The sequence below is a fragment of the Gastrolobium bilobum genome, unplaced genomic scaffold (genome assembly GCF_033153095.1).
Source record: "Gastrolobium bilobum isolate Gb01-03AN ecotype WA unplaced genomic scaffold, APGP_CSIRO_Gbil_v1 utg1240, whole genome shotgun sequence".
Lineage (NCBI taxonomy): Eukaryota > Viridiplantae > Streptophyta > Magnoliopsida > Fabales > Fabaceae > Gastrolobium > Gastrolobium bilobum.
In genome coordinates, this window is record NW_026898998.1 from 318,746 (window position 1) to 390,461 (window position 71,716).

At 32.4% G+C, this 71,716-nt stretch overlaps 6 protein-coding genes across 7 annotated transcripts; 4 read left to right on the plus strand and 2 right to left on the minus strand.

The window, feature by feature from the left end:
- The first annotated feature begins 5,007 nt into the window (after nucleotides 1–5,007).
- LOC133286128 (adenylate isopentenyltransferase-like) lies at nucleotides 5,008–6,096 on the plus strand. The gene has a single exon (XM_061483484.1). The coding sequence runs from the start codon at nucleotides 5,008–5,010 to the stop codon at nucleotides 6,094–6,096; it is 1,089 nt and encodes a 362-aa protein (XP_061339468.1).
- An 18,923-nt stretch (nucleotides 6,097–25,019) lies between these two features.
- LOC133286104 (VQ motif-containing protein 8, chloroplastic-like) lies at nucleotides 25,020–25,643 on the plus strand. The gene has a single exon (XM_061483450.1). The coding sequence runs from the start codon at nucleotides 25,020–25,022 to the stop codon at nucleotides 25,641–25,643; it is 624 nt and encodes a 207-aa protein (XP_061339434.1).
- Nucleotides 25,644–36,399: 10,756 nt separating this feature from the next.
- Nucleotides 36,400–37,269, minus strand: LOC133286129 (uncharacterized). Its single transcript, XM_061483486.1, has one exon. The coding sequence runs from the start codon at nucleotides 37,267–37,269 to the stop codon at nucleotides 36,400–36,402; it is 870 nt and encodes a 289-aa protein (XP_061339470.1).
- A 7,952-nt stretch (nucleotides 37,270–45,221) lies between these two features.
- On the plus strand, nucleotides 45,222–47,383 carry LOC133286144 (endonuclease 2). Its single transcript, XM_061483508.1, has 9 exons — nucleotides 45,222–45,334; nucleotides 45,438–45,612; nucleotides 45,902–46,000; nucleotides 46,105–46,160; nucleotides 46,265–46,348; nucleotides 46,434–46,526; nucleotides 46,613–46,680; nucleotides 47,030–47,103; nucleotides 47,182–47,383. Exons 1-9 carry the CDS (start codon nucleotides 45,224–45,226, stop codon nucleotides 47,274–47,276), a joined length of 855 nt encoding a protein of 284 aa, XP_061339492.1. The 5' UTR covers nucleotides 45,222–45,223; the 3' UTR covers nucleotides 47,277–47,383.
- Nucleotides 47,384–47,950: 567 nt separating this feature from the next.
- LOC133286118 (membrane-bound O-acyltransferase gup1) lies at nucleotides 47,951–55,217 on the minus strand. Of its 2 annotated transcripts, XM_061483469.1 has the most exons (20): nucleotides 55,175–55,217; nucleotides 54,713–54,926; nucleotides 54,524–54,582; nucleotides 54,226–54,407; nucleotides 54,081–54,129; nucleotides 53,398–53,501; nucleotides 53,247–53,311; nucleotides 52,772–52,842; nucleotides 52,145–52,204; nucleotides 51,866–51,979; nucleotides 50,447–50,571; nucleotides 50,297–50,348; nucleotides 50,051–50,113; nucleotides 49,857–49,966; nucleotides 49,686–49,778; nucleotides 49,518–49,599; nucleotides 49,347–49,424; nucleotides 48,528–48,603; nucleotides 48,399–48,448; nucleotides 47,951–48,314 (listed from the first exon to the last, which is right to left on the minus strand). In XM_061483469.1, the coding sequence occupies exons 2-20, from the start codon at nucleotides 54,852–54,854 to the stop codon at nucleotides 48,258–48,260; spliced, it is 1,632 nt and encodes a 543-aa protein (XP_061339453.1). In that variant the 5' UTR covers nucleotides 54,855–54,926; nucleotides 55,175–55,217; the 3' UTR covers nucleotides 47,951–48,257. The 2 variants fall into 2 exon arrangements, with proteins under 2 accessions (XP_061339453.1, XP_061339454.1); XM_061483470.1 differs by lacking the exon at nucleotides 55,175–55,217 and having other exon boundaries at nucleotides 54,711–54,814.
- Nucleotides 55,218–62,155: 6,938 nt separating this feature from the next.
- LOC133286137 (transcription factor MYB62-like) lies at nucleotides 62,156–63,255 on the plus strand. The gene is made up of 3 exons (XM_061483493.1): nucleotides 62,156–62,312; nucleotides 62,402–62,531; nucleotides 62,628–63,255. Exons 1-3 carry the CDS (start codon nucleotides 62,162–62,164, stop codon nucleotides 63,253–63,255), a joined length of 909 nt encoding a protein of 302 aa, XP_061339477.1. The 5' UTR covers nucleotides 62,156–62,161.
- Nucleotides 63,256–71,716: the final 8,461 nt, after the last annotated feature.

A 71,716-nucleotide genomic window follows, 5' to 3' on the forward strand; every position in this document is an offset into this window, starting at 1 on the left:
GGGTGTGGGAGGGGAAATGGTGGGTTTAAATAGCACTGAGTTTGCTATATGGGCCAGCGAACTGTAACTGTCGGCAGGTAGTTCGCTGACCTATGCAGCGGACTTTCAGGGAGCTGCCACGTGGCACAGAGTTCGCTACAGGGTACAGCGAACTGTGTCAGTGGCTGCCACTTGGCACCTAGTTTGCTGTCCCATTCAGCGAACTGCATGGCTTTTGCCACATGGCACAGAATTTGCCTGGACACTCAGCGAACTAGGTGCATGTCAGACACATGGCACACCTAGTTCGCTCTATGGGGCAGCGAACTTCACCTACCCGTCAGCATTTATTGTAGCCAAGTTCGCTACTCTGGGTAGCAAACTTGTGGACCACCAGGAAGCTGACACTTCACCAATCATAGTTCGCCTCTTTGCCCAGCAAACTTGCCCACGTGGCAGTTTGGGAAAAAAGAATGTAGGCGTGGCATTTAGGTAAAAAAGACTGGAAACAGTGAAAAAATGGTCACTTTCCGAATGCTTATTGGATTAGAGCAATAATGGATAGGTGGCTAGAAAAACATAATGTTGGAAAGTGACTTCACAATAGTCGTCACTATGCTTGCTAGAGTTGGTGACGCCGCCTGTGAGTCGAAACTAGTGACTCCCATACGGGAAATTTTTTATTTTTTTTGGTACATCACATACGAGCATTTTTGGCTAGAGATTGGAGGGTTATGATCACGCACACCTACAAACAAGGAAACACATACACAAACTGACTGGCAAATTTCTCTATAGATCATCTAAATCATGCAGATACATTTATATTTAACTCAACTCCCCCTAGGATTAGTTTGTTATTATTAACAGACAGATCTTTTGTCTACAAGGCTAGGACTATCTCATTGTCTTAATTTGTTTTTTGCTTTATGGGGCTTAAGCCTCTTTCCTTTAATATATATATATATATATATATGTAAAAGAGGGCAGAATCATCTTACACTAGTGTCAAAATAATAAGTCTTACACCAAATTTTAATTATTGATTTCTGTGTATCTAATGGTTGAGATTTATTGGGTCCTATTTATTAATCAATGATTGGGTCCTATTTATTGGGTACATGAAAATCAACGGTTAAGATTTAGTGTAAGACATATTATTCTTACATTGATGTAAATTGATCCCATCACACACACACACATATTGTTGAGCATTTTGATTATAAGATTCGGAAAAAAACGATATATTTTCATCACTTTGATTGTAAGTTATTCTACAAATAAAATAAGGCTTTAATGTTTCTAAAGTGAACGTAGATAAGTTATCTACATTCGCTTCCAAAAAGACGTCGTTTTAGGTTAAAAAATTATAATGAAAAAAACTATTATAACCCTGAAATAAATTATAATTACAAAAATACCTTGATTTCTGCTTCTAAACGACGTCGTTTTGGGCTCACTGTAGATAAGTTATCTACATTGACTGTAGAAAAAACGAACTCATAAAATATTCTTCAATCCATTAAGACACACACACATCGATTAAGATTTGGTGTAAGACATATTATTCTTACACACACAACCATTTTGATTATAAGATTCAGAAAAAATTGATTATAAAATTGATCACACACACACAACCATTTTGATTATAAGATTAAGAAAAAAATGATATATTTTCATCACTTTGATTATAAGTTATTCTACAAATAAAATAATCTTCAATCCATTTATTAAAAAAAATCCAAAAAATAATTTATTAATTTTCTGAAAATATGCTTCTAAATTTTTTATTCATAGACCTATTTATGCCATTTCTCACTCTAGTTCTAATACATTGTAATAATATTAATAACAAAAATATTTTATAAAACATTACAAATAAAAAATATATTTTTCAATTAATTTTGAAATAATAAATAGCATAATATATTTTCTCAAAAAAAAATGTATCTAGGAAATAATTCTCCCGTATATGTTAATATCCAGTGGTTGATCTGTGACCTACACAATATTGTATTATCAAAATAATTATTTATACATGCGCTTTTTTGTTTTTATGAATAGGAAAAAATTAATTATAAATTATTGTTAATAATAATAAATTTGACGTGATTTGAAATAATTAAACAAACAAAAATTATTTTAATTATAAATTTTCATTATTAATAATAAATTTGATGTAATTCCAAATAATCAAAAAATAAAATTTATGTACACCACTAATTATTACTTTCGTTGATAATTTTATTGTCAATTTTTAAAATAATAATTATACCATTTATGAAATTAATTATTATATATTCATTGTTTTTTACGATGATAATTAATATTTACCTGGAGTTAGAATTTAATGATAAAAAATAGAGTAAAATTTGGGTCACACAACCCCATTGGCAGTCTTGCTAGGATGGGTAAGGAGACTCCGAGGTTCTTGCAATCTCAATGAAATTTACAGGAGGTCAATCCCCACATTAGGGTCTCCCTATTATTTTATAATTTTCATGGAGGATCGATTTGAACATTTTGTTTTTTTAAAAGATTTATTTTGGTAAAAAAACGCATTAATTAGATTTCTTAGTAACAAATATTACTCAATTTATAGAAAATAAAAAGAAACTATCATTTAATAAAGTTTTAAACAAAATTTTACAAAATTCTTGAATCTTTGAAATTAGATTCATGTCTATTTCCTCCAAATATATTGTAGTTGTTTGGACCATGATACTCTATCAATGCGAAAAAGTTCAAATTTGCAAACGAGAGCACTCAAAATATGACGGACATACTAATTAGGGGTGTTTATCAACCGATTCAAACTGCGGTGACCGAATCGAAAAACCAATAACCGAATAAACCGAAAACCGATTAAAAATCGCAAATTTTAATTGGATTGGATCGGTTTTTGGATGGGTTGATGAAAACCGATCCAATCCAAACCGATCCAATATATTAATTTCCCTCTACCTACTTGGGTATTTCCCTAATCATAGCCTAAAAATTTCTAAACCCAAGACCCATTAACCCATCAACTAAACCCAAGAAAAAATCTAGTCATATCTCATCAACAAAATTTTATCTTTGTAGAGCTTCATATCTCATTGCCAAAATTAAAAAAATTATATTATAGTTTACTAATGCTTTTGTATTTCAAATTTTTTTTTTACAAAGCCAATATATACAAAAGATGTTATTTGCATAATAATCATGAAATAAATTTTAGAATTTTCAAAAAACCGAAAACCGATCCAATCCAAACCGAAAAAAATTGGATTGGATCAGATCGGATCGGATTTGAAAAAAATCAAATCAGAATGGATGATTATATGATCAAACTAAAGGGATTGAATCAGATAATTTTTGCTTCTAAAACCGATCCAATCCAGACCGCGAACACCCCTAATACTAATCACCGGGTACAATAAGAAATTTTATATTATACATTCTGAGAAGTATATAATGTTAACTAATAATTTTTTTTTAAAAAAAAAAATATCATCTGACGTGACATATTATTATTAGTCCATATATGACAGAAATACTAAATTTTTTCCCGTTCTTTACACCCTTCGCCCAGTTGACGTAGAAGGTCTCTTCCATTATTAGTTAAAGATGCATTTTTTTGAATAGCTTAGTTGACAACTGAATGCTCGGAGCTTTACATTGCTCAGGATTTAATTATTGGGTAATGCAAACCTTAGAATTTTTTAGGGGCGTTTGGTTGAGGAGAAATTTTATAAATAATAGAAAAATGTTATTATAGGAAAATGGTTGGAGGATTATGTTTGATAGAAAAATGTAAAAAAAATTTGTTTGGTTGAAAAAAATTTAGACGGACAAATTAGGTAACTTTTATGAAATTTATGTTTAGGTGTAAGTAAAATATAGATGGGAAACCCCCAAGGGTAGCTCAGTTGGCAGCTGAGCTCCCAAGGGATTGCTTGGTGCAGGGATCAAACCCTGCCTCAAGCAGTTTCTTGGAAAATCTTTGGGGAGGATATCTCCTGGCAATGTACCAAAAAAAAAAAAAATTAATCATTCAAGGTGCTTCACTCTGCTCCAACCAAAAGACATGCAGAGCGTACGCTCGTAATATGAATTTTAGATGCAGTGACCATTTACATAGATAAAGCACAATGGTTATCTAACAAACCCACTTCTAATTTGCTTATCTATTTCATCATAATCCTCAAACCAAACACACCCTACGAGTAAAGAGAAATAATGCTTTCTCTTTAAAGGGGATTAGTCTCGTTTTTTTTTCGATAATAAATTCAATGCATTCACTCTTTTAATAAAGAGCTAGCTTTATTATCATACTCCGAGAATAAGGTGGCGTTAGAATACCTCCTAATTAATTATTAAAAAAATGTATTTTTTGAATTTTAGAGGGTACTCGGTTTTATATTTTTTTAGTTGATACTATTTATGCTTTTTTTTGTAATAAAATATAGTAAAAAGAAATAATGATAGTATATGATTTATTTTTAGGAGGGAGGGGGGATACTTCTCCCTCGTCTCAAAGGTCGCAAGCTCATTTCACTGAAAGAGAAAGAAACAGAGTGAGAGGAAAGCAGAGGCAGAGAGGAACAAGAGGAAAGCTTAGCTAAAAAAGCGCATTCATTGAAACCTAAAGCAGCTTCACTCCTCCTATTCCCTCCCATCAGGCAACCTGACCTAGCCTAACCTCCTCCATTCCAAGCATAGCATTGTTTGAACTTTGAATTGAATTTGGGAAATAAAAAATGCAATGGCATCTACAACAGACAGAGTTGTTTCCCTTCCCTCTCTCAAGTCTCAACCCAAATTTCTGATTCCATAAACCCACTAGTCCACTACTCACTCTCACTCACACTCACTGCTAAGGGACACGCTATCTGTACCCACCACCACACACGCACTTTCTGCCCCCTTCTCCCAACAACGCTTCTTCTCTGTCTCACATTCCGTACCGTATATCTCATTTCTCTGCTGCACCCACACACCCCCTCTCTCCCACTCATTCTCTCTCTCTCTCTCTCTCTTCCTATGAGACTTTCCTTTTTCTCACTTCATCACCCTCTCCCTCTCCCTTCCCACTACCATTACCATTACCCTTACCCCATCAATTTTAACCATTCTTCTTCACATACCCTTTTAACTCTCTCCTCCTCCACCAGCACAACCCACACTGGGTCTCGCATGGACGGCGCCTCCTCCTCCTCCTTCCAGCGCCACCGCCGGAAAGACAAGGTGGTCGTCATCGTTGGCGCCACAGGCTCCGGAAAATCACGCCTTTCCGTCGAACTCGCCACCTTATTCCCTTTCTCAGAAATCATCAACTCCGATAAAATGCAAGTCTACAGAGGCCTCGACATCACCACCAACAAGATTCCACTCCACCAACGCAACGGCGTCCCCCACCACCTTATCGGCAATGTCGACCCTTCTCACGGCGAGTTTTCCCCCTCGGACTTTCGCTGCCACGCCGGCGAAGTCATCTCCGACATCACCTCCAGGAGGAAGCTCCCCATCGTGGTTGGCGGATCCAACTCGTTCATTCACGCTCTTCTGGTGGAACGATTCGACCCCGAGTTGAACGTGTTTAACGATGAGTCGTCGCTTTCTATATCCTCCGAGTTGAGGTACAAGTGTTGCTTCCTCTGGTTGGACATATCATTTCCTGTGTTATCGGATTACTTGTTGAAGCGAGTCGACGACATGCTTGACTCGGGGATGGTGGACGAGTTGGCTGAGTTCTTCGACCCGAACGCGACGAACAACCAAACCGGGTTGAGGAAAGCCATCGGGGTGCCTGAGTTCGACCGGTTTTTTAAAAAGTACCCACCGGGACCCAGGGAAGAAGAGGGCGATGAGGATCGGGTGCGGAAGGGTGCATACGAGGAAGCAGTGAGGGCGATAAAGGAGAACACGTGTCAGCTGGCGAAGAGGCAGATAGGGAAGATCCTGCTGCTAAAACGGGCAGGGTGGGACCTACGTAGGATTGACGCCACGGAGGCGTTTCGGGCGGCGCTGAAGTCAGGGTGTAACGGCAGCGGAGACGGTTTCCCGGATATATGGAAGAGGCAGGTTTTGGAACCAAGCGCGAAGATTGTGAAGCGGTTCTTGATGGAGTAGGTCTTCCAGCTAAATCCAGCTATTCCTCCCCCAATATAATTTTTATTTCTATTTTTTTTCTCTCTCTTTCTATTTCTTTGTGTTTATTTTATCCTAAAAAAAAAAAAAAAGGGAGAAAAGAAAAGAAAAGAAAAGGTTTATGGGACAAAATGTACAAAAATGGAAATGAAAGTTGCCAATGCCAATGTGGATCACTGGTTGATTAAGCTCTCTCGGAGAGAAGAGTGGCTTGGTATTGATATTGGTTTTGGTGGAATGACCATGGGTGACCACCAAACTTTGGGTTTTGGTATTGCAATGAAGGTTTGGCTCACGTGAGATTACACATTTTTTCTCAAGGCTGATTTGGTAAGAAGAATGTAAAAAAAAAACAAAATAGTATAGAAAATGTTGTCAAAGTTTTGGTAGCAATATAGTTTATTTTACTTTAAAAAAAAAAAAAAAAACTTTTTGCTTCTTGTTTAAAAATAAATTGCAACCTGAAATTGAGAATGCTATTCTCCAATTTCATGTCTCTCCCACTCTCTTTCTCTCACTCACATGTTGGGTGTGGACGTTGAAATGATGAGTAAATCACATAGGAAACTTTCCAACAGCAAAGCAACACCCACATTTATATTTATATGTCTACAATTGGAGAATCGGACTCTAGATTAAGGGTGGGAAACGGCATAAGAACCAATTCTCTCCAACCACACTCTCATCCTATCGTTCTTCCATTAACTAAAAGACAACCATTCACTTTTTGTTCTTTCTCTCTCTTCTTATCCCTTTTTTTTTTTGTATATATATATGGTCCTAAGGAAGGGTGTGAATGTGTCTTTGCTTTGATGAAAGAGATTCTGCTTGGAATTGAATATGTGGCTTTATGCTGGATGAAGTTAATTTTATTCATCCTGTCTTCGGTCAGAAAACATTTATGTCACCTGAAAATACCTCCCATATTTACATTCAGGGAGAGAGACAAAATTCTAAAGAGGAACAGATGCAGATAAACGGATTCTGAATTCAGTTTGGCTGTGCATATGTCCCCCGTTTATATGGACAATCTGTGTGAGGTTTGACTCTAGAGGACTATACCAATTTTCATCAGTAATGCCTAGATTTTTCTTTAATTTAGCATGTGTTTACCACAATTTTTTTTTCAAGACTTTGTATTATTTTTTGTTAAGAATGTTTGTAAGTTTGAACCATTTGTTTCGACTTCCGTTCGTTTTGTATGGTAGAGTTTTATTCTGGGAATGAGGAATATTTTATGTCAGTTTTTAATAATAAGCGTTGAGAATCCTAATAAAGAAATCCTAAATACCAAACTTTTGTCTTGTTTGTGAAAGAGGGATTTGGATTATCTTTCTAATATATATATATATATTATAAAAAAAAATCTGTTCTTCCTGGTTTTATGCAATGACAAAGAAGGCCTGAAAAAATTCTTATTCTTTTTTATGAGTACTATGTCAATTTAGTAAAAACACAATACACAACAAAACACCAAAACGCAAAAGTGTAAGAAAAAATGTTTATGCAGTTAAAAAGTAGATAAATTATCTGCATTTATTATAAAAATGACGTTGTTTTAGTATTAAAATCTTAAAAAATTATAAATATTAAGACTATTATACCTCTGAAATAAATTAAAATTATAAAAACATCATGATTTCTGTCTCAAAACGACGTCGTATTAGACTTACTCCATATAACTTATCTCCAATAACGGTAGAAAAAGGGAACCATATAAAACTTAAATTCCATTTAAATTTAAATTGTTCTCATAGTTCAAATTATTTTTCCCTGAAGAAAATAGTGGAAAACTAATAAGAAGACTCTGTCTTCTCGAAGTTTCATCCAATGAGTTGTAGGCATTTGGTATATAGAATGACAACTCAGTCACTTCGGAGTTGTGGTATAAAGTCTGTGATATCACCTAAAATTATGGTTTATTAATTGTCTATTTAAAGCACCCGAGATATTCCTCTGGTAATAGGGGTAGTTACACTCAGAGGATTGAGATTTGTAACAAAAATAGATTGACTGGCAACCTGTTATTAAGCTTTGGGTTTTTTTTTTTTTAATAGACAAGATAAAAACAAAACATGTATTAATAAATTGTTTATAATTTTTTTTTTAATTTTAAAAAATTAAATATTTTAACATTGTTTATAAATAAAAAGTTTTTTTATATGAAATCATTTTTTACAAAATAAAATAAAATAAAATAAAATAAGTGACATGTTTTTATTAAAATTATTTTTTTATAGATTATTTAATACATTTATATTTTGTTAATACATATTTTTATAAATACATTCATGAGAGGATCAATTTATATCATTATTAGCCTAGAAACTCTTACACTTATTATTAACCATTGATTGTATTTAAATTTAACGGGTTATGTGAACTCTCTCATCTGAAAAAAGAAAATTAAAATCGTTTAATGTAAGAAAAATCAATGATGAATTAAGGATGTAAGAGTTTTTAGACTTACTTGAACTTGTACAAATAAAAAAAATCAAAAGCAAAAAACTAATAATTAAGTGTAAGATTACTACTCATATGAATCAAGATTAGGTGTCATTACTTATAAGCTGATTGGTGTCGTAAGTGAATTATGCCAATTGTAAGGAAATTATTAAGCATACATGCTGACCTTGTCTTCACTTTGTTCCTTTTGATTTTATTGACTTAATTGTCGTTGGATTTGTTTCATTGGTTTGTGAGGGAGCGAGAGAGGGGAGTAATTCATAGCTATGAAGGAAAAGGCTAGGCATAGGTGACTTAGTGCAATGTGGAGTTGTCATATGGTTAATTCTGGGTCATGATGACCAAATTCTTGGGCTCAGGTTCAGAGTTTACTGCAAGCATATGTAGGAAATAACTTCTGCAAAATGTACAAGTCCCAGGACAAGACAATTAGTGCTATCATCTTCTCCCCCTCCCCGCCCCACCCCATCCCCAAGAACTCCGAAATTCATGTACTTTGGCAGAGTGGGGGGGCCATGTTCTATGCTGTTTTGGTCATCCTACATGGTAGAACTAGAACCCCCCAAGCTCCGAAACCAATATACATGTCTGGATGTGTAAGGGGTCCCCTGCATGTTAAGAAGAAAACGTTCTATTTTCTTGGGTTTTCAGTTCCCAATTTTGATGAATCTCAGGAAATGATAGCAATATATAACGACACCCATAGGATGGACCCCCCGACCCTCTATATTTAGTCATCCATCTCTATGTCATTCTCAGAATCATAAATTTCTCTTACCAAACATTAAGAATGCAATTGAAAAACTAGAAGAGAAAATATACAATTTTCTTTTTCGAAGACATGATATTCTTTAGGGTTATCAACTTCTTTATAAGTTTATTCTTTCGAAATCAAATTTTATATATATATATTTTTTAAATTTTCTTACATCATGATTTTTTTGAATTAATGTGATAGACTCCTTACTAGTTGAAATAAAAACTGCAGGCATGCATGTTTTCAAGTGTTAATAATGAGCAAATTCATATTCTAGACTCCTCACTAGTTGCTATTACTAAACACAAAGTTGCCTTGAGCATGCATGTTTCTCTTGTTCTTTGGTCCAACTAGCTTGAGTGGTTGTATTTCCATGATTACATATTCTTTAGTTTTAAGAATAGCTCCTAGGTTAAATGATTATTCAACGCATCCTTGAAGAACCCAAACTGGCTGCCATGGATCGTAGGTGGAACCACATAGATAAAGTAGCTTAGTTAGCTGTATGAGGAGCTATTTTGTCATTAATATAATGTCATCGTTAACATAAGTGGGATGATGATAAAGCAGGAGCTGTTGGGTTATAATAGGTTTAATTTTTGCCAAATTGATGGTTTATTTGGCTATACTACAGCTTGTAGTCTCAGATCGAACACAATAATAGAAACGTCCAAATTAATTGGTGCATGTGCAACAAGGACGAAGAAGCATGAAAAGTCTGGACTCTACTTTCCTTGGGAACCAAGGTTAAGGAAAATAATGGCATGTAGTTGATACTCTTATTCAATGAAAAAATAAGGACAAAGAAGAAAATTTTAAAATGTGCAATTTGACTTGTGTAAGCATAACACATTGCCTTCCACTTAGAAGTGGAAGTGGAAGCGGATATATTATAAGTGTTTCTTTTCTCTTCAATGTAGCAACGGGAGTTAAATAAACAATTCTACTTTTTAATTTCTTTTTCTTCGACCTTAGGAATTGAGAAATCTGATCTAGTTCCTTGCATTATCTTAATTCAATCAATTACATATATAATTCAAATTATATCTGACATCATAGTGAATTTGGAGTCAAATCCGATCTTGGTTAATGGCGTTGGAGGGCACAGGGAATTAAAGAATATGCTATAGTCACATTTCTGAGAGATAATACTTTCTAGTTATCGACTGATAACTTAAAAATATATGCGTTGGGTGTTTGTGGAAAGACAAAAAATGCTTTGGATCAATATAATGATAAAGGTTTTCATGTGAAAATGTCTTTATAAATTTGTAAAATGATTAACGACGGGTCATTACTCAGTCCAATTGATTATTTTAACATGACTTTTCATTTTTTATCTCTTAAGTAAACATGTTTCAGAATTATTATATGGCTGTAATTAGAATAAGTTTTTTCCTTATTAATTAGTTTTAATTTATTATGCAACTTATTAAATAGGACTTGGTTTTGTTAGAATCTTAAAAAGAAATCTAGTGCAACTTGAAGTATTTTATATTATATCACTAAATTGAGGCAGGAAAGCAAACCACATTGCAGTATATGGCTGGCGACATATTGGAATGAGCTAGTAAGTAGCTGTTTGTAGAAGAGAATACTCCCCAAAATGGACTTAAAAATTATTAATCCGTTTATAAACCACTCTATTAATCCTAATACACAATTATTCCACAAAAGAAATCGACTTCATATAGATAAAACAAACCTCACCCCCTCAACAAGAATTCCGAACTGATAAGAAATTCATTGCGATAGATAAGTGTTGAGATATATAAAATCATTAATGTAGCATCATCTAATAGCTTAAGTTTTTGGGGTGAATTGGTTCTTTATATGATATCAAAGTCTCGGTGCACCAGGTTCGATCTCCACTGCCCCACTTTCTTTCTAGTGGAATTTCTTTCTTCACATAAGTAAATGGGCCTGTGCATTGTTCACCCTTCAAGCCCAGTGGGTTCTCGTGTGAGGAGGCGTGTTGAGATATATAAAACGATTAATGTAGCCTCACCAAATAGCTTAAGTTTTTGAGTTAAATTGATTCTTTACAATAAGAATAAAAAAAATTAGTGAATGCCATCTCATGTAAGAATAAATTTCCAAAATTTAACACCATGTTATTTTCTTTGGGGTTGGATAAACTTGGGCTGATTAATTTTTGTGAGAAAAGTGAACTATTTTATGTGCTCTCCAACTATAAGATATAATGTGTGTGTCAGTCCTGGTTGGAAATGAACATGCTGGTTTTAATGAAGCTGTCCTTCTAAGAATGTTACCTCAAGAATTAATTATTGATAAAGAAACAATAAATCAATGACAGAAAGGGAATGATAAAAGTGGGATGGGAGATCCAAGGAAGGGGACGAAAAGAGTGAAAGACAAAAACTTGGAGAACAGAGTGTGACTCTGTGTTCTGTGAGGCATTACACAGTGTGGGTGGCAGCTTATTGGGCTAAATGCATTCAGGGCATATGAACGAATGCACCTACTTTGAATATTATATGGATTGTGAAGCATAATGGTGGAGGAAAACATGATGGCTTTATAGCAGAATCCAAGAGGAACACCTTTGTGCTAGAGAGGGCACAGTGCGCGTGCGGTTGTTTTGCGCATGATCCTATAACTCAGGCTAAGCCCACTATTTTATTACAAAACTGAAGGGGCATGGGTCTGCAACATTAGTACATTACTGGGTCAAGGTTCATAGAATGGCGTGTGTGTGACCATTTGGTTTACAATCACAATGAGAACAAAATGGGGTTTGTAATTTTGCATGCCAAGTCTAGTTTATTATGCATCTCTATCTGCTCCCACCTAGAGCTTTTTCATGTCAGGCACTACAAATAATAAAAAAATAAAATTATAACATTTACCTCTTTAAGCGAATTTAATGCAAACTCGTACTAATTTGCTATTAAAAAAATGCGCAAACAGTCCCAACTGTCCCTTTCTGTTAAAAGGCGTCAAAACAAAGTTTCCCGGGCCTTTTGGCCTTAGTAATTCCTTTTTCAAAAAGTTTGAACGAATTAAATTTTTGGTCAAACTTATTATCATTGTAACACAGCATAAGCAGTAACGAGTTTTTTACTTATAGTCACTTGTGCTTTCTTTTTCAAAGTGTTTTTCTACCTCATCAAAAATTTAATTTGATCAAACTTTAGAATAGCTAAAAAATTATCATGTTGTAGATTTAAATTTTATAGGATTTGTTAAAATCTTAAGGGGTTATTGGATTGAGATTTCAAAGGATTTTAATAGATTATTTTTGGACAAAAAAATTCGTTGGTATTCGATTAGGATTTTAATAGATTGAAAAAAAGTCACGTGATATTCGATTAGTATTTTAAAAGATTATTTTAGAATCCGTCGAAATCCGTTGGTATTCAATCAGGATTTTAAACAATGGAATCACAATCTCGCGGTATTCAAAAATCCGACGATTTTAATGGATTTTCTATTGGTATGGATTTCGTGAGACTTTTTAGTGAAAAATATAAATAGGATGCCCCTCTCACAATCTCACCCTAACCCGTAGCATTTCTTGAGATTCTCCTATTGCGGTGTTTTCTTCTTCCTTTGGTAGGTTCACCGCTCGAATTGGATTCCGCCATGATAGTTTCGTCAAAACTAAAAAAAAAAGAGCATATTTTTTAGCAATTTTCATCACAAGACAACCCAGAAACAACAAACCCACGAGATTTTAATATAATCTATATCAGAATAACATATTTTTGAGCCATTTTTGAGAAATTTTAAAAGTTTAAAAAATGATTTTTCAAGCTATGGGTCGCGATTTTTCTTAGCACAAAAAATGTATGATTTTTGTATTAAAAACAATATAAAACAGTGAAAAAATAATAGGGGAACTAAAATCCTCAAACCAATTTTTGTTTTACATCAATGAAATAATATCAATTTAAAGAAAGATTGAAACTTTCATAATATGAACCCTATATTTCGTAACAATACATTCATGAACAAAATTCATTCACTATGTGAAACGATTTCAAACAATTTTTGTGTCAATAGATAACTAAAAGCTTGTTTCTCAAAAGCCCCAAAGCACTTTAAGGTTTCAATGTATCGATTGAAAAAAAATTGAGAAATTTTCATGTAATTAAACCCAAAATTTCAGATTCAAAATTTTCTTAAAATATTCAATGAAAATATGCATACGATATATGATTAGAAAACTCTCATCACGTAAAACAAAAATCCCAAGATTTTCAAGATCTATTGCAAAAAATTCCAACCGAAATTTTATCATGAACTTTAGGTTCTATATGCAAAATTAGAATTATTTTTATAATTAAAAAAATTGGGTCTTATAATCATATATGCATAGCTTTGATACCAAATGAAAAAGATAATTTTCAACCCATATTGAGAAAATTATATTAGGTTTTACTTTTTTTTATTAATTTCATTGCATTTCTTTGTTACTTTTTTTATGGGAAGATTATACTTACAACCTATTTTTGTTTACAACATTTTACAATCATATCTTAACCGTTGATTTCCGTCAATCAACAGTTATTATTTTCGCAAATCAAACTCATTAATTAATATTTAATTTGCAATGAATGATAATCATTGATTGACGGAAATCAACGATTAAGATATGTATAGGCAACCAATGTGAGACTCGTAACATTGCCATCCCCTTTAAGGGTCGACGTCCACGGCGGCTTTCACTCTATCGACACTGATCTGACAGTAGCCATTTTCCCCCTTTGGGGTGGCTTCACCCACCTATTAGTATTCAGTGCTCAAAGGCACCTTAATCCAGCCTATATGTAGCCTTTTCCGTGGCCTCAACTCTCAATGAAAGTACCAATTGTTACGGACCTTGAGGTCACCACCCCAAAAGTTAGCTCAAAGGGTGGGAGTGCCCAAGGCTTTTTTAAATCCCACATTAACAAAAATAGGTTGTAAGTATAATCTTTCCCTTTTTTATTGACTCTTGTAATTTTGAATGTTTGTTAAAAATTCATATGATTTTTTAAAATCTTAGAAATCCATATTGTCCTTTCAAATCTTATAAATTCTATTAAAATCCTTTAAAATTCAATCTTATGAAATCTTGATTGTAAATGTTTTTTAAAAAAAGTCTTTAAAGCCTCTCCAATTCTAAATAGTCTTTTAAAATCTATAAGAATTTTTAGCTCAAAAATATCTTTTAAAATCCTAATTAGGGGTGGCAATTTGGGTTGACCCGCCCCGACCCGCCCCGCCCCGTCACTAACCCGCCAAAAACGGGGCGGGGCGGGTTGACCCGCAAAAAAATATGGGTTGTAAAAATGAACCCACCCCGTTTTATGGTGGGTTGGCGGGTCAACCCACCAACCCGCCAATTAAAAAAAATTAATTAAAATTTAAAAATAAATTATATTTTATGAATTTTTTTAATATTATTTTATTTTATTTCACACTTCTCTATATTTTTTTTAGTCTCAATCTTAAATGTATACTAATATTTGTCAAACATTCTTTAGGAATTTATAAATAGATAACATTTGTCATAAATAAAATTGTTATTCTTTATTTTTTCTAGAAAGTACTAAGATAAAAAAAAATTAAATATCACAAAAATTTAAGTACTAATGAAATACTATCTAATTGTAAAAAAAAAAATAATAAAAAAATTTAAAACCCGGCGGGTCAACCCGCCCCGCAGCAGGTTGAACCCGTTTTGACCCACTTCTAGACGAGGCGAGTTGCGGTGGGTTGAAAATCTCAATCCAACCAGCCCCGTTTTGGCGGGTTGGCGGGTTGACCCGTCGGGCTCAACCCATATTGCCACCCCTAATCCTAATCCAATACACCCCTTAGATTAGTGGCTTTAAATTTTATTAATGATATTTTACAGTTTTTTTAAGGTGCTATATTTATTTTGTTAAAACCTTAGGTTAGTGGATTTAAATTTTATTAATGCTATATTTATCTTTATTATAATGGCCTGAAATTTTATTAAGATATTATTAAACTTTTTAAGGGTGCTATATTTATATTATTTAAACCTTAGATTAGTAGCCTTAAATGTTGCTAATGATGTTATTAGGTTTTTTAAAGATACTATATTGATTTTGTTAAAACCTTAGGTTAGTGGATTAAATTAGTCATAATTATTGGTTTCATATTTTAAAAAGAAAATAAAATAAATGTAATGAAATCATTTTTGGTTTATAAAAAAATATTTATTTGGTTTATTTTATTTTTTGGTAATATTTATTTGGTTTTTTTGTTATTAGTTAAGATGTCACATTTTCACTGGCAAATCTTGAGAATTTAAGCTTTTGAATAAATAAAAAAAAAACCAGGTCATTCACATTTTTTTTTTTGGATACATTACATTCACATTTCTTTAGGTTTACGCAGAAAACAAAAGCACATTCCAATTTTCACTTGCATAGGAAAATCTTCAGTCAAAATATTTCATCAAAACGCCGAGTGAGTTCAAAGCTCCCTTGTACACAATGTAAGCCAAGCACACTAATGCTTTGTTATTGTGGTCAGCAATTTGAATGGAGATTATGTCCTTACAGTCGTTGTTGATTCCGTTAGAGGACCCACATTAAGTGTTGCGTTCAGATTAGGGTTGTGCAAAGGTCGAATCAAATCAATTTTTTTGAAAAATTAAATTAAATTGGATTAAATAGTTCGGTTTGGTTCAAAACTGATTCGGTTCGGAAGTGGTTCGTTCGGTGGAAAACGGTTCGGAAACGGTTTGGTTCGGAACCGATTCAGGTCGACCCTCTTTTGAAATGAAAAAAATTAAAAATTTAAAAAATAAAGTTATAAAAATCAATTTGGTTTGGTTTGAAAACGGTTCGGTTCGGTTCAAAAAATTGATTCTAAAAACTGGTTCGGTTCATGAACTGATTTTTTAAAAACCGATTATTTTAAGAGACGGTACGGTTCGGTTCATGGTTCGGTTCAATTTTTTGGTTATTTTTCACTTCATATCCCTCTGCGAAATTCTTAACCAATTTGACTATGCATTTCCATCTTGAAGAGCACAAGAACAAAGTATAATTCTTAAAAATAAAAAATTGAAGGATATTAATGATATTTATTAAAACCTTATATTAGTGGTAAATTTTTTTTATTTTTATTTTTTGATAACATATTAGTGGTAATTTTATTATTGATATTTTACAATTTTTTAAAGATGCTATATTTATTTCGTTAAAACCTGAGGTTAGTGGATTTAAATTTTATTAATGCTATATTTATATTTATTATAATAGCCTGAAATTTTATTATTAATATTATTAAATTTTGTAAGGATGCTATATTTATATTAGTAAAACCTTATGTTAGTAGTATTAAATTTTGTTAATGATATTGTTAGGTTTTCTAAAGGTAATATATTGATTTTATTAATATAGTGGATTTAAAACCTTAGGTTAGTGGATTTAAATTTTATTAATGCTATATTTATATTTATTATAATGGCCTGAAATTTTATTAATGATATTATTAAATTTTTTAAGAGTGCTATATTTATATTATTAAAACCTTAGGTTAGTAGTCTTAAAATTTATTAATGCTATATGTATGTTTATTATAATGGACTAAAATTTTATTAATGATATTATTAAATTTTTAATGGGTGCTATATTTATATTATTAAAATCTTAGGTTAGTAGTCTTAAATTTTGTTAATGATATTATTAGGTTTTTTAAAAGGTACTGTATTAATTTTTTTAAAACATTAGGTTAGTGGATTTAAATTTTATTATATATATATATAGGAGGGGTTATATTTACAACCCAAATAATTTACAAAATCTTACAACTATATCTTAACCATTGATTTTCGCCAATCAACGATTGTCATTTAATGTGAATTAATAATTAATTAATAAATTTGATTTGCGAAAATCTTAACCGTTGATTGATGAAAATCAACGGTTAAGACATGGTTGTAAGAAGTTGTAAACGAAAATAGGTTGTAAATATAACATTCCCCTATATATATATATATATGGTAAAATCGTTTCTGCAGCCGCTTTACGTACAGCAACGACAGGTGTATGGTTATGATTCCCTGCATTTAATGTTTTCAAATGTATATATGGCAAGTATTTGATTGCTGCACGTACAGCAGCTGCAGAAATGTAAATCCCTATATATATGTGTGTGTGTGTATATATATATATATATATATATATATATATATATATATATATATATATATATATATAAAAGTTTGGATCATTTGACACCAGTGTCAAATTTCAAATTTGACACCTTATCTGATAGCCGTTAGATCAAAAAAGATCAAAGATGTCACATGCTTACAAATCAGAGTCGTTGATCTTTTTTGATTTAACGGCTATCAGATGAGGTATCAAATTTGAAATTTGACACTGATGTCAAAGGATCCTACCTATATATATATATATATATTGATGGTCTTAAATTTTAGGAATGATATTATTAAGTTTTTTTAAAGGTTCTATATTTATGTTATTAAAAGCTTTGCAATTCAAATTTTATTTTGGTTCACAAAAAAATTATCCTTGTAATAAAAATTGATATGGGGTGGATATCTAAAAGTCTGCGAAGGCGACATATGTGGCGAAAAAGAGAGTAGCTGATGTGGTTGTGGCTGTGGTTGTAGCTGTACCTACGAAAAATACTCAAATAGAACCTGCACACCCGAGGGATATCTAGGTGGTTTTTAAGTCCCAGGTGCCCGAGGTCTCGGGGCATGAAGACTGTATGTCTCTGTAGGTATGCACACGATGATGAGGTATTTTGGGACCTTTCCTGGCCCTGGGTCGCACCTCAACACTTGCGTTTGGTTCATTAGGTAATTGAATAGCAAGCGCCATCGGGCCAGGCTCGTTAAGCCGACCATACTCAAGCAACATATTAATTAATCTGCCAATAACCTCTTGGATATCAGTCTTTGTTGCTGGGTTAACCTACACCATCCAAATTTCAAATATTAAGAATGTATCATACTTTACAATAAATTAACATTATAACAACTCACCATATGCCTAGTTCGGGATGCCTTATACGTTAGATATCGGCTAGTGCGAGGTCGATACCATATCATGTACTCATGATGAGGCGATATGTATTCGCTGCCTCCATACTCCCTAACGACCACCCTTGTGTTCGCGTCTCCCACTTAACTAAATATGGTTGCAACTTAACTAACCAATTATCTGCATGTTTACCATCAAAGTAACGTCGTGGACTCCTCCAAGTTTAGTAGGGGCACCTGAGATGCATGGTTCCAGCCCAAATTGACGCATTACCCTATATGGATGGTGAGCTTTAACAATATGGAAAGAGATAAGTGATGTCATAAACCTCCACATCATCTTAGTCTGAAAAGATGCACCTAAAAAAAGATAATTAGTATATATCTGCCAGAAGATATGTGAGAACACAACTAAGTTACTAAATAATGAATAAAATTATTGTAACCGGCAAATAATAAAAATATTTAGCAATTTAAACATCGATTCTACCCATGGTGTCCATTGTCGATCTATAGTGCATTAAATCCTTGGGTCAAACCCACTTTGAAAAATTGTTAAGTTTGTACAAAAAAAAAACCAAAATAAATAATGCAATTAGTTAAACGTGTATTCGACTCGTCATACAAGTTAAAAATACTACGCAATATCATCATACTTCAATCCATAATGATCATTTGGATCGAACACAAGTGGTATAAATGGTGGCCATATCTGCAACAAGGTTAAGCAACTAACCATGGAGTTATTTTATTTTATTTTTCACATCAAATGCAAAGAATGACATGGATTATTTTATTGTAAGAATAGATCAACTATCTCAAAGATTTTGTGGCATATAATTTATGATTTGGATAACATATAGGCTCATAAGATTTAAAGCCCAGAAAGGGCCTATGAAGGCACAGTGATCCCATTGCACAAAATACATACACCAAGTATTGCGCGGACTATCATGTAAAGCCGCCTTATATAACTTAAAGACTAAGGAAAGTCTTAGTAACGAGCTGAGTTCCACAACGCATAAGGGCCAACACAAGTAAGACAACTCCAACTTGCTACTACTCTAAGAAGATAGGCTATTGTTTAGACTTGTTCACCAAAGAAATAGTCAGAAAGGCACCAACTAAGATAGAAAGACAGCAACCCACAACAACCAATTAGAAGGTATGTCGCCTACAAAATGCGGCACAAAATTTACTATAAGTATGAAGGGAACAAACCCAGGTATGATCATCTGATTCCAATTAACTATACCATATACCTAACGTTGATACTGACTTGAATGTCAGGGTGTCTTTGCAGGTACCCAAGTCACTTTCATTGTGCTATAATCTCACTACAGCCCTTGCAAGGAGAAGTACATACCACTATAGATTCAAGCCCACTTGTTACGAATCTAAGCCCAAAGTCTTCAACCTTCAACCGTGTTTGATTTGGCCCAACCTATCTTGGATCAGTCAGATCAATTTACATTGGCTCAATCACATTTTATATGTTAAGATCTGTCATTGTAAATAATTTTATTAGTCTCACTAACTTAAATTTAAATTTCAATTAAAATTCACTAGCTGTAAGAAATTTTAATACTTTGCACTTTATCAAAAAAAAATAATATAAAAAGATCTTATAAAAATAATGAACAATTTACAATATGTCATGTTAGTAGCCATTAATAGGCCTAAAGACCAGACCAATATTTAACTTGTATCAAGCTAAAAGGTTAGACTAGACTCAAAATATTGTTCATAGACTTTGCCTATTTAGATTAAAATTTGATTTGGTCTGACCCATTTATGCACCCCATTTGACAAATCGATAATTATGAATTTGTTTTGTTCAACTGGTGAGTTGTTCCACAACTCATCCTAGTTTTTTTTATCTATTTATCTTGGAGATTATTTATAAGAGCAACGATAAAACAAAGTTATGAAATAAACCAATTTCAACCTGTTTTAAGGATATTCTTGTCCATTCTCATTATAAAAGGAGCAAACCGATCGGGAAGAAACTCTTCTACGTACGTTTTACCTTATAATCTACGAGCTTTAACTTGTTTTATAAAAAGGTGTTTTTCTTGTGGCAGAGAAAAACAATCTCCTACATACATATGAAAGATAGGGAAAAAAGAATAGGGGAGAGAAAATTTTTTAAAATAAGTCCCACAATTAATTTGTATCAAATGCATGAGATTATTATTTCTCTTATAAAAAAGAGACAGGACATTGTAATAATCAATTAATGTCAATTTCACCGTTAGATCGATTATGTTAATCCAATGATTATTTATTTTCATCTTTGTATGGTTACGGTTTCCCATATTTAATGCGAACTTTCGCATTAAATATGAGAAATCATAACCATACAAAGGTAAAAATAAATATAAAGTATTAAATATGGAAAATCATAACCATACAAAGATAAAAATAAATATAACCGTTGGATCAATATAATCGATCTAACGGTGAAATTGATTGGTAGTAATACTAATTGGTTGTTACAATATCCTTTCCCTATAAAAAAGGGTTAATGTTTCTCATATTATAGGGGATAAATTTTATCTCCTACACATACATAAAAGTGCGTGGGACTCATGTGAGGTGAAAAGAGAAAGAGAAAATATGTGTTCCACATACTTTTATGTGTGTAGGAAATAAATTTATCTTCTATAACATAAGAAATAATAAACCCTATAAAAAATGAGTTTAATGTTTCTACAGTAAATGCATATAAGTTATCTGCATTTACTCCCAAAATGACATCGTTTTGAGTTGAAAGATTAAAAAAATTATATGATAGATACTATTATAACATAAAAATAACTTGATTTCCGCCTCAAAATGATGTTGTTTTAAGCTAATTAAAAATAACTTATATGGATTCATTGCGAAAAAAATGTACTAAAAAAAAATAAAAAAATCTTACTTACATAGTGCTTAGGAAAAATAAAGTTGCCTCATTTTATGATCCACAGCACGCCATAAGGCCCAATAAGAGAATTACAACATAGTATTTTTAAATATGATTTAAATGCAATATTATTATTAACAATTAAATTCAAAATCTTTTAGGGAATGTAGTTTGGTATGACTAATCGAGTAACTTCGTAGTGGATAAATGTATTTTTCAGCATAATTCTTGTCAATCATATTATCAAATATATAAATGATTTTTAATTTTTCTTATGCAGCTCTAGCAGAAGGCCTCATTTGGCTAAGTGGCATACATAGATGTTACATGCCATGTCAGAAGAAACAGAGTAGCCTAACAATTACAATAGACCGTACTTAAGTAATGAAAATAAATTTGCAGCATACTTTATTTTTATTAATATTTTTGGACCCTGCCTCTACCACCATGGTAGAATTAGTGTGACGGGCCAACCTAATGGTTTTCGAAGATGGGCTGGAATCGTAGCCCAACCATCATATGAACAAAAGTATGTTAGTGTTTGTTCCTCAAAACCAGAAGTAGTCGCCGAAGATTATTTCATAACCGAATCAACCCTAAAACACTACATTTCTTTTGTTAAAAGTTATTTTAAAACCTTTGAATAATAAATCCTACCCGCAAAAAATTTCAATTCAAAAGTATTTTTCATCTTCCAATTAAATATATAAACTTCTTAATCGCTTTAACCCAAAAAATAAGCTCATCATCTCCATAAGCGTCATCTAATTCTTTTTGCATATTTTTATATTAGATTAGAGTAAACACCCTTTTTAGTCCCTGTCAATATCTTCGAAGTCCTTTTTAGTCCCTGGAAATAAAAAAGGACCAAATTGGTCCCTGAAATTACAAAAAAGGGCCATGTTAGTCCTTATGTCAACTCCCAAATATGTAGAGTGACACTTTTCTTGTACTTTCAGGGATTAATTTGGTCCTTTTTTATTGTCAGGGACTGAAAAGGACTTCGTAGATATTGCCAGGGACTAAAAAGGGTGTTTACTCATCAGATTATAATTATCATATTTTTAATATTTTAATTTACACTATTTGTCTAATTGTTCTCGCCAATACTTTGAAAGTTGAAGACTAATGACAGATGTTAATCATATTATCATAACAAATCTCATTATTATTGTTTTTTTTTTATAAAAAAATCTCTACCCACGCTCACACAATTTCTTTGTTTGATCAAATTTTCATATGAGTATTTGTTTATAATTTCAGCTCATTTAATCTATTATTGTATTGATAAGGATGGACGAATCTATGTTAAAAATAGGAATATATAGATTCAAAAATTTATTGCAACAGAAGAGTAAAGCTAAACATATATAACATAAAAAAATTCATTAATTAAAGAAATTATTTAAAAAATATATCCTATGATGTGAAGTTCTTAGATATCTCAAACTATTTTAATATGTTTCTACTGGTATGAACTACTTTAATTAAGAAGGATTAACAAACAAAATTATGCTGAAAGCTATTCGCGTCAAGATTGTAACAAAAAAACCATGCGCCATCTTAGCGAGAGAAACCACCGCCAGTCAATGCGGCACAAAGATATTGTTATCCCATCCTTTTCATCTCTTTCTTCATCCATAAATTAATTAGGCCTTTGGATTGGTGTCCTTTTTAGAAAAATTTACTTTTAATTGAAAAAAATGTTTAAAATTATCTGTATATCAATCAAATAATTTTTTTTTAAAAAGGAAAAATAGTAAGTTTAATATTTAAAGAAAAAGAAAACACTTTTAAAAATATTTTTAAAAAATAAACATACTTTTTTTCTAAATTATATAAATGCATCCTTAATCAAAATTTTAATACATACACAAGAGTTTTTATCAAATATCGATGCTACCATTGCTTTCAATTTAAGCTATGACGTACAGATCATAGAAAATATGATAACAAAAGAAAATTGGGGAAATTGACTTTTATGACACTGACTACTGACTGACTAGAATGCATATTACATTTTTTTTTTTCGGTAAACAAATGCATGTTACATAAAGTCAGACCTAAACTTCAAGTGCGAACGGTTGGGCCATCAATGGGGGAGATTTGGAGATTGCTATAAACGCCGTTTGTGTTCTCTATCATTTATACGCCTGGGAAGCAGATATAATTAGAGGCAAAATTTTACTTTCATTTCTTGAGATTATATTATTTATCACTTATTTTATTTTAAATTTATCATTTCGATCCATTATAATTTCAATATGTATCAACTAATATCTGGAATACCGAAAATTACTCTTATAAAATAAAAAATGGAAAAAATTCCCGTAAAGAACAAAATAATAAATTATAAAAAATATTATAAGGGAAAAAAGTTTCCGATGTTACTTTAGATAACTTTATCTAATGTTCATCGAAACGACGTTGTTTTGTGGTTGAAAAATTAAAAAATTAGAGTGATAAAGACTATTATAACCCTAAAATAAATTAAAATTACAAAAATACCATGATTTCCGTCCCAAAACGACGTCGTTTTGATGAACATTAGATAAAGTTATCTAAAGTAACATCAGAAAAAACAAACTCATATTATAAATACCCATAGTTAAAAACAAAATCCTAAAATAATATCCTTATATTATTTCACTTCCTATTTTATCTTACTTCTAGACAGTATAAAAAACAATATTATGACATACAAAATAATATTTGAACTAATATTAACTATATTTTCAAATTATTCATAAATTTATAATTTGAAATATTCAAGTTTATAAATATAGATATTTTAGTTTTAAAATATATAGAGAAATATTTTTAAAATGGTAAAATTTATTTTGTTTCATAAATTCTTATATTATCATTTTATTAGTTTAAAAATGAATTGTTTTTTAATACATAATTTGTATTATATTTTAAGATTTTGTTTTTAATTAGGACTATTTTTATATTCCATTTATAATTTAGGATTTAGTTTATTAATGATGTTTTAAAATTGTAAAAGTGAAGTTGTTCCAGTTTTAGATAGTCAAATATTTTGTAATCAGGATCATGTTTTTAGAGGCAGAAACAAGAATGAAGAAGGAGGAAAGGTTATGCCCCGTGTCTGCGGGTGGCTAAGAGGTACAACTGCGGTGGCCAAAGGTATAGGCTATGTCCAAAAAAAATGACAAACAAACAACCAACTGGGATTAATAATATTCCTGTTCAACAATTTTATTCTTTCTTTAATTATGGCTGAAATCAACAATTTTTCTTGTGTTGTAACTTGTACGTATCTTCGTTCAGTCTAATTTTTTTTTTCTCAGGCCACTTGGCCTATTTAGTAAAATTAATGAGATACTAACTTTTAACTCAAGGTTCAAACTCCAGCAGTCAAATCAAAAAACACAACTGATTAACTATTAGATCAAACGATTACTTATATTTCTTAGTCACAATTAATGAGCTGTAGCTTAAGTGTCAACGGTCAGAATTGTTGGCTAAAATATTTCCCATTCACAATCTCGAGAACATCTTTAGTCATTTCGCAGCAATGGGTTCAAAATAAAATTATAAATTATATATTATGAGAAATATATCAGATGTGTCGTGCTCCTATTGATATGGTATGATGTAAGATTTTTTTGCACAATCTCAAAGTATATATATATATATATATTCCCCTGTATATGTTCTCTCTTCACCAGTTTAGTTTTTTTTGCTGTTCTTTTTTTATCAAACAGTTTCGTATACGGCATTCACATTGGTGCATCGAGTTGAACTCCAGCATGAGGCCTGTTACAAAGTTCAATGGTTTTCATGAGCAGCCAAAGAAGGTGATTAATGGTGCACGTCCTTCCTCGTTGTTGATCAACAAAGATTCCCATTTGATACGCAAGCCTTCAGTTTCTTCAACAAATTTTGTTGCACAGAACAAACATCAGAAGGTTCCCATCATCATTTACACACAATCACCCAAGGTTATCCACACCAAGCCCCAAGATTTCATGGCTTTGGTTCAAAGACTAACGGGTAAGTCAAGCACAAACGGTGACGTATCCACTGCCACCACTGTCTCGCTGCCTCATCAGCCAAACCAAGAGGCCTCTTTAAATTCTGGGTCATCTTTGTCTGATGTGTCTAACAACAAAAGCATCAAATTGAAGTGGATGCACCAAGGTGCTAGTGATGGCGATGAAACTAACTCAGCTCTTAGGAGGGATGATAAGACTTGTGTGAAGGGTGGTGCAAGTTTTCAACATAGTCCCTCTAATCTGGATTTTGCTGATATGCCACTGTTCACTCCAAATTCCTCAGTAGTGTATAAATATTCAGATTCTCCATTTGGGATTTTGGGAAGTTTGATATCTCCTTCTGGGTTGGAATTCATGAAAGAGCTGCCTGAGTATTGACATCAATTGATTTGGATGCACGGTTGTTGTTCATATGCACGAGGATTCAACTTGGTTTAATTTCATTAAACAATAGATTAGTTTCTGTTTGGTCTCTTTAATTATTATTATTTTTTGTTATTTCTTTGTAAATTTTGTTATATTATAGCATTATGGAGCTGATCAGCTATGACACTGGGTACGATGAAATTAGTGTGAATTATGATGAGATTTAATTGATTCTTTCTGGACATAAGATGAATAAGTTCATTAATTTGATTCTGTCACCGTAATTCCATTATTTCTCTATATTATGTTTTCCATGTTTCTTTCTCATTACGTAAAAGCTACTAAATCCGTAACCTTGTTTCTTCTGTGCATTATTAATTTCATTTCTGATCAACCGAGTGGAATATCCATTCAGTTATCCTATTAGAAGAGCTGTACCTACGAAAGCAAAAGTCAACTCCATGCTTATCCATCATACCATTTTTTTAACTACAACTTGGAAGTTTTCTATTGGTGAGCTTCTAATATTTAACATTTGGTTAGAGTAGAGCTTGATCATTGGCCCCACCTGTGCCCCCCCCCTTCTCCTCATCATTGTTTTTTTTTCTTCAAAGCTTTATGTTTCGTTTTCGTTCTTTGTTACAATTCAGTTCATAACAAAACAGCAGTCTGAAAACAAATTGGTTAATTAGCAAACCTTCAAATCTTTTCCTTCCCTTTTTTCCCCCTTTATATATGTTATAGCACAAAGTAAATTATAATCTTCTTCCATATCTTTACTAATATAGAAACATCAATCACTCAAGTTATTTATTTGGATAGCTAAGAATGAATGCTGGAAATTACCAACAAAATGTGTTATATCATTATTATAATACATTTAGGAGAATTTTATTAATTAAATCATTAAATTTATAATATGTATCATTTATGGTTGAAGGGGAAGAAAGATAAAAACTTTCGAGATTAGATGCTAATAAGAGGAGGTAATTAAGTTGTGGTCATGAAAGCCTTTGACCTTAAGTTGTGTATCAACAATGTGTGGTTGAACAAAGTTTGTAAATGCTCAAGTCGATGCTTGACTGGATGCATAGCCAGTATAAAAAAAACCTTGCTCTTGGTGTGTGGATGATATTACGTTTCAAGCAATTGATTCTTTTTGAGTGGTTGGTTAAATACTTGGGGAGAAGAGAATACAAAATCTTGGCTTCGGAATAGTGCCATGCAGATGCAGGAACAAGTATGAAATTGTTTTTTTTTGGAGAAAAAGTATTAAATTGTATTAAGGCATTTAAGCGGTCATGCGGTGTAACCCTATTGAGTATTGACCTCACTTATTACAGGATAAGAAGAATATTCCATAGTGTAAATAAAATACATTGATCCTTCAGGATAATTCACCATAAAGTTTATTCCTTAAAAGCCTGCCATTCAAGTAAGAATTAAGGAAAGTCACCAACAAGCAAAGATATTATTTGAGTCAAATTCTATCCAATCTTTGAAGTCAAACAATCCCTCTTTCCCTCAGTAGAATATCATTTTAATTTGATCTCCAGTTGTAGAACATTGCCCTCAGCTTTGCTTCTTGTGATTTGTTAAACGTCAAAAACTACATTTATTAGTTTAGAAAACTTAAACGGAACTCTTTTTTTTTGAAGTACATGGGAATCGAACTGCAACACACACCCACTAAACACTACGTACACACCCACTAAACGTCAAAAACTACATTTATTAGTTTAGAAAACTTAAACGGAACTCTTCTGCTTGGAGCCAAACCCATATCAAGTATGAACGCAATCCATAGTTTAATGTACGTACATCAGATTTTGTTGCTTATCAGGATCAATAAAATTTATAAATGACGAGAATTACGTTAAGCTAGCCTCATGGTGCTAGAGATTTTTGGACCTTGATCAGAAAAGTAAATAAAAAATAAACCATGAAATAAAAAATCATACAATAAATAAAATAAATAATTATTAAAAGTGTAGGAACTATTGGATTTATGCGGAAGCGATTTAGGACCTAGTATATTGGTATGCTTACCGAATCATCCTCGTTTCACAATTACCTCTTGGTGCTTGGTGCGCAGATCTCGGGTAGAATCTTCCCTTGTATGATTCCTCTTCACGAACTACTCACCTCAGCACCGCAGCACGAACAACCTCCTTGTAGCTGGACTGTGGCAGATCTTCCGGACTATGTCTCAAGGGAAAATGGGAAGTGTGTGGGCATTCTCTCACTTTCAGGGAGATGACCTTACCTCAGCCTCTGCAATCATAAGTGAAGACTAAAGAGGCTGATGACTATAAGTGTAGAATATATATGGGTTTCAAGAAATCCTAACCCTAAGCAGAATGAGTTTTAGATTTTTTTGGCTCTTCTTACACACTAGGTCCTATTGGGCTTTAGTGAAAGAGCAAAACCCAACAAAAAGTGGTTTAAAAAATTATATCTTTATTTAAAGAGAATTTCAAGAAAATAAATGTTAAAAAAATAAACTAAACAATAAAAAGAAAAACATATTAAAGCAGTGTTTTAAAATCCAGCTCGGACCGGCCGGGTCGACCCGGGACTCGGTGACCCGGTGGGTTCCCCGGTCCGAGCGGATAGTTGGACCGCTTCTGCAGTCAATCCGGATTGGACCGGTTGACCCGACCGAAATCCGGTAACCCGGGTTAGACCGGTTATTCCTTTTTCTTTTTCTTTTTGGTAATTTATTTTTTTGTTGATAAGAACTCTTGAATTAAATCATATTCATATTTTATGATGAATACGATAAAAGTAAGGTGAAAATAATAAGGTATTTTAGATTATTCAGTTCGTTTATGTAATTTAGTTGCATCTAATAATGATCTCATGAAGTTAAGTGGTGATAAACACTGATAGTCTCATGATCTTATCTTAACGGTGGACACTTTTTTCTTAGTGTATATTTCATGCATACTATTTGTCATCATGATTTAATTTATCTGTATCATGTCAAGAACAAAAGGTGCATTTAACTTATATTGCAATTTTAATCCAATATTAGGATATGGTCTAGAGCTAGAAGCTTAGAAGTATATAATATTTGCTATCATTGAAAATCAATTTATTTTTTGAAGCTCATTGATAGTTTTCTTATGTGAATTTTTATTAATATAAGTAATATTTTTATATTTTTAATATGTGAACAGTAAATCCGGTTCAACCCGGTTGAACCAGTGACCCAGTACCTCGACTGGTTCGATGACCGGTTCGAGTTTTAAAACATTGTATTAAAGAAAGAAAATAAATAAATCACTTGATGTCAAAATGTCTTTAATTATGTTCGATCCTCCTCAATATCACTTTTGTGAGGGGTTTAAATTCTTAATCTCGTAATCCGCTCCAAATTAGACTAGTCGCGAAGGGATGAACCGATTGGAATATCTTAAAAAAAAACTTTAATTACAAATGAGCTATATATTTCAACAGGATAAATTATCACGAAGAAAATGGACATGCAAATTCAAACTTATTCTGCGTTTTATTTTTATAATAATTTAAATATAATTACATCATACGACAATACGCGTATTATGGATATAACGTACAACGTAACTATGTTTTGCTTATTGATACAACATTCAACGTAGCTATATATTTAATTAATTACATCATACGCGTATTATTGATTTTATAATAATGAAAATTGTTTTGCTTTTTTTTTTTTTCCTTCCCCTTATGATGTAGTAAGTTTTTTTTTGGAATAGTGATCAAAGTGCCACTGTTCACCAATTTTTTTACCTAAATGCCACGCAAACAGTTTTATTTCCCAATCTGCCACGGGGGCAAGCTCGCTACTCGGTGTAGCGAACTTGGTTTGCTGACGTGTCACGTTTCTAGTGGATAACAAGTACGAAAGTAAAAAAATAAAAAATTGAAGGTCGCTACATGGGGAAGCGAACTTGGTTAAAACAAAGTTCGCTACCCCGTGTAGCAAACTTGGTGTTCACTAGAGACGTGACACGTCAGCAAACTGAGTTCGCTACACCGAGTAGCGAACTTGCCCCCGTAGCAGATTGAAAAATAAGACTGTTCGCGTGGCATTTAGGTAAAAAAGTTGATGAACAGTGGCACTTTGGTCACTGTTCTGTTTTTTTTTTTGGGTAATCGATGTAGGAAGAATTTAATGCAACGCAGAGTTTGGAATTTCCTTTTAGTTTTGCTTTTCCGTGATCAAATCTTTCCTTAACTACTAGTGTATACAATGTTTACAATAATCTGGAATGTTATATATACGTTAGAAACGTGTAAGTATAATAAAATAAAAATTTCGTACAAGATCTGATCATGGAGTGAAAATGTAGCGCTCTCGGCCCATTGGTCCTTCAAGATAGAAAAAAGTAGAGAGAGAAAGAGGAGAGAAGCGAGAGAGAGAGGGAGAAGAAAAAAAAAACAGACCATGGAATAAAATTCTCTGATCATGACCTCTTAAACAAAGAGTTACTTGTCCAGCGGTCTTCGCTTGTACAAGTTCAGCATTCGGTAATTTCTGTTAATATTTGTTATTTATCATCAGTATGAGAGTTGTATCAGATGATTGTATTTATCAGTAGAAGAGTTAGTTAGAAAGATAGTTAGCTTTGTAGAGTTTGTTAAAACTGAAGTTAGTTCAGTCAGTTTATTTTGTTTTCACTCCATGTATATAAATGGAGTAACTGTCCATATTGTACTCACTTTTCATTAATGCAATATACAGATATGAATTCTTTAATCGTTTTTCTCTCTTATTCCTTGGGTTCTAATATGGTATCAGAGCTTTGAGGGAGGAGCTCTAGTATTTTCTTGTTATCTGAATCCTTTCTTTCGTCAGTTCCTTGCGTGATTTCCTTCTTAATCACTATGGCGAATTCGAATTCAAACCAAAGCTCCCTCCTGGATCATCTCACGAACCCAGGCAATACATTGTATTTGCATTCGTTAGAAAATCCGAATCTTGTTCTAGTTACTCCTCTTCTCAATGGCAAGAATTTTCGTTCTTGGCAAAGATCGATGAAAATGGCCTTACGATCCAAAAATAAACTGTGTCTAGTAGATGGAACTTTCAAGATTCCAGAAGAAGATGATTCTACCTTCGCTGCTTGGGACCGCTGTAATACGATGGTTCTGCAATGGATTCACCACTCCATTGAAGGATCTATTGTAAAATCAATCATATGGATGGAAAAGGCTCATGAAGTTTGGAAAGATCTCAATGAGAGATTTTCACAAACAGATGTATTTCGTATTGGTGATATAGAAGAAGATGTTCATCATCTTCATTAGGGAGAATGCACAGTAAGCGAGTTTTTTACTCAACTGAAAACTCTTTGGGATGAATTGGAGAATCTGCAGCCAATACCAATCTGTACCTGTGGAGCAGCAGAGAAATTCAAGAAATGTCGTGAACAAAATCAAGTTATCAGATTCTTGAAAGGTTTAAGCGATCAGTTCTTTCACGTACGTTCTCAGATCATACTGATTGACCCTCTTCCAAGTATGAACAAGGCTTTCTCTTTAGTAATTCAGCAAGAACGTCAAATGAATACTGAAAATGTGATTGAAACTGGTATTGATACAAAGGCATATGCTGCTACTCAACAATCTGCATATCCTGCTGCTCAGAAACCTTTCAACCGTACTCGCAATTTTGTCCCAAACAGATTCAGGACTGGTAGAGGAAGAGGAACCAAATTGTGCACTCATTGTGGGCGTAATAATCACACAGTGGACACATGTTATGCTAAACATGGATATCCACCAGGCTTTCGAAACAGGATTAATGTAGCTTCTGCTAATGCAGTAGAAACCTCTGACAATTTCAATGATGTGAAAGAAGATAACAGATCTGTTACTATCAGTCAAGAGGAGTATCGAAACCTTACTGATCTTTTCCAACGGACAAACATGGAGACTGGAAATGAAGGCACTACATCTCATAGTGCACACATGAGTCAAACTGCTCAAGGAATGGCTCTGCCAATAATGGTAAGCCTTCTGTCCATTGGGTTGTGGATACGGGGGCAACTGATCATATAAGTTCTACACTTTCTCATTTTTCTTACTTTAAGAAAATTGAACCTATATTGATTATGCTGCCTAATGGTCATAAGGTATTATCACAACACTCTGGCACAATCATCTTATCTTCATCATTGAAATTGGTTGATGTGTTATATGTACCTGAATTTCAAGTAAACTTGATTTCAGTTGCGAAATTACTGACACAATATGAACTCATATTTTGTGGTTCTATTTGTTATATAAAGCAGATCCTTTCAAACCAAGTAATTGGTTCTGCTAAATTGCATAATGGGCTCTTCATTCTGGAAGCAGAAGACTCAATATACAAGATGAAGACTGCTGATACTTCTTGTTCTGATAATTCTGTTAAGCCAATCATAGCTATGAATGTTGTTTTTAATAATTGTGTTAGCAATGTCACTGTTGACACTTCTCTTTTATGGCACTATCGTTTAGGCCATATTTCTGATGTTGTAATGACAGATATGTGTAATCATTTTCCCTTTGTACGTTGTAGTAAGGCAGGAGCACCTTGTAATGTTTGCCATTTTGCAAAGCAGCGAAAATTATCATATTCTAACAACAATAGCATTTCGCAAAAGCCATTTGATCTAATCCACACAGATATTTGGGGTCCTTTCTCAGTACCTTCAATTAATGGTGAAATATATTTTTTGGCCATTGTAGATGATTTCTCCAAATTTACTTGGGTGGTGATGAAACACAAGGGAGAAACTCGTATTCATCTTCGTAATTTCTTTCAATTAATTGAAAACCAGTTTGGTACCTCCATTAAGATGATTCGCAGTGACAATGGTGCAGAGTTCATGATGCATGATTTCTATGCAAGTAAAGGAGTTATACACCAGACTTCATGCGTTCAAAGTCCACAACAGAATGGTGTGGTTGAACGAAAACATCAACACATTCTTAATGTTGCAAGAGCCTTATGCTTTCAGGCTAATCTACCTTTGAAGTTCTGGTCATTCTGTGTTCTGCATGCTGTTCACCTCATCAATCGAGTTAGTAGTCCCCTCCTTGCTGGAAAAACTCCATATGAATCACTTTCTGGTCAGCCACCCATACTGATCCACTTAAAAGATTTTGGATGTCTCTGTTATGCAAGCTCTCTCACTGCTAGACGCACCAAATTTACCTCTCGAGCTCGAAAATGTCTGTTTCTGGGTTACAAACTCGGTACAAAGGGGTATGTTTTGCTGGATCTTAATTCTCATGAGGTTTTTATTTCACGAAATGTGGTATTCTACGAGCAGCATTTCCCATTCAATGTTCCTTCCCAAGATTCACCTTCCATAACCATAGAAACATAGAATCCTAACCCAAACACCACTCTTGATGATGATTTTCCACACTCAAACCCAAACAGTTTACCTAACCTCATACCTACAGAATTCATTCCATCTCAAACACAAACACAAACTGTCCCTCTTTCCTCTCCTCAAACACAAACTGTACCTACCTCTGAACCTGTTATCTCTAATTTCTCTAATATATCTCCTCATAGGTCTAATCGATCCAGAAGAAACCCCACCTACTTAAACAATTTTCATTGCAATCTTGCTTCCTCAACACCATATCCTTTGTCCTCTTTTCTATCCTATGACTCATGTCCCACTTTCCACACCAAACTCTGTCATAGTATTAACACCACATGTGAACCTTAAACCTATACTGAAGCTGCTCAACACGATTGTTGGAAAGATGCAATGACATCTGAACTGAGAGCTCTTGAACAAAATAATACTTGGCTTCTCACAGCACTTCCTCCTGGTAAGCATCCCATTGGATGCAAATGGGTTTTAAAACCAAGCTCCGAGCCGATGGCAGTATTGAACGTCATAAGGCACGTCTTGTAGCTAAGGGTTATACCCAACTTGAAGGCGTGGACTTTCTCGATACCTTTTCTCCAGTTGCAAAAGTTGCTACCATCCAGATTCTTCTCAACGTTGCCACTGCGAGGGGCAGGAACTTGGAGCAACTTGACGTTAATAACGCATTTCTACATGGGGAACTTCACGAAGAAGTTTACATGAGGCTGCCTCCTGGAGTTGTATCAGCTGAACCCAACCAAGTTTGCAGATTCCAAAAATCCTTATATGGATTGAGACAAGCGAGTAGGCAGTGGTACTCTCGTCTCACTTCTGCACTAACCTCCATTGGATATAGGCAATCTGAGGCTGATCATTCTTTGCTTATCAAGGTAACATCGAACTCATTTACAACCTCTTTGATCTATGTTGATGATATCGTGTTAGCAGGAGATAGCATGAAAGAAATTTCTGATGTTAAATCATTCCTGGATTCTGAATTCAAAATTAAAGACTTGGGCAAACTGCATTATTTTCTCGGTCTTAAGATTCTCAGAATAGAGGAAGGAATGGTCATCAATCAACGTAAATATGCCTTAGACTTGATTGTCGATGGTGGTGTAATTGGCTCTAAGCCAACCTCCACACCAATGGAACCTAGAACAAAATTGAATCGTGAGTCAGGCACAACATATGAAGATGCTGGAACATATAGGAGACTTATTGGTAGGTTATTGTATCTGACTACTACAAGACTTGACATATGTCATGCAGTACAACAACTTAGCCAGTTTATTTCGAATCCTAAGCCGTCCATATGAAGGCTGCATTACACGTATTGAGATTCATCAAAGGTGCTCCTGGGAATGGTCTGTTCTTCTCAGCCAAGAATGATCTCATACCTAGTGGTTTTGCAGATTCAGATTGGGCCACATGTTCTGATACTAGAAGGTCAATAACATGTTTCTGTGTGTTCTTGGGCAATTCATTAGTAGGCTGGAAATCAAAGAAACAGACGACGATATCCAGAAGTTCCTCCGAGGTAGAATATCGAGCATTGGCCTCATTAACTTGCGAGTTGCAGTGGCTTCGTTATATCCTGGATGATTTGAATGTTAAGATTCCTAAGCCTATTTCGGTTTATTGTGATAATCGCTCAGCCATCCACTTGGCTCACAACCCTAGTTTCCATGAAAGAACTAAGCATATAGAGATCGATTGTCATTTGATTCGCGAGAAGATCACATTGGGTCTTATACATCTCCTCCCAGTTTCTTCTGCAGCACAATTAGCTGATCCTTTTACTAAGAATCTGTCACCAGATCCTTTTAAGAGTTTGACTGGCAAGTTGGGCTTGGTCAATGTCCACCATCCAACTTGATGGGGGATGTTAATATTTGTTATTTATCATCAGTATGCGAGTTGTATCAAATGATTGTATTTATCAGTAGAAGAGTTAGTTAGAAAGATAGTTAGCTTTGTAGAGTTTGTTAAAACTGAAGTTAGTTCAGTCAGTTTATTCTGTTTTCACTCCATGTATATAAATGGAGTAACTGTCCATATTGTACTCACTTTTCATTAAGGGTAAAGTGTGTGTCATTTTAAAGGATGTAAAGTTATGTCATTTTAAGAGAGAGAAAGAGATAGATAAAGGAGGAGAGAGAGTTGACAAAAAAAATAAAGGTATGGGTCCCACCTCTTTGTGAGAGTGAAAGGTTTGTTCTAAACATTTTTCCCTTTCATTAATGCAATATACAGATTCTTTAGTCGTTTTTCTCTCTTATTCCTTCGGTTCTAATAATTTCTACTGTAACACGTGATTCGTGAATAATCAACAAATAGATTCCGAATAATGAATGACCAACACAATTAATAATAATCAAACCATCACGCCGACTAATAAGTTTTGAATTCAATTTCTGATGATAATTTTCAAAATCATTACAAGTTAAAAGCGGCTAAGGCATTTAGGGTAAGTCTCTGGTGTACTTGAATATAGTTTGAAATAGTTTTCATTTTTTGCGATGCTATTTCTAATTGGTCTAATCACCAACTTTGTTTTTTGTTTTTTTGTTTTTCAAAACGTTGTCGAACGCCCTAAATCTGCCCAAATAAAACTTGTTTCCATATTAATGATGTCGATTCTTAAAAAATGTAAAACTAAAGACACCATAGTAGACGGTCTAAAATAAATAAAAAATAACTTTGTGTCAAAGTCAACTTCTGATTTAGAAAGCGGAGGAGGAAGAATCGTAGCACACGAACATAACTTATTTTTTTCTTTTTGTCATGAATTTTTTTTTAGGAATCAGGATCACCCTCTTAAGACATTTTTAGGTTTTTGGATAAATTTATATAAAATATTTTTACGGTACAAGATTTTTGGAGTTATTTTTTAAAATTTACTCTTATTAACTTACGACAAAAATGCCAAAATTATTTTCTTAAGTTTCAACTGAAAAATTATTTAATTGTTAACTTTTAACTTTTATTAAAAAATTTACTCTTATTAACTTTTTAAATTGTTAACTTACGATACAAACATATATCAAATGTATTATATTTTCGGTGTATCAGAGCTATTGCACTTTCCCATCTTAAAAGATCATTTGCACATTAAGAAATTTTAAGATTTAACTGAAACATATTTCAGGGTGTACATTGAGGAGTTCTAACAATGGACTTGTGTAATCAATCAGCAGATTGAAGGTATAATGACAGTATATTCAAATAAGAAAGCTACTTCTATAAGGGAGGAAAGTAATTGTCTAATTTATTATATTCAATTATTTACAATTACAAATTCAAAAAATTAATCAATGTAATAAAAGTTTTTTTACAAATTAACTCTGTCAGAGTCCTTATTTCCTGTTTGTTTTTTTTTTTTTTTTTTTTTTTTTTTGGGATTAAATTTTGAGCACGAAGGAATTTGGCCAGCACTGATCAAGGTTGGATTCCGTTACGTTTTCTAACGGCGATCTGACATTTCTCATGTCACCAACTGTCAACCCGTGACGGCTGTCATCTCTGACATAAACCAGCTGGACTCCGCCGGATTCTACTCCAACGGTCTTTCCAAGGCTGGGCCCCCACTCCGCCAACATCGCCGGTATCCGACGCCGGAGCCGCGTGTCCCAAATACTCAGCGCCAAATTCCCCGACGAGTTTTCTCCAGCGGAAACCACCACCGCAGGTGAAGAACAGGAAACCGCCGGAGTAGGTGGTTTTCCGGTGGGGATGGGTCGGAGTCCTTGCTCCTCGTTAACGCCGTAAACCGAAACGACGCTTCCGTCAGAGGAGGCGCAATGGTCGAAACCAAACCCTATGGTGTCCCATAGCTTAACCACGCTTTTACTGTTGACAATTTCTGAAAGCGAGAAGATATCGCCAATGCTACGACGACGTCGCAGGAACCCGCCGTCACCGTTGCCGGAACCTCTAACTCTGAAATACTCACCGGTTCTGTCTTGTTCGTCGTCGTCGTCGTCGTCTTCAGATTCCGATGATAAAGTCGAGTTCGAGAGTTCATCTTCTTCTTCGGTGTCGCTGTAATCATCATCACCATGGTGGATGAGAAGAGGAATGGAAGGAACGTGTTGACGGAATATGATGATGAGAATGGTGCGGAAGGTGGCGAGTAGAGCGAGAATAAGAGCACCCCATTTGCAGAGATTGTAAGCTATGGAAGCAGGTTGAAACTGAGAGGCAAATGATGAGTTTTGCTTCTGAACATAATTGAGGATATGATTGAGCCTGTTAATCACATGAACTTGCATCTTAGGGTTTTTGTTTTCAAACAGAAGAAACAGAGGAAGAGAAAAAAAAAATGATGAGAAAGAAAAAAGAGTGATTTATGGGGGAGCAAAGCCAAAGTGGTCGTAGATAATAAATAGTGTATAAATAAATGCAAAACAAAAATGGGAGATTTAGAGAATATTCGCTGCACGTGAAGTGTTTGATTGAGTCATTTGCTCTGTTTTACAGGTCTATTGCCTCTGTCAATGTGGATGATGATCACAATTCACAAACATCAAGATTCGGATAATTTAGTTTTCAACTTTCCTTCTGTGGTCATAAAACAGATACATAAATTATTTCTTTTAATCAGAATTCCCAATTCTCTAATTATAACTTATCCATATTTGTCACGTGTATAATGTTCCCAACTAAAACGTGTAATAATTGTACAACAATCCCCCCTCTAAAAAAAATGTGCAATACGATAAAACATGTCTCAGAAATTTTCGGGGTTTGACTCGAAAAATTATCTTTCGGTGAGTTTTGTGGATAAAAAATATTAAATATTACGAAAGTATTTTCGTAGTAATTTTTAAGTAATAAAAAATTATTACGTTTTGTTAATTTTGGCCAATGGGTCAAGAAAGATACACACCATGATGACAAGCTACTATAAAAGAAGATGATAACAATATATAGATGGCGTAACAACTAACAACTAACAACTAACAAATTACTAGCCTTTGTACAAACTTTAAACTTTGCACGACAAGCTACGATTGTTTGGAAGTGGTCATGGTTAGTAATTAGTTACGACAGCATCTGAGAAGTTTCGACATCAGCTCGAGATTAGTTTCGAAACAATTAATGCATGTACGATAAAAAGGTTTAATTATATCTAATATGTTCATGTAATAAGAACACTATTAACCACTTACAATAATTATATTATATGAATCAAATCTCCCAAATTTTCTAACTATATATAATAAATTTCTTGTTTTTTACACTAGGGGGTGTTTGTTTCAAGTTTTTGAAGAGGATTACCGGTAATCCTTCTTTGGTAAATGTAATTACCACGTTTGGTAGAAGAAATAAATTACGATTCCCGGATATCCAAGGATTACCGGTAATTTGATTTATAAAGAAAAGTCACTATTCAGATTACCAAAAATAATATGGTAATTCGGAATATCAATCAGAATACTAAGTAAAGGGAAAGCACAACAATAAATTTTGAGACAAAAATACCCCAATACACATAAAAATCTAGACCCAATCTATTAATTACAAAAGTAAAAATAGTTTGGGGTTATTTTTGTAAAATAACCTCATATTCCAAGTCATATTTCGTTCTAAACCAGATATGGAATCAGTAATTTTTACCCAATATTCCCGGTAATATTTTGGCGAACCAAACACCTCTTTCGTAAGATTCCAAGTAAACTCAATTTCTATTGTATTCCCATTAATCATGATTCCCAGTCACCAAAAATTTTCTTTTGTACACCCTAGGAGTGGTAATCAGTAATCACTGTATGCATGTAAAGGAAATTTGAATTTTAATAAATTGAATGCAAATTTCGACTTAAAATGCAAGAATTTAACTTTGATACAATCTCAATGTAAACAAAATTTATACTATCAATTAATGACATGTTACTATATTATTGAATGAGTTCAATACTGCATGTGTTGTCAAATTCATTAAATGATGTCACAACACGTTATATGACAATATAATTATTTTCTCTTTACACTAATAGTGCTATAAATAAGGGTTCGTTTTTTCTGCAATTACTGCATACAAGTTATCTGCAGTAAACTCAATACGACGTTGTTTTGAGATGGAAGTCGTGATATTTTTGTAATTTTAATTTATTTCAGGGTTATTACAGACTTTATAATTATAATTTTTTAATCTTTCAATCCCAAAACGACATCGTTTTGAGAATAAATGCAGATAACTTATCTGCAGTAACTGCAGAAATATTTTTCTGTTAAAATAAAACTCAAAATGCAATACAAAAAAGTAAGGGTTATAATGTTATTTGCACACCAAAAAAGAGAGGGTAAAAGATGGTAAATTATTTTTATTTGCACGCCAACCTATTTATCAAATTTTACTCTCATTATTATGGAAAAAAATCTATTACAATGTGTATTTTTTATTATTAAAAAATAAGTTTGTTTCTTCTGCAGTAAATACAGATAAGTTATTTGAATTGAGCTCAAAACGACATCGTTTTCGGGCAGAAATCAAGGTGTTTTTGTAGTTATATATACTAGAAAAGTCTTTATTATCGACGGAATTTTTCAACGAAAAAAATTCCGTGAAAATTACTGACGAAATTTTCAACCGAATTCGTTTTTCGTTGAATTTTTTGACGGAAAACTGATTCCGTCAAAAACTTTCGACAGAAAATGGATTTCGTCGAAAATTTTCGACGGAAAATGAATCAGTTCCAATTTTAATTCATGTTATACATGTCCAAGTATTCTGAAGTCAGTTTTGTATTGTGTATTGATTTGTTAATTTTTATTTATTAATTTTTTAAGGTTACAATATATACTTAGTGTACACTACTCTCTAATTGTATAAGTCTTTTTTTAAAACTTAGCCTAATATCATGATATGAACTTTTGTTTATTTAATGTATGTTGTTTAATTTGATTATATTTTTTTATCAAGTGCATTATAGGAAATTGGTATTAATTTTGTAGAGGGAAATTTTTTAAAAAAAATTCGATGGAATTTGTTTTTCGTCGAAAACTTTTACATCAGTTTTTGACAGAAATTTATTGATTTTCCGTTGCAAATTTTTGACAGAATTTGTTTTCCGTCGAAAATTTTCACATCAGTTTTCGACGAAATTTCATTGATTTTCCGTCAAAAATTTTCAATGGAATTCATTTTCCGTCGAAAATTTTTGATGAAAATTTATTTCAAATTTTCGACGGAATCTTTAATTCCGTCGAAAAATGGGTTACCCACGAAGGAAAATTCAATGGTTTGAATTCCGTCAAAAATTCCGTCGAAAACTTCATTTTCGATAGAAATTTTTCGTCGAAAAAATAGACTTTTTTAGTAGTGATAATTTATTCTAAGGTTATAATAATCTTTATTTTTATAATTTTTTAATATTTCAATCCAAAACGACGTCGTTTTGTGAATTAATATAGATAACTTATTTACATTTACTGTAGAAATATTAAAGCCTTAAAAAATAATGTAAAAAAAAGTGTATGAATATCATTGTTATAAAAGTGATTTCGAAAACTATTTGCTTAAAAAACTAAGAAATATGTGTAAAAATTAGGCATGATAGTTCTCTCTCGATTTTATTATTATATAAAAACTAATTGGTGAATACTGAATAGCGTAAACTCTCAAGAATTAGTACGTGTTTGGATTAATTTATTTTCAAATTCCTGATATTTTTTATTTTATTTTATAAAAAAGCGCTTTTTAGTGACATGCTACTATAGGTGTAAATGAGCCAAACCAAGCTAAGTTTTAGTCGGAATGAGCTAAGCTTGTATAAATTATTTGAAGTTTAGTTTGATTTATTAACCTTATACAAGCCAAATTATAAATTTGATCTGTAATTAAACCTGAATTGGACCGGCCGATTTGACTCAGAAATCGATGAACCGGTCAGGTAGCCGATCCTAAGTTGTTAGATCGGATGTCTGTCTTTGTTTTTTAAAAATACAAGATTTGGCCTGATTTTTCAAGACTACCAAGGCTTCAAAAATGACATATTACCAGTGTAATAAACCTGAATTGGACCGGCCGATTTGACTCAGAAATCGGTGAACCGGTCAGGTAGCCGATCCGAGTAAGCTGTTAGATCAGATATGTATTCGTCGGATCAGTTCGAAATAAACCTGGTCATTATCCAACTCATTAAGTGAGTCACGTGCAGTCCATGTAGAATGAACCTGAATGACATATTAAGTTGTTAGATCGGATGTCTGTCGTTTTTTAAAAATACAAGATTTGGCCTGATTTTTCAGGCCTACCAAGGCTTCAAAAATGACATATTACCAGTGTAATAAACCTGAATTGGACCAGCCGGTTTGACTCAGAAATCGGTGAACCGGTCAGGTAGCCGATCCGAGTCAGCTGTTAGATCAGATATGTATTCGTTGGATCAGTTCAAAATAAACCTGGTCATTATCTAACTCATTAAGTGAGTCACGTGCAGTCCATGTAGAATGAAGTTTACAATAGCTGGTACTGGAATATGGTTATAAAGAATGAATTAATTTTTGTTCGGGCCGATGTGGAACACTAAGCTCTTTGAATAATCAATTGAGCTTTATCATCGCTGTTATCATTGCTGGGAGCTGTGACCGATAGCTGTTCTTGGTCTTGCAGGGAGTTCTCCTTTGCAGGGGACAGTGGCATTTGACCTTTGTGTTCTTTAAATTTTCCCCACACAATTAGATAAAGTCCAGCAACCACCACTATTGCTCCAGTAATACTGATGTCATAATAGTTTTTCCCTGTCCAACCTTTCTCAACTTCTTCCCATGGCTCTTTAGGAGCATTGACATCATAACCGAAATTGATTTAGCTGTTACAAGAGTCGCGTTGAGGGTTGTTCCCGTTAAAAGCATCGATTTGTTTGGATGAACTTTGCATGCTTTACCTCCATCTTTTTCCTACCTTACTCTATCTCAATTACAATTTACTCTATCTCAATTACAATTTGGTTGGGTAAGGGAAAATGGAAAGAAAGGGCAACCTATATAAAGGACTCAAAAATCTAAAATGATGTAATCCTGTGATTGACTTTGTTATGAACTAGGTTGTTGTTTATTTTGGTGGCACACTTTACTTATTTCTAATGCTGTGGTTCTTATTTTACTTGTTTATTTCTTTCATATATGACTTTTTTTATTCCTACAAAAATTATATATGCTTGTATTTGAATATACTATTAATTTTTATGTATAAAATATAAATTTTTATGTACACACTCGGGGCATACAGTTGAATCAGTGACCTAGTACTCCGGCTGATTCAATGTCCGGGTCAGTTCTGATAACATTGCATATTACAATATGTGAGATATAGGTTATAATTATTTTGTTTCTTTTGTATGTTTAACTTGGTGGAATAATTTTTTTTTTATGCACATAACAAAAAATGGCAAGTATGTAGAATGCTTAATTACAATTAATACATATATATATATATATATATATATATATATATATATATATATATATATTCACTCACTCATGAATTAAAAAATTCACTCAACAAAAATGATAATCGCGATGATGACAAAAGCCAAAAGTTAAAGATAATAAATTGTTCAACAACATCATCAAAACTTTATTAAGATATTTATATTTTGTTGACTTTTTTGCTTCATTCACACCGCCAAAAAGATTAGAATTGCAATTCGTATCTCTTAATCGATTAAGGCACCTTCATATGAGCAAATTGATGGCATGTGAGATTGACTTATAATACTACATAGGAAAATCTTGAGAGTCGATGAAGAGCGATAGATGGTTTGAAAGCGATGAGAAGTTGAGAAAGGGGTAGAAGAGTAAAAAAATTTGGCGAAGGAGAGAAGAGAAAAGAACAATGACAGCGAATAAATTTAGGGTTAAGAAAATATGTGTTTTCCAAGTGAGAAGAATGAATATTGCAAAAATTTAAAAAATCATAACATATTTTTTGATACAATCATATCATTTTTTTATTAAAAAATAACAAGATATTATTTTATTAAAAAATAATAATATATTATTGAATTTAAAATAAAACAAAATATTATTTGTTAAAAAATATGAACCACGCCAGGAGGTTTACATGACAAGCCTACTAAAGTTGGCTTGTGGCTTGATTTTTAAACTTTTTAACGAGCTCAAACCTTACTATTTTCAAAATGGGCCAAGTCAAGTCAGGGAAAAAAACAAATCAAGTTGTAGGCCCTATCAATCCGTCAGATCCATTTCCATTTACACTCTTACCTGTTACTTTAATAGCAACCCATAATTCAAGATAAAAGAAAAGTTAAAAATAGAAATCCATTTTAGTTCCCCTTGACATAGGTAAATTGGGTAAACGTAACATGATTTGTGCTCTGATTCGTTTAACCTGCTACTCGTGTAGATTAGTTACATTAGTATCAACATTTTTGTAAGTTGGTTTCATCAGCCCAATTTATTTAATCTGTGGGTTAAAAAAGATTATGACTTGCATGTTAATGGACTAGTTATTAAAATTAACAATTATGTTTTTTAAAGCCAGTCAAGTACCTGATTCTGCAGCCCAATTTCCTAATTATGACGCAGATTAAGAAAAAAGAATTGGAGTGAATCATCTCATGTAAATGTAAAAGAGTGATCATGTGGTCATGTTATTTGATCACAACCACTCATTTAAGAAGATTAAAATGAACAAAAAACCAAAGAAAAAAGTCCTAGATAATTCCCCGCCTCTCCTTTAGGCCCAGTCTGAATTTCTATAAGGCTAACAATCGGGCTGTTCTGGCTTTGACCCGTAGAGAATTGGGAACATTAAGCAACTTGTCAAATATCTTGGACTTGTTATAAATGAAAAATGTTATCAAGTCAATTGGGAATATTTTTATGATTATTTTTTTGAGATGCAAAGATGCTGAGCAAAGGATAGAGTTTAGAAGACAGTTAATTATTGATGTAATTTGAAAAATATAAAATACTAACAACTGTCGTGCCTTTTACTTTGCACGCAATGGTGTCATTTTCTAGCAGTTTTTGCAAGGTGACGGAAAAGAGATTGTTGCTCAATTAATTAATGCGTAACGAGTGGATTTTGGTGATAATGAAGACCATCAAGAATTAAGTCTTTGAAATCTTACAATGGTTTTGAGACGGCTAATTTTATTATTTATATACAGGTATTTTTTTAGTTGTAAATATTTTAAGGGGGGTTAAGCTGCTTTTTTACGTGGTAAGCTTACTTCTGACAAATTGTATTATAAGATTTGTATTGATCAGTAATAGCATGCGTTGCACGAGTAATTTAAAATTTAGATAAAATTTCTAAAATATATTAAAAAATTTAATAGAAAAATATTTAAAATTTATTATGGTAAAAAATATACAATTAAATTCAAGTAAAGTCTAAAAAATATAAATAAAAATAAAAATGTCTAAAAATTATAAAGTATACTCAATTAATATTAAAAGGTTTAAATTTAAAACTAAGAAATTTTTGTAAAAAATAACATGTATTATTGTTGACCAAAAAAATAGACGAAGAGATTAAGTAATTCTTAAAGTGAATTTAACTCGAAAATATTTTACGTGTTTGTGTCATGATTAAAAAACATTTTTTAACAAAAAAGAGTGGAATGTTTTTAGAAGTATATATATCTTCATAAAATTACATTTTGGTGATCAATTTTCTGTTGAACAGCGGGTGGAATAAATGGCTCAAAAGTCAAAACGTTCAAATATCATGAATAAGATGAAGACATTCATTAATGGGTATGATTGTGTCTTGATTTCATAACAATTATAAAACAATTTGGCATTTTAGCAAGCTTTTACCCTCCTTACTAACACCTTGTGCAATCCAATTGAATTTATTCCTAGATTGTGCTGGGAGGTTGATTCCTATTCTTGCTTTTTAACGCGTGCTTGCACCAAAAACACAAGTCAATATAAAACTTCTCAGGACTGTTTTAGTCATTAGGCAATGTTCTGAATCGACAAAAAAAAAAATATGTAAATAGAAAAAGGTCAAAAATTATTTTTGTCCGTTAAAAATCTTATACCATTTTGATATTTTACTTGTTTGGAAAAGAAAGATGCCTTGAATTGAAATATACATTTTTCTTATTTTATAATCGAAAAAGGAAATGGTTGAACGATCTACAGTTTCATTTGAAACGTAAACCCACCCTTTGTGGCTTTATAATATTATATATATAAGCACAGAGCAAGGTCATGTTTTGTATGGTTTAGTGAAGGAGAAAGATGGAGTATTACAGAATGCAGGTTGTGGCCATAGTCTCATTGATGCTTCTGTTTCCAAACACACAAGGGTGGGGAGAAGATGGGCATGCCATAATTTGTAGGATTGCTCAGGTGACTAATTTGTTTTCTATCTCTCTCTCTCTCTCTCTTTCTGAGTGTGTTTGAATGTTCCACACTCACAGCATCACATTGCTTTACTCTTTCAATGTAACAGTCTCGCCTCAGCAATACAGCTGCAGTGGCTGTGAGAAAACTGCTGCCAGAATATGCAGAAAATGACTTAGGGAGTGTGTGCTCATGGGCTGATCATGTCAGGTTTTATTTACCATGGTCAGCTGCTTTACACTTTGCTGATACACCTGACAACCTTTGCAATTACCAGTATGATAGTAAGTTTCTTTCTCATTCTGCTCCTAATACCCCTTGTGGGGTCCCTTAGGATTTTGGTATATCAGTTTTATTTTTCATCATGATCTAGAGTTAAAAGAGTGTGAGTGATATTTCTTCTCTGCTTTTGGGACTTAAAACCACAATTTTGTGTGTCAAAAAAAGTAGTTTAGTTTCTGCCATATGCATGTGATACCATAGAACACACATTATTTGCATAGTTACTGAAAATTTATCAATTTCTCAAAAGTCAAATTATTTTTTGGACTGACCAGTTGTCTGAACATTCAGGGGACTGTAAGGATCAGAATGGAGAGAAGGGAAGATGTGTTGTGGGAGCGATTAACAATTATACCAACCAGCTTCTCAACTATGGCAGAGAAACTCAATGTAAACCCTTGTTATGAGCCTACAATCTTATGTTTACACCCCCAAGGTTTTTCTTTATATCTTTTTCTCATCTGCTGACTAACCAAATTCTTGTTCTATATCAGATAACCTCACACAAGCGCTTCTATTCCTTTCTCATTTTATGGGAGATGTCCATCAGGTATTCATGATAAAGCTACAAATCTCACATACACAGAAGCTTATATATCTGAATTAGCGATTTAGTAGTTATCGTGATGACTTTTTTGCATGGTTAATCTGCAGCCTCTCCATGTAGGCTTTACATCAGACAAGGGAGGCAATACAATTAATATTCACTGGTACACAAGGAAGCAAAATCTTCATCATGTAAGTCTGATTCTCAGCTCATCAACTGCTACAATATGATCTATTTCACTATTTACTGTACTGACTAATTTTATACCACACACAGGTTTGGGATGATAACATAATTGAGACAGCAGAAGAAAGATTCTATGACTCTAACATAGATGAATTCATCAGTACTATTCAAGGGAATATTACGGTATTTTATGCAGCAGCTTTCTGTTATCCTCAATCTAAAGAACTGCTTATCAAATTTTGATGTTCGCTTCAAATTTTCTGAAACAGAAAACATGGTCCGGTCAGGTAAAAGGATGGGAAACCTGCGATTCTAGTGAGACCACATGCCCAAATATGTATGTCCCATAAGGGCTTATTTATCCTAAAGTTTATTCCTTCATTACTAGTTTAATTTAAATTATTTTGCTGATGAAAATACATTTAATTTGTTTTTTTATTTTATAATGCCTCATTCTTTTATGGGAAATACTACTCTCATGTTACATGAGAGTAATATTACCCTTCTTTTATATGGGTACCTGAAAATTTCTCTCGCAAAAACAAACAGTATTCCTCCATCTGGTGGCCCATGTGAGGAATTTTGTTAAAAATCCCAAAAATCTGTGGCTAGAAAAATCCTAGCACCTGCTTCTTTAGTTTATGTATACAACGAAACCACTTATTTGACTTGGGTAATTTTTTTAGATATGCATCCGAAGGTATACAAGCAGCCTGTCAATGGGCATACAAAGGTGTCACCGAAGGTTCAGTACTAGAAGGTAAGCTATAATAATTCTGGAAGTTAAAACTTTTTTCATTTACCTTTTCTCACTATATCATGAAACAATACTCTGCAGATGATTACTTCCTATCACGTTTGCCAATAGTCAATTTGCGATTAGCTCAAGGAGGAGTTCGATTAGCTGCAACCCTGAATCGTATTTTTGGGTGACGTGAATATGTACTAAAATATGAAATATGTTTATAACGTATTAAAAGAGAATAAACTTCCTGCATATTACTCTTGAAGATTACCTATCTCTTATTTTTCCTACTAATACGCCGCTATAAATATTATTTTATTATTATTTTTTTTTTTGGTACATAATATTATTTTATTCAGTATACAAGGTGGTTTAATCCCCCCCCCCCCCCCCCCGGGGGTTTAATCCCCCCCCCCCCCCCCCCCTCTCTCTCTCTCTCTCTCTCTTCCCACTTTTATTTTCTCTTTCCAGACAAACGCAAAAGAAAATAACGTGGTCACCTGAGATCGTAGGGGGGAAATTTTTTTACTTGGTCACCTGACTAGGAAGTCTACTTGACTACTTGTATCTACTTTGATTCCTTGTCAGCTGAACTTAAACGAAAGCACCTCTACAATTTACTCATAGATATTGTGTTGGTAAGAATTATTATGTTCCATTTGAACCTTAATGAGCCGTATAAATCTGTATAAGGGATATCACGCGCATCTATGTAATTAACTAGCGAAAGATCATCAAAATGGTCAAATAAAAAGCCAAAAAGATAGGGGAACAAAGGTTTTGAAAAAGATTGAAACTACCGAGAAACAAATATACGAATACATCACAGATCATAGCTTGAAACAACGAAATATAAGGAGAACCGAAAAAAATAAATACCAAAGATGCAGTAATAAGGTGTCAAGTTCGAGGTTTGAGCAATCTTCCAGCAACCAAAAAAGAGATTTGATCACTGAAACCTACCCCTTTTTAAAAAAGATTTACTTTTTCATTTTCCTTGTCCTCTGTTAACTAAGATTTTTACATAAAATGATTTACAAAATTCGAAGCCATGGGCTCTCATTTAGATATACAATGCATCGGTAAATCTGTCAAGAACTACATCCACACATACGTCCAAGCCAAGCACACTGTTACGTGACAGATTTGAAACTCCTAGAACTAAACATTCAGGATGACCTTTGCTTTGCTTCATCTATGAGGAACATTAACTGCAAATATTCAGGCTGAAGATTATTAAACGAAAAATGGGAGGGAGGAAAGGAAAATCATTCAAAGGATGGAAAATATAAATGCTGAAAATTTCATACCTTTGTTCCAATGTAAAATGTCACGAGCATGCCCCCAAGGACAGGCAGCCCTGTGAGATGGAATTTTTGAATTAAGTTTACACTGTATTTAACTGCAATTAAGTTAAAAGGCTAAGGATGTTAACAAACCTTCCTTGTGAAGGAAAGAAGAAAGCAACCAGTTAACGCCAGTAGGTCCAATAACAAAACCAATCAGATTTGCCACCTGTCAAGAAAAGTCATGGTATTCAAATTAGATATTAACCATGTTTTTGCTTTCTGAACAATATGCAACAGTATCTACCAAAACATAAATAATAATCACTCAGCAAAGAAAAATAATGGTTACGCATGTCAACGTGGAAACCAAACAACCATTTACCACACTTTGAATAACCACTTCCTTTTTGGTATGATTTCAGGCAAAAATCTAGATATTCTGAAAGTTTTAGGAAAGCAATAACCATAATATTCATGTTGCAAACTTTTAGATTATCCAAAAGTTCAAGACAACAAAATTCTATGCATTACTTCTACATAATTTTTCATCAACTATCCAAATGCTGTCCTTAATATGGCTGTGTCTAGAGTGGAACAACCAGGACCTACAGCATTTTGGGCCACAAATTTTAGCCTCACTTTGATACAGATATTTCAAGTGCAGCAGTTGCAATCAGATACAGATTTTGTCTGACTCAGGTTATGAAAAAGTAAATTTGAGCACAATAGGTTCCACTTAAATATGTGTGTAAAATTGAACGTGAAATTTGTTGCATAAAAGGCTTCGCACTGGTTCAACAGGATTTTTACTTGTTGCATCATAGAACTGACCCCTTGAAACATCATTCTTTTGCTTTGTCAGGAAGCCAGATGCCATATAGTTGATGAGGATGTTTATAAAAATAGAATACCTAAGAATTTTACAGTATTCATATTTGCAATTGTTTCCAAGGGCATTTAAGGACGAACCATGAGGCAAGTAATTGTGACAGCACCAGCAACAGCACTGAGTTCACGAAATATGCATTCCCCAAAAGAACTTTCAGCCTGATAATCAAATTTACCTCCATGTTAGACAGCAAGAATTACAATTTTGGATAATGAAAAACTTAGAAGAGGAAAAGTGCGCACAAACATTACCTGAAATGTTTTTGCTGCTGATTTTAAAACCATCTCAGGGATGAAGAATAAACATGTCAACCATGCCCATGAAAGAAGCTTCCTAAGGTCCATGAGAATAATCAAGCATAAAATATCTGGTCAAAGAATGCGCAGCTTTTACAAAAAGAATGGATAAAGGGAGCATACCACTCTAAATCATGCCAGATAGCAACAAATGTGAATACAACCCATACATTTAGAAGCTTTTTCCGAGATCCCCCAAGAGGAATATACATATACCTGAATTTTCACCCAGTCAAAATTTTAAGTTACTATATAGAACAAAGTGCAAATCCAAGGTAAAAGAATCGATTGCACCTCACAAGCCACTTGTTAAATGAAGCATGCCAATTTTTCCAAAAGCCTTCCATGTTGTGGCAATTATTAATACATTTTGGCATATTCTCTGGAGTCTCAATTCCGTTTATCTACAACACGATTCCAAAGTAATAACTTTCATCAAATATGTACTTGAACATTTATGCTAGATGCTTAAAGAGCAAGTAACATACCAGTGACCAGAAACGAAAAAAGCGCCAGATCAGTAAAAATTTTAGCCACATGAAGTTTAAGACCTGAAACAAATAAATAATAAAGAATGATAAAGCAATATGCTGAACTAATCTGGAAATTTTAGTTTTCATGATACAGCAGCAATCACCACTCAGTGATAACACTATGTGGGGTTGCAAATATAGAACAGTTGATATCATTAGGCTCAGAAAAATCACTTAATTGATGAACATGTATTCTCTTACCCCATATCCAATGATGAACACGTCCAGAGGAGATAAGTGCTTCCACAAACCACTAAATGATGAAGAAATTATTTCAGCCCCCAAAGGATAAAATTGGATTAAGAAACTAAAAATAACACAAGGTCCTTTCCTGAGTACTGAAGTACTCACCTATTAGCAAAGGCATTGTAATAGAATAGATGTGTCATTAATTCCACAAGGAGAAGACTCAATACCCAACGGAAACCATAGAGTGTCACATTTCTAAGAGAATTAGTATTTTGGGGAACATCTAGCTGCAAGGACATTAGAACCAGAACCATGAACAAAATAGAACTCAAACAACTATTCAAAAACACTTGACAACAATTAGCGACACAAAAAACAATCAGGAAGAAAAAGGAGTATATGATTATCGTTCAACAGTAACAGTCTGGTTGTAGTATACAAAATTCATCAAAGTGTTTGGGTTGCAATTATATTTAGCATTTGTTAATTAAAGTATCAAATTTCCAGACAACAATGACAAATTCAGTTTCTTTTCCAATTCGAACAAATAATATCTTTCATATCTATTTTGGAGAGGTCAAGCCTTGAAGTAGTGGTAAGGTTGCTCCTTTGTGATTGAAAAGGCATGGGTTCAAGAGGAGCCGGACTCTTTAAAAATATGCAAGGATAAGGTTGCATATAATCTATTCTCATCCCTACCTTCGCAAAGTCAGGGAGTGCACTAGGGTTTGCCGTTTATATACTTTTATTTTGGAAAAATAACAAGATGGGGGTCCAATTCGTTAGAGTTTCATAAAGACCAGAACTGTACAAAAGTAACGAAAGCATACTTATTAATCTCGGATAACAGTGCATAGCGGCTGACCCTCCAAACTGCTATAACACTATAGAGGGTAGCGCTACAACGCTACTGTGCAAAGTGTACCTAAGTGATACACTAAATTGTACTCCACAAAAATAAAACGTAAAAAATGAAAGTGTGACATAAAAAACAAATTTGAAGGATCTCTAACTCAAACATAAATGATTTCAAACATTAAAATCAAATCATAAGCAAATTGAAGGAATTAAACTGAGGCCAATATTCAGAACAAGCACGTTAAACTGGAACCCACCACAGATCAGACCGGGTTTAATGAACAAAATTGGCACAACCGAAGTTCGAAGAAGAAGCTTAGTTAGATCAAAGATCTGAACACAGATCGGACAAAAAGAGGAAGAAAAGAATGGGAACGACGGTGGCGAGTCTGGCGCCGGGTTTGTCTCGGAAGCTGAAGAAGGTTCTAGAATCGAGGATTTACACTCCTGATTTCTTGTCTTCGCTCAACACGCTCTCTTCCTTCTACGACGAGAACACTTTTGCAGAAACTACTGTAGCGGCGCAATAGGGCCGTGATTCAGCCGCAATAAAGGCTGCTACATCCGCTATACTTCGCCTGACCATCGCGGCACGGTCTGTGGCGTCCGGCTGTTGCAACGCAACGCAACTCCGCTATAGCATGCTAAAGCGGCGCTAATCACAAGTATGAATGAAAGTCAAGCATGAAGCTTATACCATAAAAATAACTTACAGTCACAGACCTGTGAGGCAAAAGCATTGAAGCTCAGTATTGGACCAGCAATATAAAGTGGCGCATACACCAAATAACAAAGGTATATGGTATATCCGAACTTGTCATTCGGTAGACTTCTCTCCTGGTAATGTAATTAAAATTAGGAACTGGAAAATATGCATCCACATGCTCAACAGAAAATATAATCATTTAAAAGTAAACATCAAAAAAAGAAAGAGCATAAAAACATAACTCAGCAACTATAAATTTCACCTCATGCTTTATCTTAACTAGCAGCTATTCTAACCTGTAAAACTTGATAGCAAGATTTTCCTGATTTACAAATATGACACCGTTGATAATGCTTCTGCAATTATCAAAGAATAAAATATTGGCAACAAATATTTATTAATCACATCAATACATCAAAGCAAAAAGCTACGGAATTAGTCAACAGCTACATGATCTGCAAGCTAGTATGTTTCAAGAAATGCAATGCCTATTAAATATCAAAGTTGACCATTTAAGAAATAAGAGGACAGCCTCACAATAGGTTTTACCAAAAGAAAATGAATGCATCAAGGTTGTTCCTAGACCATAATCAAATCTGTAGAAATATGCAAACACTACAACCTAATTAAACTAGTCAGGTCTTATTGAAATGTTAACTGAACTTTAAGACAAAATTATTTAAATAGTAATCAAACACAATCTACGTCCTACCTGATGCTAAAAAAAATTATGCCTTTGAGGTAATATCTGAAGTTACACTTCAATAATAAAGTTTCAATTTTCAAAAGTATTTGTATTTGCCACCAGCATTATAATAAATCCTAAATAGTCATCACCAAAACCATATCAAATTAAGAGAGACTGTGGAGTAGAAACTTATGTTCAAAACAAACAAGTACCATATTTAAAAAGAAAGCCAAACCTCGTGATCAAAATGAGAATCTTGATTTGTCCAATGATAATCAAATCCAAAGCTTATCATGCGCAAAACAACTGCCACAAACAACTATGCTTAAATATAAAGAAGCATATATTAAGTTCTTGTGGTTGTCACGTCACACAATGGTATGCAAAGTAGGAATACAAAGACATGCATATATTATTCGTAAAATGCACTATAGAAATATAATTTTTGAAAGTTCAGATCACCAAATTTTAATATTCTGATCTACTAATGTTCAAATAATAAAATCACGAAACACGAGACCAGTTTCACAGTGAGGAATGATTGAATTAGCATAAATTCATATGAATGCTGCTGTTGGATGAAAATAGTTTGACTAACAAGATGGGAAAAAAGAAGAGGGAAAAGACAAAGATATATAAGAACCACATACACGTGGACAATTCTGACTTTAGATATTACAGGAGCTCAATTAAATAACGAAAACAAATACCAAAATTGAAACATATGTGCCACCTAAAGCTGCCCCGGTAATTGTCCAAAAACGCCCATCGGTGCCTGCAATGTAAATACATAATCTTAAGTGGGAATAGAATCTCTCCTACCATACAATGTATCAATACAACCAATTTGATGCATCTTACCCAAATATAGAGAATGAATATCCTTCATAAATCCGGTTACAGAGAAGAAATAATATGTTGTAACCCCATACTACAAGTGGAAAGTACTTTTTCCGTGCAAATATCTGCAGAAACATAATTTTAGTCTTACATGACAACCATGGGAAGAGTGATAAATATGGTAATTAAATATAGACATTTCTTCCTCCACATAACTCTGGAGACTGCATTCTTTATAGCTATCCTTCTTTACAAACATCCTATATAATAAAGTTTACTACACAATTCTTCTCTGGTAAAATTGTGTTGATTTAAATGATCCATGGTATCACAATTCTCATTAAAGCACTCTCTAAGGATGATTTTAAGAATTTCAGAGTCCTAGAAACACAAAACAAAATATTATATTACACAAATATTCAGCATAAAATCAAGCAACAAAATAAAATCTTAATACTTTTAAGTGGAAGGATATCATTTTTGCAAATAATTCACGAAATTGGATATAGATGAATTTTCATTAGATTTCTACATATGACATGCAGCTTAAAATAAAGCACCCTGGTGGGGTATAAGTTTTAATGAAAAAAAACTAGAGTTGTCATGGCATGATAATTTTAAGTTAATAATTAAAACCAACAATATTACACGTTCCGACTAGAAATATTTTAACTAATACTTATTCATTGTTCCATTACACGCACCTTTACAAGAAGAAAATTAATAGTAGCTATTGCTAAGATAAATATGATGCTGCAAAGTGAAACAAACACGAAGTTAGACTGAAGAGTGTAAAGAATGCCAATAGTGAAAGAAAGAACAAAATCAAAATAAACCTTAAGTCCGTACCATGCTCCATGTAGATATGATAGGTAGGCCAAAGAAAATAAAAGCCAGACAATGGACATTCCCCCCGCTTTTAAATTAAAAAAAGCCCTCATCAAGTTGGCCAGCAGAGTGAAAATCCCAAAGACAAGAGTAAGAACAGGTATATTTCCTCGAAAATTCCTCCATTGAGCATCTGAGACATCCTTTTTACAAAGCAAGACATACGATTGATTAGCAAAATAAAATGCAAGTGCAACCTAGACAACTACTGAAATACTTGCAGAAAAAGTGGTTATAATGGTAAAGAGCACAATCATACATTGAGGTGATGAGGTATGAGCCATCCCAGGCGTAAACCGAATAGTTTTTTGTAATGATCTATGAAAATCAAAACCAAAGCAATTAAGCAGGTAATATGAGAATAGCCAACAGAAAACACAATTACAGAAACAAAAATTATTTGAATAAGAAAAAAAAAAAGGAAGAAGATCTGAAACAAGAGATACACCATGAGAGAGTTGAAGGGAACGCCTGATGATGATAATATAGAAAACAAAAGCACAGGTCACCAGAAAATACAACTCTTTTTGCTTCCAGTGGCTAATCCTGCTGCCATTGACGTTGTCCTTGTTCATAACAGATGTACCCATTTGTGATTTATCTTTAGTTAAGAAACCAATGTCCTCTAATTAGCAACTTAACACCAGCATTTTCGTGTTTCCCTGTCTTGACAATAAGAGATTTTTGAAAATTACTTCCAGTTTCGTTTTGGATTGAAGTGGTCTAATGAATATGTTCTGATTCTATGAAACTCCGTGAAAAATCAAAATTAAAATCGAAATCAAAATCAAAATTAACTTAGCTAATAATAATAATAATAATAATAATAATAACTTAAATAATTTCTCTACATTTAAAGAATTGAAGGTGAAAATTCGAAGAAATGGGAGAGAAGAGGCAAATTGTGTACCCCAAGCATTTGAGCGAAGTTGATTCCCTCTCTACAAAGCTTCAATCAAATCAAGTGCATCCAATTGCTTCTTCATTCACTCCTATTTTTGACTTCTACGAAGCTGGGCCTTGGGCCCGAGCCCGTTTGGGGATTCAGTTTGGGCTGGATTTGGATTACGTGAGGTAAGTAGTAATCATTAGCATTTACCAGCACCACATGGATGAGCGATTACGAGTTTCCAACTCTCAAGTTAATTGTGTATATTTTATTCTTTCCTAATATAGTATGCCATTTATACTGAAAATTTATTTAGTAGAGGTCCATAATTAGTTATCTAGGTTATTTTTATACAACATTTCTAACTCAATTTATTTTCTAATGATTTTACTACTTATATTAAGTAATTTTTTTTGTATCGAAGGTTTTGATATGAATATTTATTCATGTTGTATTGAGTTGAGCAAATTCTTGTTCTTGTTGAATTTCAACCTGACATGAACAAGATCCACCAATGTGAACCGCTACCCTTACCTTTAGGAGGCGTTTGGCAGAGGAGAAATTTTTTTTGTCCGAGAATCTCGATTTTCAAAAATATGATTTTTACATTCAGTTTACGATAATATCCGAAAATTTAAAATTTAGAAAAAAATCAGTTTCCTGAGAATCCTGCCAAAAGCCACGTGCATAAATTCAAAAATAAAAAATATTAAGTAAAATTTAAAAATATTTAATACCTTGAAAAAATATTTGACTTTTTTTAAATAATTACAAAAAAATTAAAAGTATTATTGTTATTTCTTAATGGGTTATATTTATCTCATTTCACATAAGAGAAGCTAAGTTCTTAAACATATAAAACAAAGGTGAGTCTCATCTCTATTTTTTTTCTATCTTCTTGTCTATAGATCCCGCTTGTGATATTGTTTATGTCATATGAGATAATTCTTCTCATGTAGCAAGAGAAAATAATTCCTCTTTCTTAACATGTGCCCGGACACATTAACAAAATCTTAATTAAATTGGACTTTAGCTTTTGACAATTTACTATCCAAAATTGAAAGTTTGTAAGTTTAAATACAAAAACAGTAATGATATTCTTACATATATTTACATAACTTTTGTTGGGAATTTAAATTTGAGTTATAAAATTTTATATTAATTAAAAATAAAGTAAGCAAGTATAATACAAGTTCAAGAACTAAAAAATTTAATGTTTTAAGATTTTGAATTAAGACATCATTCCCCTACCCAACAATGTTAACATCATTTTTTTAGATAATAAATAAAAAAATTACATATTAACGTTTTTTTTTATTTTTCAAACAAATAAAATATTAAAATAATACAAGAATTTTGTTGCATAAATATCATTTTGGCACAATATTCATATTTTCAGCGCAATAATAATTTTTTTCCTAGATAGTAGCCTATCCTCGGTTCGTACGCTGTGCCCACGCAAATAAACAATGCTCTCCCCACAAGGCATTTTATGTCATATCCTGATCATACTATCCACAATAAATGTAAAATGAAACATATGACTAAAAATTTGTTAACGTGTTGGATGCATCACGTGTATCATAAGCACTCTCAGCTTTTGCAACAAAAAGACAAGTGACAAAAGCATCTATCTCCACCTTGATGAACTTTCAAAACCTTTATAGCAACCTCCTCCATTCTTTATGTGAAGTGACATTTGCTTCCCCAGCACAATATCACTCTCCTTCAATGATTAACTGTTCATATTTTATCATAAGATTTATCGAATCACTTACATTCATTGACAAATTGATACAATATAAAAAAATCTAAAAAATCGAAATATAGGCATAGATGAGTTAGTTTTGGTAACAAAAACACCTTTGGTTGTTGAAAATAAAATTTGGACTAAACTTTGGATTTGATTTATACCCCTTAAAGTTTGTATCATTGAATTTTTTAAAAAAAAACTTAAATATTATTATATCCGTTCTTATAAGAGATTAAAATGATAATATAAAAATAAAAATTAGTAATTATTTTATATTTTTAAATAATTAATTTAATAATTTTTTTCTAAAAAAAAACTAATATGGTCACTCGTTAATATCTTAAACATCAAAATAAGATTTTATTTTAAAATTTTATTTTGATGAATATTCAAATCAATGTTACTGGATAGTGATGATGTGAGAGAAATATAAAAAAATTATTAATATAGTCTTACTTAAAAATTTAAGTTTTTGGGTTGAAATGATTATTTACATAATATTAGAGCCTTCGTGATCACTTGGTCACGAGTTTAATCTTCGTCGCTTCCCATTTAATTACTAAATAATTAAGTATTATAGAGTTTCTTAGCACAAGTAACTGGATTTGTACCTTGTCTATTCTTCAAGTCCAATAAACTCTTGTGTAAAAGAGTGTATTAGAGAAGTATAAAAAATTATTAATATAATCTCAACCAAAAATTCAAAATTTTTGGTTGAAATAATTATTTTACAGATGACAAGGGAATCCATCGAGGAGAAATCAAATATATTTACCCGTTAATGTATAGAAGTGGGCAAGTTAGTATAAAACATGATTATTTAATTGTAATCAATTATGATTAATATTTACAAAGTATAATTATAAGCTAAATTAATAACATTCATATAACATTTGAGGAAAAAAAAAAACATTGTTATAAACATGCTTCCAAATGAAATTGTCCCATATGATCTGTTTATCTGTTGTACGAGGACTACAACGGGCTCTGTCTGTCGAGCAAGACCTTTTTGGCTTTGATGGGAAACAGAGAGAAAAAAGAAGCGGGTGGCTCAATCAAAAGAAAAGTGTCCCTACTTAGCAACATTTAATTGCTGACATGCTTGTTCACCGCCGGTGCATATGCTCTTACATTGTATTTCTACACTGTTGTGTAGTTTTCACTTCGTTTTGTCCAGTCAAAGACGTTTCTTATATGGATATACTTAGAAACAGTACACCGGGTCCATGATTCATTTCAAGTATTAACTCTTCTTCTGACCAGATATTTGCTCTTGTTATTATTCGGTCCACAAAAGCTAATTACTTAACAAGCAACTACTTATACATGCTAAATGAAAAGACATATAATTTTTATTTTATTTTGGGTACAGAAAAGACATATAATTTATCTATATATAATAAGTTTAATGCTTCTCTTGGATATAATCATATAGAGTTATTTTCTATAAATTTTAAAATGATGATCGTTTTGAGCTTTGGAAAAAAGAAATACAGGAGTTTCTAAAAAAATTCATAATATAAGGAAAAATAAATCATTATGATTGGTATAGTGGAGTTAACTGACAATTGTAAGTTTACCAAACAAAAAAACACTAACAATTCTAATCGTTAGATAAAAACGTGATGACGATCACTTATACTTGAACTAATATGTAAAAGACAACCTTTGAGAGAGAACTCTCGGAGAAACTGTAAGACACAATAATTGTATAGACTCTAGAGCCATCAAATTATATTTGGGGAAAAAAATAATAGGCATATCATTGGAGATGTGCTCCAGGAGATTATTTATTCTGGTCCGGGACCATTATTTTTTAGGTAGTCTCTTAATGTAAATGCAAGAGTAAAAATAGAAAAGAGAAAAACTAGCAGGGATAAAAAAGAAAAGAAAAAATTGATATTATGAGAAAGAGCATGAGATTATTGGGTGGTCCTGAAGCATAAAAAATATTTATGTGCTTCAGGGGGTGTTTGATTTGGGTTTTCTTTTCAAAACCCCAGGCATTACATATTTGTATTTTATGAATTCAATGTTTGGTTCAACGTTTTTTTAAAATTTCTCAGTCATCTCATTTGGCTATGCTTCTACAATTCTGTGCAAAATGGAACAATAAACCCAGACCAACAATGCCACTTTGAAAGTGGTATTGTATGATAACTAGGCAAATGGGATATATAGAATGAAGGATTTGACATAACTACCCTTCTATTATGGGTTACTTTTGTAATGATATTAAAAATATTTGTATTGATATTAAAAAATTAATAAGGGGTTACTTTTGTAATTTTATATCATTTACCCATCAATATTCTATCATCAACCAAACATAGACTTTATAAATCTTACCTAATTTGTCTGGTAAAATTTTTTCTAACCAAACTACTTTTTTTACATTAAATTTCCCGTTCTACATAACTTTTTTTTTTTTTTTTTTCTAGAATCATTAGCTGTATAGGGACGTGAGGTGACGAGCCAATACAAGAGAATTTTTTTTAATATTACGGGAATACCTCGGTACTCTTTTTTATTAAAAAAAGGAAAAAAATTATTTTAATCCATATTTTTTTTATAATTCTCTCTAAGAATCTGTTTGTTTGGCCTTTTTAAAAAAATAATTTTTATGCCTTACTTATTTTAAAAATGTTTTTTACAAATATATTTAGATTTTTTTAAAAAAATATTTAATTTTTAAAAAAATATTTGCCTTTTGACTTCTGTTTTTTATATAAGCTAAAATTTTTAGCTTTAAAAAGAGTAGATTTTTGGCTTTTTATGATTTCTATTTTTTTTTAAGTAGACATCCAAATAAACTCACTGGAAGAAGTGCTTTTTTTTTCCTTAAAAAAATAGCTTTTGGGAAAGAAGAAAAAAGTTAATCCAAATGGGGCTTAGGGCATGTTTGGTACATAGTATATGATAAGGCATGATAGTATAAGACCTGATTAAATTTTAATACTATGCAGCGTTTGACATGATATTGTATAAGATAAGATATTGTATAAGATAATATCATCCAATGTTTGGCAATATACTGTATAATATTAGATAGGTAAAAAATAAATATTTTTTTTTTCAAAAATACCTTTTAATAATGAATTTACAAAGTGCTTCTAAATATATCATATGATATTACTTTTTATAGAAATATGTTGATCAGTTTGTCTAAAAAATATATTAATTTTTACAAAAATAAAAATCTCCAATAATTTAAAAAATTAGAAAAATTATTTTTATTTTAATATATTAATATTAAGTTAAACATTATTTTGATATATAAAGGGATCCTACTGTATAAGTTTATACTATATGATGGTCACACCTAGGGGTGTAAATGAGTTAGGCCGGCCTACATGGGCCTACGACCTAGCCTATATTAGGCCAAACTTGACTTATTACAAATAGTAAAATAGAACAGGTCTAAACTTTTTAAAAAATCTATTTAGAAAACAGGCCATAGGGTTTTTTGTATATGTTGGGCGTATAAGCCTACATGACGGCCTATATCATATTATTTATTTTAAATAAAATAAATAAAATTATTATTTTAATAATTTTGAATAATAAAATAATATTATTTTATTTATTCTTTTAATTTTTGAATGTTTAATGGGCTTAAACAGGCTAACAGGTTTAGGCCGAGGCTTTTATTTTTTAAATATAGGTCAAGACACATTTGTAATTTGGAGCCTACACATTTGCTTAAAATTTATTTCATGATTATTAAGCAAATAATATCTTTTGTATATATTGACTTTGTAAATTATTATTTTTTAAATACAAAAGCATTAGTAAACTATAATATCATTTTTTTTTTGGGCAGATATGAAACTCTACAAAGATAAAATTATTGATGAGATGTGACTAGATTTTTTTTTTAGTTTAGTTGATACCCAATGAGTCTTGGGTTTAAAAATTTTTGAGCTATGATTGGGGAAAGATCCAAGTAGGTAGAGATGAATTAATATATTGGATCAGTTTTCATCAATCCATCCAAAAATTGATCCAATCCTATTAAAATTTGCGGTTTTTTTATTTATTTTTCGATTGTTCGGTTTTCGGTTTTTCGGTTCGGTCTTGAATCGGTTGATGAACACCCCTACTATCAGGCCTTATACATCACACCAAACAGGTCCTTGAGTCTCAAAAATCTTTCCCTTTTTATTAATATTCTTCTCATGTTACATGAGATAACATTGTCTTATGTAGAGACATAATTAGATGAATCCCACAACTAAAAAAAGAAAAAATGAAATGCTGGTTTGGATTTTGATAGATGTATAACATGAGATAAATTATTTCATATAACATAGAACACGCCGGTTGTATCGAAAGTTTTCTCGTGGTAGTCTATGGAGATTTTTATTTTATTAGAATACGGAGATTTTGTTTAGGCATTAACATAGAGTCTGTATACTACCAGAGAAAGAATCTTAAGTATGTTTCTCTTGGGTTCTACAAGGCCAGAATCGATTCTAATAGCAAAAAAAGTGCACCCGAACCCCGTTTTATAATCAAATTCTTTCACATCAAAATTTTTCACAATCAATATTTACATAACCAATTCTCCAAATTAGCAGGGTAGAGGAAAATTCTCGTCTGTTACCTTCCTTGATTAACAACATAACCTCATAATGTTCCCACTTTCTTTAACGGTTTAGATTCATTTAGTGGGAGATAATGGTGCAATGGACGAGCTAATTGCAAATATTTGGTCAGGGTGTTTTGCATAGCTAAGGAATAATATAGGTAACTCCCAAGGTATAACTTAATTGGTAAACGAACTGCAACTCAAGGATTGGGTTCTGGTGAATGCTGAAATCATGGGTTCAATTTCTATGAGAAGCACTTTGGGGCCAGTGATTTTTTTCGTTCCAAGTCACGAAGGGATTAGTCTCGTCCTACTAAATAAGGACAATCTGAATTTATTTAAAAAGAAAAAGAAATAATATAGGTGGGACTACTTTGAAATGAAAAGGGTATAATATAATGTCACTTTGGTTATCCTAGGAGCTAACATATAGCTTGTGGTGCCCTAGTCTACCAAACCCATTTGACAAAATTCTGTGGGGAGTTATATAAATAAAGGCATGGGACATGTAATAGACACACTCACTAGAACTCATTTCTAAATTGCTACTCGTGATAGCTTAAGCCCACCTTCACTTTCTATGTTCTTGCACCCACCACGCAATAGCACCTAGCTTATATTTCATTCTTTTTCTGTCCTGAAGAACCCCATAAGAACACTAACTATGTCCACAAATACAAAGAGAGATTTGGGTTCTAATGAAGAAGAAAGTGAGCTGAGAAGAGGTCCTTGGACTCTAGAAGAAGACAGCCTACTCATACACTATATTGCTCGTCATGGAGAAGGTCGTTGGAATATGTTAGCTAAAAGTGCAGGTATAGATTCTTTGTACTCTTAAGGTTAGAGGAATATGTTCATTTTCACTGTTTTCCATTTTATTTTAATAATAGTTCCAAATTTTCAGGATTGAAGAGGACTGGAAAAAGCTGTAGACTCAGATGGCTGAATTATTTGAAACCAGACATTAAGAGAGGAAACCTTACTCCACAAGAACAGCTGTTGATCCTTGAACTCCATTCCAAGTGGGGTAACAGGTAATGATCTATCCTGAAAATGAGTATATGTACTCAGAATTAGCCTTGTTGAACCACAATGAGTTTAACATACTTTTGTTGTTCATTTGGGGATAGGTGGTCAAAAATTGCTCAGCATCTTCCTGGAAGAACAGACAATGAAATTAAAAACTACTGGAGAACAAGGGTACAGAAACAGGCACGCCAACTTAACATTGAGTCTGGTAGCAAGAGATTCATTGATGCTGTCAAGTGTTTTTGGATGCCAAGATTGCTTCAAAAGATGGAACAGGACACTTATCCCAGCTCTTGCTCTTCCATGACAAACATAAATTTTGGGAATTCTGCAGAAGCTTCAAGCAGTTCAACAAAAACCAGCTCCAATATTCCTTCTCTGTCTCCATCATCTCCTCCACAGAGGGAATTTATAGATGCTGCAAATCATTTCAGCACTATGTCAAGTCCTAGCAATCCTTTCTCGGACTCCTTCCAATTTTCACAGTTACTTGAAATTTCAGAACCACCTAAAAGTACTCCCAATGTGTTTGAGAACAATGTTTACAGCTACCCAATCCAGGATAGCTACTATGCTGATACCAATAACTATGGCATGGAAGGTCTAAATCTGGATCCAATGTCAATAATGGAAACTTATGACATTCCACAGTTCGATTTTCAGACTGCGGGGAGTGGCTGGATGTTGGACAACATGGGTGATACTTTATGGAACATGGATGCTATGTGATAGTATAGACAAAAGAAGGGCATGCATCTCAATTTCTTTTTATTATGGGATGGTCTACCAGAGAAAAAAAATATTAAAGATTCTTATGCTATATTGATTCTTAGTGACTAAACAGTTTCATTGATAGAGATTAGTACAAGTACCAAGTGTAAGGTCATATGTTATGAGTCGTCTTAAAATAGCGTATTTAAATATAAGTGCAGAAGAGGATATTAAATGGTCCCCAGGTTCAGATTTATTATAGATGGAAAAGCTGTAATTTGACTAAGACAATGTATCTTGGTTGTTATGAGTGCAATTTCGATTTGATGCTTTTTTTTTTCTTCTGGATATCTATTTCATGTTGTTTGAGTTCCCAATTGAAAACTATTATCAAAGAAATGATGTTAGAAGTGACAATAAATATTAGTAGAGTCACATCTTGTGATGAGGTGACACTTGCAAAATATACCAAGACAGTGAAGAATGCTACTCGTCTTCATATTTCCATGTACAGCCTCTTGCAATAAGCAGTGGTTAACTCATAAAACTGATGAATACCCACCCTATCTGTCCAAGCTGACGGCTCATTTGTCTTCTTGTTGAAATCATTGGGAGAGGATATTTTTTCAAGATTGAATGAGAAATCTATTTAATCTTGGGACTATTTTTCAGTGATGGCATATTTCTCACAGCTTGTCAATGAAAAAATTGTCTAAGGAATCTTCTTGATTATATGTTATTCGCGCATTCACATGAGTGATTGCTATAGATTCAGAAAATTCCTTCAATGAAAGAACCAGTTTTTCTTGGTGAACACATGAAGCACAGTTCATCACCAATTAGCTAGAACAGAATACTCTGATGAAGGTTTCACGAACTACTTTAAAGACGAATAAAAAATTGTCCCAAGCATGTGGGCAAAGGTGATTCTGCTTTGGGAGCTAATATTAGAATCAAATTTCAACCAAATTTTTAAGAATTTGAGGCAGAAATACAGGAAGATATAAATCGTTAGTTTCAGCTAGATGAATAAATGAAAAAAATTGGTTGGAATGATGGCAAAGTGGGGTGGGGGAATTTTTTTTATCATGTTTGGTACAAAGAAACAGAAAAAAAAAATTATAGCAAAATAATTTTCCCATCCTGTTTTGAACTACAGACGTTTGATTGAGAATACATATTTTTTTACTAAGAAAATACAATTACTAAAAATTTGGTGAAAAAATGAGTTTGATAGAAAAATACAAAAAAAATTGTTTGGTTGACCGAAATTTTACTGAAAAAATTGGATTAAATTTACTGAGTCTATGTTTGGTGAAACTAAAAAATTGATGAAAAAATAACTTTAAATTATGAAATAACCCTTATATTTGAATCACAAACTCTATTGCCTAATAAAATAGAGGGTATTTTTGTCAGTGTTGTGGTCCTCTTTTTTCCATTAGCCTAGACAACTTCAAATACCACCTTGCAAGAGGTATTATAAAATAGTATTCTTGGACCAATTTCTCACACAAATGTAAATGGCTGGACAAAAATGTTTCCTAACAAAAATTTTCAAATACTTCTATCAAACAAGTACATCCAAAAAGTCCAACATGAGATGCATGACCAAGGTAGTCAAAATTGAAATTTTACCTAAAATCAGAAAGGGAATAAAAAATCGTAAATCGTAAAATCGTAATACAAATCGTAGATTTTACCTGCACTCTAAAATTAAATTTTTATATACATATGCTTATGTATTAAAAAAAATTAAGAAAAATAAACTACATGCCATCATCCTTATACATTTGCATACAATTGTCACACTCTAAGGGTCTAAGCTAATAATTCATTCAAGTTATTATCATCGAAGACATTCTGTTCCACATGATCTTTAACTACATCATTCAAAATTGTCTTCGTCTAAACTTTCATCATGAGATAAAGTTCTTTCATTTTCCACAATCCATTCTTCTTCGGATGAAACATCAACAATGTTATATTCAACAGTTTTTCTAACTTGCTTAACATCATTCCAATAGTTAAAATCGAGATTTAAATATTAAAATCGGGACTTAAGTACATGTCTAAATCGGAATTTTATATTGGAAACGATTTTAAGTGAAATTTAAATCGTTTTAACAAAAATAAATCATTAAAATCAAAATTTTAAGATTTAAATTCAGATTTTAACTACCATGTGCATCACTCCGAACCAAATGGCTTGTACATACTCCTAAAAAAGAATTTCACTCAGCCCATGGTATTTTTTTTTCCCCATGAACTAATAATCTCATTTTAAGGTTTTGAGACAAGAATGCCCTCTTGGGCTGGTGACAAATTATCACCGGCAACCCCCGCCACCGTACAACACATTCTCAAGACAAGGTTCTCCATTCTCAGCGGCAAGCGGTTTCGAGAATCGTTACCCATTGTCTGGAAAATCAAGAGAAAGGCTTAACCCAACAGAAGGCTTTTGATCCAGTGAGAGAGAAGAAGCGTGAGCTGAAGGAGAAGGCTTCGCTTGAATCTGCGGACATGCTACCGCGTTTGATCCAGTTCTTAAAGCATGAGTGGCTTATTATTAGTTATTAATGATGGGTAGAAGAAAAAGGGTACAAAAATAAAGAAATATAAAATACTGAAACATTTATTTATGTATGAATTAACCCAACTTTGGTAATTTCGATTGATGGGTAATTTAGTAATTTCAATTTAGATTTTCGTTAATATTTTACAATCAATCAAATAGCATCAGTAAAATTAATTTAATTTTTTAGCAAAATTTTAGTCTACCAAACACATTTTCGTTATCTCGGAAAAAATAATTTCTCATCATATTTTCAAAAATCTTTTTTTCTCGATCAAAAAAATATCTCCTCTACCAACACCCATGAAGCTTTCACGAACTACTTTAAAGACGAATAAAAAATTGTCCCAAGCTTGTTATAAAAAAAAAAAAAATTGTCCCAAGCATGTGGGCAACGGTGATTCTGCTTTGGGAGCTAATATTAGAATCAAATTTCAACCAAAATTTTAAGAATTTGAGGGAGAAATACAGAGAGATATAAATCGTTAGTTTCAGCTAGATGAATAAAATGAAAAAATGTTTCGTATTATTTGTAATTAAAAGGAGTTTTTCAGGCTAAAAGCAAAATTTTAGTGCGTAATTATATGACCAGTAGAAAAGAGCAGGAATAGTGGCTACTAAGGAAAGGCAATAAAATCACATCTTTGATGTTTGATCTCATAAAAAGAGTTAATTAAATGAAAATGACAGCAAAATTATTAGATACACAAAAAGACTAGCAAAAACTCTTAGTAAAATCATTAAAAAAGACTTAAATCTAAATAATCTATAAGAAAAATTAATAACAATACTAGTTAGTAAAAAAAAAAGAAAAAGTTGCATGTGGTTGCTATTTCTATTAATAAGGAACTAGATCGAAAACAAGTTTCAGCATCTGGTAAATACTAGTTGAGCTATATGTGTTTTCTATTAACGAAGTATTTGATATAGTTTTTTTTATTGAAATACTATTCTTAATAATTTTTTAATAATTAAAAAATATTAAATATTTTTATTTAATATCTTTAAAATATAAAAAATTGATATTTTTTCTTAATAATTAAAAATGATTAAAATAATTCAATAGGAAGATTATAAGTACACGACACTAATTCCGAGAGCTGCTTGAACTTAGCTCCCCGTTGTTATTTTTGAAGTAATAAAAGTATTATTTGTGATTGATAATTATTTTCTCTTGAAATATGTAATGATTGGATACTTTCACTTTCGCGTGTTCAAAATTTGTTTTCAGTTTGGATGATGATGAACTCGTTGTTGTTTTCTGTAGAAAAAAAAAATGTTTTCTGTTTGACAAGATATTTATTTTATTGGGAGTGAATTCTTTCGTTGGTTAACATGGCCATATTATTAGGGGTGAAAGTGGGCTGAGTTGAGCTTTGCCTCGAAAAGTCCTAGCCTACGTCAAAAAAATTTAATTTGGCCTGGCCCAAGCCTATTACGAGTTTAACTGTTAGCCCGACTTGGCCCGTTTATAAAAAAATAAATGGTCTGGCCCAGCCCATTAGCCTCTTAATTTTTAACTTCCAAACATAACCATGAATCAACTTTACAAAATACTCAAATTCTGTTGCTAAACTAAAAATCATAATTTCAACGTCCAAACAGAATCATGAATCACAACAAAACTCATACAATTTACATTTAAGTCACTTTCAAAAGCAAAATGCTTAAACTAAATAACATATTTCATCATATCCAAACAAACAAATCCATACTATGTAAATTAAAATAATTACATAAATTCAACAAACACATCATGATGCTTGTAGTAAGTATAATCTCTCCCAAAAACCTTTTAATATATTCATATACATAATTTAACATGATGAGATATTGGTTTCTCCTATATAAGAAATAAAGTTAGATTTCTATTAAGATATAATCGAATATAATTAAGTTATAAATAATTACAATTGATTAAATTTAGATCTTTTGTTTTTTCTTCGAGGCATTCTTACTTTTTTATTTCATTTAAAATAAATAGTACAATATAGGCCGGCTTGTAGGCTTATAGGTCAGGCCTTGTGAAAGTGGGCCTACGGCCTTTTTATTAAACAAGCTTTTTCAAGGCCCAGGTTCGGCCTATTTTACGAAATATACTATGTCAGGTCTGGCCTGACATAGGCCGAGTCGTAGGCCCCTGTGGACCGGCCGGGCCCAATTTCACCCCTACATATTATATTACAGAATTCTAACCATTCATCGTAAATCAACATATCTTGTCATTTATTGTTTTAATAAAAAAAATTCTCTTATTTCCCCATCACCGGTGATTGTCCATTAATAAATAATTATGATCCACATAATCATATTAATTAACATATAATCCATATTTAATTGAATGTTAATTAAAATGCAATTATTGCATGCTTTGACCCATTTTTCTTCGCGGGACACCTAATATACTATAGTTATTGCTTCTTTCAGTTTTATTTTCTGTGTTACTCCTTCAATTTTAGTTCATTTGGGAGCTAATTCCTGAAGATATTGATAGTAATAAGTAATAACTAGTAGGTTATACCTGCTTTGCAGAAATATTTTAAGATGTTTAAATTATTATATTCTACATATTATTAACATTTTTATGGATATATAATATGAATTTTTCTTTTTTATACATCCACCTATTTATTGATAATTTGAATAATCTGATTCGAGCTTAAAAATACAACATGAGTTTAGTGTTTCACTCGAGATAAATTTTTCTTGTGTATATCCCAAAATAATATTATTTTGAGGGTTTCAGAAAATAAATACAGATCATTTTACAAAAAAATATTTTATTAGAAAAAAGTAAAATTCTCAAAATATTTTATACTTTTTTCTTAAATTTTAAAATGATATCTTTTTGGATGGCAGAGAAACATTTTCTCATATAATAAATGTACAAATATTTGAAATGAACTCTCATTTTTTTTTTTGAAAACATATTTATTTTTATTTTTTTGAATTTCATTTATTTTATAATTTACTATGAATTGGGTTAATATTAAAAAGGATATAGACAGAATTCGAAAAGAGAGATCAAAATTTAAAAGCTTAAAGAGGAAAAAAAATTATGAAAACATGTGATGTAGATAGGATAGCATAATAAATTAATACACTCCGATTTAAATAAAATAGACAGGTGAAATTTGAATAATAAGAATAAAATAATAATAAAATCACTTAAAAAATAATAAACAAAATTTATTAAACAGGGATGAATTTTATATTATTCAACAAGTATCCATTTGAATTTTTACCTCTCTCTCCTTCAAACCCCCTCGTAAGTGTCTTAATTTAAATAAATATAGATAAAGTGGTAATTTAAATATGGAAATTTTGACTCCTTAGTAAATAATCTTAAAAATCTTCCTAATTCAACTAAAAAAATCTTCTTAATTATATAAAAAATATTAAATACTTTCATAAAATTTAAAATGTTATTTTTTATTTAATAATTTTTCATGTAACTAGGAGTATGTTGAGATGATAAAGTTTATTTTAGACATTCTAACAGTACGTAGTAATATTATAATAATTGAAACTTATATCAAGGATCGGAGCTAGAAATATATTGTCATGATATGAACTATGAAGCAATGATATTAAACCCAAATCAGTCATCGACTTAGTTAGAGATCGGATTAATGGGTCACTAATTCTATTAATACGTCAATGATTAAATCGCTTAAACTGAATTTATGTAAAAATATATTATGTAGAAATAATATGATAACTAAAAACTGATTAGCATGATTAGTAATATAATTATATGATTAGAAGTAATATGATTGAATTGCTTAAATTGATTTGCCTTATTGATTAACATGTCACTCTCTTTCTTCTACGTGTCAAGTTGAAATTGCAAGAGTGTAATTTCAGTGAAATATTTTGCGATTTTTTTTTTAAAAAACCGATTCAGCCAAAAAAATTGATACCAAATTTGTACCGTTGAACTCAATGTTTGACCAGTTCCTGTTCCTGGGTCAACTAATATGACCAGCTGAGTCGGTCGGGTCAGGTCGGTTTTAATAAAGCATATATAACATTAAAAAGAATTAAATTTCTTCCCATTTCTTTTGCTTCAATTTTCTTCTTCTTTTACTTTATATAAGTAAAAATTGTCTGATACTAAAGAATATTTGTATAAAACTTTTTAATAATTAAAGAAACAATGTAAAAATGTAATTCAGTTTGTCAGGTTCCTCCACTAAATATATGAAGAGATATACATATAGAAAATTTAAAAATTGTGGGACCATGCTACACCCATGTCCCCCAGTCCCTCTGCCTCCGCCTTTGCTTACATCGTCTAAACTTAATGAGTCATGCAGAAATATCTATTTTATTATGGTTCTTGTATTACTGGTGATTAAATCTTTAATAATAATAGTTTAATTACAAAAAATAACACACTATTAATCAGATAGAGACTTCACATTAAAATGAGATAATTTAATTTTCTATTTTTTTCTCTTGGTCACATCATAAAGGAAGGAAGAACATTTTCAGTCAAAAATAAAAATTGAATCCCCAAGGAGAGAACCTAAGTTCTCTTCTCTTTGATGAAAAGTATAGTTTAAATTTAAGTCATGCAATAAATAATCATTAAGTGACTTGGCACATCACATGTATTAGTTATTTATTTTCCATTTTGAAAGGTTTGACTGATCAAAGCGAGTCTCATTGTACGACCTTAAAACAGTAATCTCAGCCTAATCCTTATCCTTTGCTAAATTTGCGGCTGGGGTGCCACCAAGCAAGAAAAAACTATGTTACAGCGACTAGCCAGAGCCAGAGGTAGATGTATCTAGTTAAGGTCTTGGAAAATTTGAGTTCATAAGGTTGCCACGCGCATGATGGTGTTGTGATAGTGACTGAATAAGAGCATTGATATGATATGAAAGCACAACAGATGAAGCTACTTTGGTCATTACACAAGAATTATAATGGAGCCAGAGGGCGTGACTCCTGCGGTTTTTATGTTGAACCACAGAAAAAAGACTGCCTTTAAAGTTGTTGGCTGCTACCGTTCATTTTTTTTTCTGTTCTATGAATCAAGAAAAGAAACATCTCACAAATCATTGAACCAGAGAGCTATTAGCCTATTACATACAGTTACTGTGCTTTTCTTATTTATTTATTTTTTTCATAGTCATGGGAGAATAAAGGGAAGGGTCAAACACAATTGGCAAAAGAAATAAATGATTCAATTTACTTAAGTAGCAACCGGCCAACTGTCACGCTTACATGTGCATGATTCTTTACAAAACGTGCTAATTTTGCAGCCACTTAATAAGTCTACAGCATCATTCCCCACCCTTCTTCTCTTTTGCTTGATTTTCTTTTCTAGAGAAAGCGAATGGTTCCATATCATATGTGATACTATGTGTCAGCTGGATAAGCTGCCGTGGCCAGTTGGTTCAGATAGTAAACTCTCTTGAAGAAAAAAAGGGTGGGAATCAAGCATGTGCCCCATTTGTGCTAATTATTCATGGGAATTGGAACCTTTGAAAGCCAAAGAGATTAGATCGGTAGATAGATGCGGATAAATAATACTCATTCCCTTTTAATCAAATCAACCTCTCACTATCAAATGTAAGCGTGATTAGACCAAACTCCATAGGGAGAATGAGACTTGAGTAGCCTTTTGCTTTCCCTTGCTTAGGAAGAGTGATCTTGTTTACTTTGATTGGTTATTGCAGCCCATAAGTACAAAAGCCACTTACCCCTACATCGATTTGACTATTATATATATATATATATATATATATATATATATATATATATAGGATCCGTTTATAAATTTTTTTTATAATTATATTAATGTAAACTCGGTTGTACACTGTGTGATTAATGTTAAGAATATATATATATATATTAATTAATAAATTTGATTTGCGAAAATCTTAACCGTTG

Bases quoted from the DNA above. Each gene is read 5' to 3' on its own strand.
- LOC133286104 (XM_061483450.1), top strand. From the start codon at position 25,020: ATGAGGCCTGTTACAAAGTTCAATGGTTTTCATGAGCAGCCAAAGAAG.
- LOC133286144 (XM_061483508.1), top strand. From the start codon at position 45,224: ATGGAGTATTACAGAATGCAGGTTGTGGCCATAGTCTCATTGATGCTT. The intron at 46,001-46,104 runs GTAAACCCTTGT...GTTCTATATCAG, and splicing joins CTATGGCAGAGAAACTCAAT to ATAACCTCACACAAGCGCTT. The intron at 46,161-46,264 runs GTATTCATGATA...GTTAATCTGCAG, and splicing joins TTATGGGAGATGTCCATCAG to CCTCTCCATGTAGGCTTTAC.
- LOC133286137 (XM_061483493.1), top strand. From the start codon at position 62,162: ATGTCCACAAATACAAAGAGAGATTTGGGTTCTAATGAAGAAGAAAGT. The intron at 62,313-62,401 runs GTATAGATTCTT...CCAAATTTTCAG, and splicing joins TATGTTAGCTAAAAGTGCAG to GATTGAAGAGGACTGGAAAA. The intron at 62,532-62,627 runs GTAATGATCTAT...ATTTGGGGATAG, and splicing joins CATTCCAAGTGGGGTAACAG to GTGGTCAAAAATTGCTCAGC.
- LOC133286128 (XM_061483484.1), top strand. From the start codon at position 5,008: ATGAGACTTTCCTTTTTCTCACTTCATCACCCTCTCCCTCTCCCTTCC.
- LOC133286129 (XM_061483486.1), bottom strand. From the start codon at position 37,269: ATGCAAGTTCATGTGATTAACAGGCTCAATCATATCCTCAATTATGTT.
- LOC133286118 (XM_061483469.1), bottom strand. From the start codon at position 54,854: ATGGGTACATCTGTTATGAACAAGGACAACGTCAATGGCAGCAGGATT. The intron at 49,779-49,856 runs GTGCAATCGATT...GTGAAAATTCAG, and splicing joins TTTAACAAGTGGCTTGTGAG to GTATATGTATATTCCTCTTG. The intron at 49,600-49,685 runs GTATGCTCCCTT...CATGGACCTTAG, and splicing joins ATCTGGCATGATTTAGAGTG to GAAGCTTCTTTCATGGGCAT.